Source organism: Polyodon spathula, chromosome 5 (genome assembly GCF_017654505.1).
Source record: "Polyodon spathula isolate WHYD16114869_AA chromosome 5, ASM1765450v1, whole genome shotgun sequence".
Lineage (NCBI taxonomy): Eukaryota > Metazoa > Chordata > Actinopteri > Acipenseriformes > Polyodontidae > Polyodon > Polyodon spathula.
The window spans coordinates 49,380,150-49,452,238 of NC_054538.1; positions in this window are offsets into that span (position 1 = coordinate 49,380,150).

Sequence of the window (72,089 nt, forward strand, 5' to 3'; positions counted from 1 at the left end):
TTATAGTTAAAATTGTGCTATTATAGTAAAAAGTAAAACATTTAATATTAGAGGAACTGTTGACTACAACTCCTTACTTTGTGTACATATTTGTAGTGCTGCACATAACAAATAATCGATTATTTGGATGGTGTTACTGGGAGGGGTATAGAATGACGCCTAGGTGATTTGCACTTGAAAGAGAACATCTGCAAGACTTTGAGGTGATTAATCAGCAAAGTGGGAAGAATTTAAATTAGTCAGATTAGTCAGTTTTCCTCATTTCTTCCCACTTTGCTGATTAATCAGCTGCAGTTGTTCTTCAATTGCAAGTGCAAATCCTTAGTCTAAAAATATGTACATACACAAAGTAGGTTAGTGCATCATGATTCATTTTCCTGTTAATCATTTTGTGTAGCACTATATATTTTCATAGTTTAATTTTTTCCAAACTACAGTACTATACCAATATTAACATTTTCAGTCTTATACATATATTCTTTTTTATGTTTAGAAACTAAACATGCTACTACAGGAAGGTATGTGAAAATACTTATATAGCATGCTTGGTAGTAAAGTTACATTTACCTCAAAATGTTGTTGTGGTTGTTATTGGTCTGTCAATGTGTTTTATTCTTTAAGAAGACAGTTAAAATAGTTATAATATTGGTCCTTGTTTCTTTTTTCAGGTCGAAAAAGTCCCTTGGGTGGACATTGTCAATACCTTTTAGAATTCTGAATGCTTGAATCAGGTCACCATGTAGTCTTCTTTATTCAAGACTGAATAGATTAATTCTTTTAGCCTGTTTGCATATGATATGACTTTTAAACCCAGAATAATTCTGGTCGCTCTTCTTTGCACTCTTTCTAGAGCAGCAATATCCTTTTTGTAGTGAGGTAACCAGCACTGAACACAATATTCTAGATGAGGTCTTACTAATGCACTGTATAGTTTTAACATTACTTCCCTTGAATTAAATTCAACACTTTTCATAATATATCTGAGCATCTTGTTGGCTTTTTTTATAGCTTCCCCACTTTGTTTAGATGAAGACATTTCTGAGTCAACAAAAACTCCTAGGTCTTTTTGATAGATTCCCTCTCCAATTTCAGTATCTCCCATATATTTATAATGCACATTTTTATTTCCTGCGTGCAGTACCTTACACTTTTCTCTATTAAATGTCATTTGCCATGTGTCCGCCCAGTTCTGAATCTTGTCTAGATCATTTTGAATGACCTTTGCTGCTGCAACAGTGTTTGCCACTCCTCCTATTTTTGTGTCGTCTGCAAATTTAACAAGTTTGTTTGTTATACCAGAATCTAAATCATTAATGTAGATTAGGAATATCAGAGAACCTAATACTGATCCCTGTGGTACTCCACTGTTTATCACACTCCATTCTGAGGTTTCTCCTCTAATCAGTACTTTCTGTTACCTACATGTTATCCACTCCCTAATCCATGTACATGTGTTTCCTTGAATCCCAACTGCGTTCAGTTTGAGAATTAATCTTTTGTGCGGGACTTTGTCAAAAGCTTTCTGGAAATCTAAATAAACCATGTCATATGCTTTGCAATTATCCACTATCGATGTTGCACCCTCAAAAAAATTAAGCAGGTTAGTTAGACACGATCTACCTTTCCTAAAATCATGTTCACTGTCTCCCAGAACACTGTTACCATATAGGTAATTTTCCATTTTGAATCTTATTATAGTTTCCATAAGTTTGCATATAATAGAAGTTAGGCTTACTGGTCTGTTGTTACTTGGTTCAGTTTTGTTTCCCTTTTTGTGATCAGTATTATGTTTGCAATTTTCCAGTCTGTCGGTACCACCCCTGTGTCAAGAGACTGTTGCATGATCTTGGTTAGCGGTTTGTAAATTACTTCTTTCATTTCTTTGAGTACTATTGGGGATGATCTCATCCGGCCCAGGGGATTTGTTTATTTTAAGAGCTCCTAGTCCCTTTAACACTTCTGCCTCAGTTATGCTAAAGTTATTTAAAACTGGATAGGAACTGGATGACATGTGGGGCATGTTATCAGTATCTTCCTCTGTAAAAACTTGTGAAAAGTAATCATTTCATATATTTGCTATTTTTTTTTCTTCATCTACGATTTTGCCATTTGTATCTCTTAAACATTTAATCTCCTCTTTGAATGTTCTCTTGCTGTTGTAATATTGGAAAAACATTTTGGAATTGGTTTTAGCTCCCTTAGCAATGTTCATTTCTATTTCTCTCTTGGTCTTTCTAACTTCCTTTTTGACTTGCGTTTGCAGTTCCGTGTACTCTTTCTGCGTACTTTTTTTGGTCCTTTTTTAATGCTCTGTAAAGTGCCTTTTTTCGCTGAATTTTTTTTTTAATTGATCTATTAAACCATTTTGGCAATTTAGTTTTACATTTAGATTTGTCTACTTTAGGGATGTAATTGTTTTGCGCCTCTAGTACTACATTTTTGAAGAACAACCATCCTTCTTCTGTGGGTGTTTTCTCTATTTTACTCCAATCTACTTCTGTTAGTCTCTGTTTCATACCTTCATAGTTTGCTTTTCTAAAATTGTAAACCTTAGCTTTAGTCTTTACTTTTGGGGTTTTAAAAAACACTTCAAATGAGACCATGTTGTGGTCTGAGTTTGCCAGTGGTTCTCTGACCTCTGTTTTAGTTATTCTGTCTTCGTTATTTGAAAAGACTAAATCAAGGCAAGCCTCCCCTCTAGTCGGTGCCTTGACAAATTGTGTTAGGAAGCAGTCATTTGTCATTTCCACCATTTCAATTTCATCCGTCATGCTCCTCACAAGGTTTTCCTATTTTATATGGGGGGGGGGGGGGGGTTAAAATCCCCCATTAATATGGCTTCTCCTTTGCTACATACATTTCTAATGTCATTGTATAACTGATTATTTTGCTCTCTGTCTGAATCTGGCGGTCTATAGCATGCTCCTATTATTATGCCCTTTTGAATTTTTGTCTGTTATTCTGACCCATATTGATTCGGCTTTATTTTCTTTGTTCAGGTTTAACACCTGGGCTTCAAGACCGTTTCTTATGTATAGAGCTACCCCTCCTCCTCTTCTGTCCTGTCTGTCTTTCCTATACAGTGTATACCCACAAATATTATATTCGTCCCCATCGCTGTCAGACAACCAAGTTTCTGTGACACTTATCACATCAATAAAAACTAGCAATTCTGGCTTAAATATCCCTAGATTCATGATGAAAAGAGATTAACAATTAATATTATGTATGTTTAAGTATTTCAAATCAATCAAATGTTTATTCGGTATAAGACAAAAAGAAACCTAAGAATCCAAATTATTATTACATTTATTCATATTCTCAAAAGGAAGAAAAATAAAGGTTAGGTTTCATAGTTAAAAACATATGTCTAAAGAAGAGACAAAATAAAACATTCAAGGAAAAGTAATGCATTGTTAAGTGTTCATAATTGAATACCTGCTGTGCTCTCTGGTCATAGAGTTCTGCATTAGTGAAGCAGGCTTTAGTAGTTCATCATGCATTGTTCAGTCCAGTCATACATTACATATACATGCGCTAGCTTCCAAGTGGCTAGTACGCATGTACAGTGTTCCAGCATTTGGTTGAATAGACGCACATTATGTATTGTGACGGTATCAATAACATGGCTTCAGTTCAGTTACTTGTAAACACACAATATAAGTTTGATACTTACTCTGTTGGTGCGATGTTTAAAACAGTCTTCTTAACACTGTCATCCTCTCTTTTGAAGTTAGTTGTGCAGCAGCACAGCGCAGCATCTCCATGAAGGCTGTAGGCAAAAGCTTTTGTCATTCTGGCGGGAGCCTATCTTCTCTGGGACAGCTGTGAAGATTACATCATTGCGTCTTTGAAGATCTTTGAAGTTTGAGTTGAGCGCGATGAGATTGAGAGAGAAAGAGTGAATCCAGAGAGCTACCAAAATCCTTGTTTTGAGTTTAAATAACAATGTATAGGTGTTCACTTGTACTGTAAACAAGTCATTGTCGCCATTGGTTCACAGTATTTGATAGACAGTTGCATGTCACACAAAAAGGGTGTGCTAGAAATTGAATGTTCATTATCCAAGGATTTTACATATATCATCCTAACCTCCTATTCAATATAACTTTAGTTACATTCATTAGAGAAGTATATACATTGCAGTTTCATTCTCTACAATAATTACAAGCATATCAAACACATAATACAATCAAAAGATAATATTCAAAAAGTTTAGTTTATAATATTCATTTAAAACACAATAAACCCTTCAGGTTTATTGGGAAATGTATTTAAAATAACTATTAAACTTGTGTCTACAAGTAATGTAATTAAAAATGATTCTTAAAGCATTTTAACTAACTTTTAACACAATAATGGTACAACTGCGTAGTCACTGTAGCTTGGCTTGGTAAGTTTTATGACACCTTAGGAGGCTAGACAATCAGATAGCATTTTGGAAGGTGAGCATCAAAGAGTTGACACTACGTCTGGTCTGTACCTTGGCCTAATCACAAGTGTTGAAGTAGATATGGTTAGGAATGTTCTGGAATTGGTATTGACAACCCAATCACACAGCATGCCACACAGACAATAGTCTGAATTACATTTCTGGGAAATGCTTATATTAAAATAAATTTAACTATGAATTTCCTTGACAAAGATGACAATATGATCTAATAAGAGGTGAAATTAGATTTAAAGAGATTGACATATGATTGTGTAACAGTAATTCCTAAATATCTAAACTGGTCACATGAAATTTTAAAAGGGTAGAGTTGCAAATTGATCATTTACAGCTGCAGAATTGATTGAAAATAATTAACTTTTAAAATTGAGTTTCCATCCACAAAATGTGCCAAATCTATTAAAAATAGAGGGTACACGAGGCAGAGATGAGGTAGGGTCAAACAGAGAAAGAAGAATATCATTGGCACAGAGAGACAACTTCTGTTCCAATCCTCCCCAAACCACACCCTGCACACTGACTATTACTATAGCAATAGTAAGGGGTTCAATTGTGTAGTGCCACCCTATGGATATACTGGACTACACCACCCCCTTTTAGTATGTAGAAGGGGAGAACTCCTAAGAATAAAATTGAAGACCAAAATAAACAAGAACCCTTCAAATAAATGAAAGTACAAGGGTCAGTACAGTTTCAAACAGAATTTATTTATAAAATGGGAACAACCCCAAATTAAATTAAACACAGGTTAAAAACAATTACGAAGCACTCTATTCAAATAGAAAGTATTTAATGGTAGCAAAAGCAATAATGTTTAGTATAAAGGTTCAAATAGATAGTATTTAATGGTAGCATATTCAATAGTATTTAATTGTAGAGATTGTTGAAGGCAGCCAACCACCAAAAGCCAGGAGAGCGATAAAGTCACCTTGTGAACAATCCCACACAATAAGGAAAGAAACACTCTGTTAAAAAATAAACAAGGAAACAAAAATAATCAACTTATTACTACAAAATTATCAAACGTGCATGAATCAATCAAGAATAACACAATATAACTTGCTTAGCAGCTCAGTGCTCCACCCAATACCAAAATCCAAAGCAAACCACCCTGTGACTATCACGGTCCAGGCAATCGGGAGTGCACAAAAACTCCACAAAAGGTATAGTTTCAATATAAGCTATGGACAAATAGTACGTAAAGCTATTCACAGGATTCTCATGCAGCCATTATGGGTCACACACATTTGTAAAGTTACTATAGGAAACCGTATAAAAACTATTTAAGAAAAACAGTGGAAGGCGCTATTTGTCCTATGAAAAGAAAACAGGTTAGCAGCGTCTCCACACACAAATGCATTTATCGCTATACAATTAAAAATCACAATACCTCGGGTGAGCTGCAATCTCTAGAATACATAAACCCACCTACACATACCCCTAAACAAACAGAATACATGAGCCCACCCTACCCCTAAACAAATAGAATTACCTCAGGCGAGTCCACGTTCAAATCATCTTATGGCCCGCCCTACAGATACCGGAACTAAAATAAAACCTCAATTCAAAATAATTCTTCAAGTAAAAGAATCCTGCTGAGCAAAGGGGAAATGTAACTGACCTACCTTAATTTGCCAAACGCTGGACAGACAACCGGGAAGACAGCTACCGTGGGAAATGTGTACTATCATATAATGAAGGAACACACTGCTTTTAAAAGGTAAATGTAACCAACTAATGAACACGTTATTGTGATCTTGAAATCTATCACACCTGTTAATTGTGCAGATCAATTGTGCTTCTTAAGCTTATTAGATCAATGGTACTTAAACATCTTGGTCAATAATGCTGGTTAAATATAGTAAAATCAGTAGCACCTGCTACAATCACAACAGCAAAGAGCAAAGGAGAAAGTGGGCAGCCCTGCTGAGTTCCACAGTGTGGAGAAAAGTATTCAGAATGCATATTGTTAGTTGGGACAGCGGCGACAGCAGATATGTAGAGCAGCTTGATCCAACAAATTAAGTTTTGACCAAGTTTTTCAAGGTGGACAAAGAGTATATACGATGTTGAATAAATGTCTGAGATTGAAGACTGAGTGTCTGGTTTGTTAAAACCTGTCGGTTTAAAGAAACAATAGAGGAAAGGATAGATATGTCTGTGTGCGAAAGCCTTTGATAGAATCTTGACATCAGCAAATAAACAGATGAAGTGTAGGGGGAGGGATTGTGACATATATTATTCAGAGAGTTGGGGGAATTATTTTTGTTAAGTTAGATATGGAACTCATCAAACCTCAGTAATTTCCTCAAGGGAAAGGGGCTCCTACAAACCAGGATTAATAGAAGGAATATCGAGGTTTTCAAAGAAGTCTATTAATGAGTGATCTGTACGTGATTCAGAAGTTTACAAATTTTGAAATGGCTTATTAATCTCTTTTTGGTCAGCAGTGGCAGAGCCCAATGGTGTACAGATTTTGGTAATAAAATGAGAAGCGTCAGATTGACTTAACTGGTGCGTTAAAGGTTCACTAGCTTTTTCACCATGTTCATATAAGGTAAAAAGTGATCAAAGTAATTGTGTTTCTACTTGTTGTTTATGTGCAAGTTTAATTGCTCCTTATAAAGATCAGGTGTGGGGGAAGTGGCATATATTTTATCTATTTGGAGAATCAAGTGTGTTAATTCTGACAGCCTCTCCTTGCAGTGTTTGTTCTTTCAAGCAGTAAAAAAGATGATCTGTCCATGCAAATAAGCCTTCACTGTCTCCCACAAAGTTGTTATGGAAATCTTTGAGGACATATTTGTATTAAAAAAATACCTATCTGTTCTGACATGAATTTTACTAAACTTTCATTAGAAAGGATTGCAATTTTAGAAGGGGAGGCGGATTTAGGGGAAGAGTGATTTAATGCAGGATTTAAGCAACAATTAAAGTCCCCACCCAGAAGCAGCTGATGAGTGTTTAACTTTCAGTTCATCTCAGTTTGGAGCACGCACTTTGGCCACAACAATACGTGTATTAACGAGTTTGCTATTAACAGTGATATAGCAGCCATTCTTATCTGTAATGATTTTAGAAGCAACAAAAGGTAAGTCTTTATGTATAAGAATCACAACTCCCCTGGCTTTCGCATGGAAACTAGAATCAAACAGCTGCCCCACCCAACCCCTACATATAAGAAAGTGATCTGACATTTGTAAATTAGTTTCCTGTAAAAATGCAACTCCAACATTTAACTGCATGAGGTGTGCTAGGACCTTATTTAGTTTCACTGCATGATTAAGCCCCTTGACATTCCAGCTAACAAAATTGACAGGACAACCTCTTTTTTGCTCACTATTAGGGCAGTAGATTACAGAAATTAAACTGAGTCAAGACTACCAGCATTATGGTAAAAGAATAGAAGAACACATTCCGCCTATAGATCATGTGATCACACAGACATTAGATATGCATGATAAAGAAAATAGAAAGAGAAAAAAAAATGTATCCCATGGTAGCACCTCCCCCGAAACGAGGTGCAAGCCCACACATATATCACAGAGTTCCTTTACAAACATTTTGCATGTGTGCTGTAAATACCTACAGTGCCTATAGAAAGTCTACACCCCCTTTCAAAATGTTCACCTTTTGTTGCTTGTGGCAGAGCAGAGCTCTGCCCTTTATAAATTGGCAGTTATGGGGTTAAATTCCCCTACCTGCCTGGGTTTATTGTGTTCAGGTGGCTGGCGTTGATTAAAGTAATTAACGATCAATCAGCACCCAGCCTACTGACGTAAAAGGAGGCCTCAGCTTCCCATTAGGGAGAGGAGGGAGCTGAAGAAGCAAGCTGGTGTTTGTGCTTGCTGTTTTTTGGTTTGCTGTTTTGTGGGTTTTTTTGTATTTTCTGGATTTTCTGATCCAGTAAATGCATCGCCCAGCCCAGTCTTGTTTTGTGTCTTTCTATTTGTGTTTAAATCCCTTTGTTTTGGCCCTTGTGCCCTTTTATTTTGTGTTCATTTGTAATAAAAGTATTATTTTTTTGAACTGCAGTCTGTCTCTGGGCTTCTCTCCACTCGCCAGCCTGTCGCACTTGGTGTCAGAAGAGGGATTTAGTGCCTCCAGGAGGCTCAGAGCAGTATTGCAGTGTTTTTTGGGGGGGCAATTTTTTTTTTTTTTAAGAAATAATAATAAATAAATAAATAAATAAAATGGAAGGGACTGGAGAGATGGCTGCCAGGACCTGGAGGAGTTCCTCGGTCTAGAGGACCAAGGCTTGTGCCTTGCCTGTGGGGAGTTCGGGCATCCGGTGGTGCGCTGCCCCTACCAAGAGGGAGAGGAGGAAATGGCTCGGGAGAGGAAGGTGAGGAGGAGGCAGAGAAAGGGAAAGGGGAAGAGGAAGGCAGAGCGTCCACCGTCCAAGTCTCCACCAACAGAGGAAGAATACCTGCTGGTTTTGCCTCTGGAGCCAGAGGGAGAGGAGCCATCTCCAGCGCCAGAGGGAGAGAAGCTGTTGCTGCTGACTCCAGAGCCAGAGAGGGAGGTTTTTTTGAAGAGCCTCACGGCGGAGTTGTGCCCCGGCTGTGGGGCATATGGATACACGGTGGCTATCTGCCCCATGCAGTATGAGGAGGAGGAGGAGGAGCCGCCGTCCCAAGAGCCAGAGAGGGAGGAGCCACCGCTCCCAGAGCCCAGAGGGGAGGAGCTATGGCCCAAGGATGTCTGCCTTGCACCGCTCAGGGATGCCACATTTGGATCGCCTGGGGTTCCCTGCTGCTCCGCATCGCCTGGGGTTGCCTGCTGCTCCGCATCGGCTGAGGCTGCTGGTGTCTCCTTTTTGTCTCCTAGCGTTGCTGAGGGTCCGCAGCCGCCTCTGCCACCAGAGGGAGACAGGCCGCCGTCCCCGCCTCCGCCACCAGAGGGAGACAGGCCGCCGTCCCCGCCTCCGCCACCAGAGGGAGACAGGCCGCCGTCCCCGCCTCCGCCACCAGAGGGAGACAGGCCGCCGTCCCCGCCTCCGCCACCAGAGGGAGACAGGCCGCCGTCCCCGCCTCCGCCACCAGAGGGAGACAGGCCGCCGTCCCCGCCTCCGCCACCAGAGAGAGACAGGCCGCCGTCCCCGCCTCCGCCACCAGAGGGAGACAGGCCGCCGTCCCCGCCTCCGCCACCAGAGTGGTTTACTGGGTTTATTGTGTTCAGGTGGCTGGGGTTGATTAGAGTAATTAACGATCATCAGCACCCAGCCACCTGACATAAAAGGAGGCCTCAGCTTCCCATTAGGGAGAGGAGGGTGCTGAGGAGGCAAGCTGGTGTTTGTGCTTGCTGTTTTTTTGGTTTGCAGTTTTGTGGGGTTTTTTTGTATTTTCTGAATTTTCTGATCCAGTGAAGGCATCGCCCAGCCTGGAAACCTTTTTTTTTGTAAGGTCTCAGAGCCCGGAGATCCAGTGGGCCAGCCGTCACAGTGTTTGCTTTACAGCCTGGAATTAAAATGCATTAAAATAGTTTTCATCCACATCCTACCTCACAACTTCCAAGTGAAAAGAATATTCTAGAAATTTGTAGAAAATTAAATGGTAGCCCGCGTAGTTCAGGGGGTGTGCAGCAGGGGGCTTCCAATTTCCTGTCAATTAGTACCTATTTTCTATTTAAGCCCTGATCACTTGCACCTTTGCTGTCTAGCATTTCGTTTTTGTAGCAAATGCTCAGACGCTGTCTTTTTGTGCTTCACTGTTAATGTATACTTCGTTGCCTTTCACTGGAGGTCAATTCTCTGCTCAGCGCTTCCAAGATATTATCAAATATTTTCCTACCTGCTCTGGTGCTGCTTCTCATCATTCAGTTTCTCCATTCGGCCGCAGGAGCTCCAGCGTTAGTCTTTCCTGCTCTTTCCAGCCTCCAGCCCAGCAACGTCATCGTCCAAACCACAGCTTCATTTCTCAACTCATCCACGTCTTTATTAGACAGACTAGCCCTCCACTAAAACCTCTAAAGCTCCTCCAACAAGACATCAACATTCCCATCATCAGCGTTTGCCTTGACATAATTCCTCTTTTTAATCGACCACAAAGATCCGTCAGCTGAAGATTCCTTTACTCTTCGCTTGCAATCAAGCACCCCTCATCCGCTCCCAGAACCAGCACAAATTATCGTTCCTTCATAAGATCCTGCCCTGGATTTCTATTAGCTACGTTCAACGTTTTAAAGACCTATCCAGTCAATGTCATCTTCCATTTCAACGTGTGGCGGCTTCGACTGGTCATAACATGCTCCAACAACACTGCTGTTCTGCAACTTTTCCACCGCCGCCTCTCAGTCCGTGGCTACTATAGCAACGCCCTCATTGTGTGACTGCGGGGACTGATAAGTTGCCATGGTGACCAGGCAGCTTAATCCGCACTGCGAGCTCCGTGCCTCAGTACTGTAATCTTCTGGTTTGTTGCTGCTGCGCTTTCACAATCTGCGAGGGCTCGTTCAACTCGTTGAATTGTGACATCTAAATACTGTGTTAACGTATTTAGATGACTAACTGTCCTAAAACATGTAACGAAGAAATTCAAATCTAAAAGAATACGCAGTTGTTGTTCTACACTGACAAGGATTTTAATCACAATAACCAAATATATTCCAGCCGGCTTCACTCAAGGCAGTGGTTAATTCTAATAATAACCGCTAGATGGCAGTATAACACCACAAATTTTATACAGTCTCTAAGCTGATTTGCTATCACTGAGAAGCTTGCACGGTCCAGCTTTTCTATACATTCCTGCAGCTTGTTGTCATTCCAAGGGATTCACAGGAGTCCCCCTCCTCCTCAACCTTTTGTAGCAACTGATATTCTCCAATTTCAACTCTTCCCTTCTTCAAGGACCTGGTCATGAAGCAACCTTACTCAGCTGTTTTTGAGATGCTCAGTATCTACCATCATAGTAACGTCCTGCTTCCCTGCATCACACATCTATACCTGTGACTTATTCCTGTGCCCAGATTTGTGTTTCCTCATCTGGCGCTGCTCCTCTAATCCGACCAGCTTCATCAAAGTCATCATTTCATCAACGCGAGCCGCTAGTCAGTCATGAAACCATGTCCTACGATTTATCAATGTTCCAGTCAATGTCATCCTATCCTCAATAGACAATAAACTGCTCCCGACCAATCAATAGGTTTTGCAGACGCCTCGGAGCAACACATTCTTCATCCTCTCTGGTTCTGCAGTGGTCTCAGATCTCTGCAATCTTCATCTCTGCCCAGAAACAGCCCCATCTCTGACTCCATCTAAATCTGCCTTAACACTGAAAGACCAATATCTACTGCATTCAGCAGATCCCTACTCTCTGCAGCAGACGACCGCACTCTACTGATGGTAGTCCTCCGTTCTCTATTGCAGATCTCTGCTCTCACAGCTGGGCCTCTGCACACTACTGACAGCACTCCACTGTTTTCTTCCTCAGACCTCTGCTCTGTTCAGCAGATCCCGCCCTCAACCATTAATCGCTCCTCGCTACAGCAGATCTCCACTCCCTCTTCAGATCAGCTCACTACTGCAGCTGCAAAAGTCGCTCTAGTTTACTGTTTAAATCTGCAACTGCACTTCTCCAGAGACTACAATGCTCCAGCCTTCCTCCAATACGTAGATCGTGGCGGCGTTCCCACAATCAAGGCTAACGCTAATTCCCACCTAATCAAAATACGGGGCACTTCCTCAGCAATCCTATCCATATCTCCACTCATCCTCCCAAATGTTACAGCATCAATATTTGGTTTGAGACGTGGTACGAGACTGGAAATCTGTCTTGATTATGAGTTAAGGATTTCCACTATTAAGAGAATAACTGGCGTTGCGAAACCCAAATCTCTGAATGTGTGTTTACCTTTTCCATTTCAAGCAGACATGATAGTAGCAAACCGCTGATCGATTCTGTATTAACTAACACATAGAAAGGCAGCATCTCATCTCTGCCCTTATTTCTAGAATATGGGGCGCAAAGGAGCCATGCTTCTCCAGTAGCCGATTCATATTCGTTCAGTCCAGCTGCCACCTCAGCCCTCAGTTCCAGCTCTCCTTCTGCTTCTACTTTCGGTATCCAAGTTCAGTCAGCTAGTCCCATTTGCTTCCACAACCCCCATCCAGAATCCTCAGCTTCTTCAGATGCTATTTGACTGAATCCTACTCTCAGTAACTTCTTTCAATCTGCTCAGCATTACATGTCTGCAGCCCTCCACCTTGTTCAAGAGCTCCTATTCTACAGCCTGCTTAGTGTCTTCAATCCTCCGTGCCCAGATTCGAATAATCATAGCCCTTCAATCGAAACCTGGCTCTCATGGTCCGTGCTAGGGATTCTCTCCAACTCCCTCCAGTCTCTCCATATTAGCATTCTGCCTGACCCTCTGTGGGATTCTTAAGAGCTTTACCCCTGCCTCACCTTCCTGTCTGTCTATATCAACATATATTCTCCATTTGCTAATTTCCACTCTTCAGAAAAGCTGCTTCTCCCTCTACAATGATTTACCCATGGAGAACAGCTGCCTCACGGACACCTTCCATGCTTACTCCATCATTTGGGTGCATACCTCAAGACGGATCATTCAGCGCAGTCTGTCCACTCACCCATCAAGTATCAAGTTTCCTATCTCCCTTTTCAAGGTATCGCCACAGCAGGAACCCCCCCCCCCCCCCCACCACCACCCTCCTCAGACCATCTGTTCATTGATTCCTCTCACTCCTATCATCGCTCGTCTCGCCTTCGAGCAGACCTCCCTCCATTCCTCCACCCTCTCCTCCAGAGCAGGCCTCCCTCCTCGCCTCCTTGCATGGCTCCCTCCTCTCCACCCTCGACTCCACCCTCACCTCCGAGCAGACCTCCCTTCTCTCCACCTTCGCCTCCAAGCAGGCCTCCCTCCTCTCCATCCTTGCCTCCAGAGCAAACCCCCCCTCCCCTTCCCCCCAGCCTGATCACGAATGTGGGGGAGCTGGTCCTCCGTCGCAGTGGATTCCTACATTCATTCATCCTTCCCTAATATAGTTGCTGCTCCTTATAAAAAGTGGGGGAGTGGGGGCTTTCTGTCTGCCGGAGCCACTAGAGGTTTTCCCCTAGTCAGCCTCAAAGGTTTTTTTCCTCTCCACTGAGCAGTAGGTCTACACATAGTTATATCCCACTAAATTACTAACCATCCTCCTGTTTGTCGTTTGTCCTTCTAGTATTTTGTTTGTTATGCGCTGGCATGTGCTGTGTTTTGCTTGTCTCACGGTGTGGGAGATTTGGTGAGGAGGCGGGGGTCCATCCTTTTGGGGGGCAAGTGATCTCACTTCCCGGACCTAAGGGCAGGCTTCAGCCTCCCTTGACCTTCAGGGGAGTTCTCACCATGTGATTCAGAGCAAACCCCCGGCCACACTCTGTTCTTTCGCAGCTCCTGCGCTTATCTTGCCTCACTCAAGGCTCTGTTCTATACTCTGTCTCAGTTCGGGATGTGGCTACTCATACTCGAGTCCCATACTAACCTCTATGCCTTGTTCTTATCTCAGGTCCCAGGCAGTGTGAAGTCTCGGCCAATTGGGGGTCTAACGAGCGCCCCTTTACAGAAGTCTCAGACACTGTGTACCTCTCCCTCTCTATCTCCTTTCGTGTCTCGGTCTTCCGGGACCGTCTTCCTCTGAGGGTCGGCTCCCCGAGTCATAACCCTCATATGTGTTTTTGGTTGCTAGGTCCTTCAGCCCTGGGTCGTGTTGGCATCGCCGCCCTCAGTCAGTGACCACTTTCTGTATTCTGTCTTCGGTTGCTGGGTCCTTCGCCCCGGGGCTTGTGTTGGCATCGCAGCCCTCAGTCAGTGACCACCTTCTATCCTAGCTTCCATGTCCAGCTTCACTGGTCTGCTACTAGAGTGGCCCTCGCCTGCTCTTCTATCCTAGGTCTGATCCTTTCTAGCTGGCACTCTGTCCTACTTATCGCTCCCTTCTTTTTCTTCTGCCTTATCCCTGCTCCCCAGCTCACGCCCCATGAATTAAAAATAAAAACTTGTAATCGCAATCCTAAATTAGCTCAGGTGTAACCAATCCCCTTCAAAATCACACACCAAGTTAAGTGGCCTCCACCGGTGTTAAATTGTAATGATTCACGTGATTTCAAGATAAATTCAACAGTTCCTGTAGGTTCCCTCTGCTGTGTAGTGCATTCCAAAGCAAAGATGCAACCATGAGCACCAAGGTGCTTTCAAAAGAACTCCGGGACAAAGTTGGTGAAAGGCACAGATCACGGGAAGGGTATAAAAAATATCAAAGGCTTTGAATATCCCTTGGAGCACGGTCAAGGCGATTATTAACAAGTGGAATGTGTATAGCACTATCAAGACCCTGCCTAGATCAGGCCATCCCTCTAAACTGGATGACTGAGCAAGAAGGCAACTGACCAGAGAGGCTACCAAGAGGCCAATGGCAAAGAAGTCCTTGAGGAAAATCTGCTGTCTTCTGCAAGAAAGCTGAAACTGGGATGGAAGTTTACCTTTCAGCATGACACTGACCCAAAGCACACAGCCAAAGCTACACTGGAGTGGCTAAGGAACAAAAAAGTAAATGTCCTTGAGTGGCCCAGTCAGAGCCCCGACCTAAATCCAATCGAAAATTTGTGGCATGACTTTAAGATTGCTGGCCCTCAACACTCCCTAAGTAACTTGACAGAGCTTGAGCAGTTTTGTAAAGAAGAATGGTCAAATATTGTCAAATCTAGACCTGTCCCAACAGACTCATGGCTGTATTTGCTGCCAAAGGTGCTTCCACCAAGTATTAAATCAGGGGGAGGGAGGGGTGGAGACTTATCCAATTATGATCTTTCAGTTTTGTATTTTTAATATATAATTTTTTTCTCAATAAAAACCTTTTTTCTCCTTAACAGTGCGGAGAATGGTGTGTGAATAAGTGGGAAAAAAAATCCTCATTTAAATGAATGAAACTCTGAGGCACTGACAACAAAATGTGAAAAAAGTTCAAGGGGGTGTAGTCTTTCTATAGGCACTGTAAACCCACACATATACATGACAGATGACAACCCATAAAACGCATTAAAAATCAAAAGAAAAATTATGAATAAAAAAACAAAATAAGCAAAAAGCTTCACAATTTAAATCTGTTATGTGTGCACTATCAGTGGTCAGCTAACTATGGCTTCTGTAAATGATTAAATGCAAACCAGCAAACAAGGAATTTATACTTTTGGAATGAGAATTAACTGATTATATATCAACTGATTATATATTGATATATAGAAATATATCAATATGCCAACTTCATTTTGTGATTGTCTCACTATGGTTATATTTACAGTAACAAATGCTTGTGTATGTAAACTATACATTTACTCTATATAAACTGAATAGATTAATTATGCCAATTTTGCAGCAACTATATATTTTGGATTTAATAAAGGCTAAATTAGCCAACATTTCTTGCCAGCAAACATATTGTTTACAGTACGTGCTCGTTGTTTGTGAGCCAAGTCTGTGAACTGGCTCCATGTAATGTCAGTAAACCAATCACCGCCAACTATGCAGGGGAAGTCACCGAGAGGGGCTGGTGCCCAAGACTGTAAAGACACACAAACTTCCTCCCTTACTTGAAATGTTTATTAAAATATTATAAATGGTCACTCACCAGGGGCTGGTCTCCCCCTGGCACATCCACCTAACACGAAGGACCAGTGATACATCATCAAATTAAAGTGAGCACGCAACCAAATACAATCAGCTTGTAAGTTGTGTACTTAAGTATTAGTATTCTGGAAATGTACCATGTTAAAGCAAAGGGCACACATCCAAAAATAAATAAATAAACAGAGGAGAGATCCTGTTAAGCTTCTTTAAATTGCAAGACTGTGATAAGAAACAAAAACAGTAGCTACAGTTAACTACAATAATATTAGCAATGATAGCAAATTAAATAAAATGCAGACTTTTTTCCCTTCTCTTTGTAGAATATTGAAAACGTTTCATGAATGACATATTCCAAATTATAATTATTATAAAAAGTAGCTGGCTACTTGCAAAAGATATCATTTTCAAATATCAAGGAACAACAAACATTGCCATTGAAAAACAAGTGATCCGTGTTCCCTCTCAGTACAGAGACAAGCTCTTTCGTTTGGTACCGATGAAAGCAGATAATCATTGACCTGGGTCTCTGGAGAGGAGCAGACTTCAGTGCTAGGGAGTAATGGGCGAATGAATTTTGGAATTCAGCTGTAAGATCCGCAGAGGCCATAGAAACTGCTACAGAAGGCCTCGGTCAGTGCTGAAGGGGTATCCGAAAGTTCTGAATCTACCGCCAAACCTCGTTTGGATATTGCCATGGACATTTTGCAATTAATATAGAAACGTGTTCGAAGAAAAAGTAGAATGTAAACTTAATTAAAAAAGACGGCATTAGAATGTAAAAATGTAAGATTTTGTGGGAGTGAGAAGCACATGTCTACTCCATCTAGCATTCAACCGGAAGTCCACTAACTGAATATTAATCCGATTTAAACCGTGCTTGTCAGGTTCAAATTAACCACCACACATTTCAATAGGTCACCAACTGACAAGTTGCTTGGCTTGAAAAATGAATTCTAAGTTTGCGGTAGAACAAAGAAAAGAAACTATCAACATTCATGTTACTAAACAAGACATCATTCCATGACCCATTGTTTCCCCAGATGATAAATGTACCTTAACAAGAAAAGCACAGGAAGAAATAAAAACAAAACTGATTAATCAGTTTGGAAATGAAGCTGTATTGGCACCAGGACATAGTATCAGTTTGGCAGGGCAGGGCCCTGCCTCTAAATATTGTTTTGTGGTGTTTTGGTGGTGGTTGGCAGGGATGGGGTTAATTTCCTATCCCTACCAAAATACATGTGAGACTGTGGCTGGAGCTGATTGAACTAAATCAAGCCTGAAATATTCACACCTTGCTCTCGGGCCAAAAAATACCTGAGTGTGCCAGGTACATCTGTTCTCCTTGAATAGGTCTTTTCAACAGTTGGAAACGTTGTAAATAAAAAGGTAGCCAGGTTGGAGTTTGACAGGCAAACCACTTGTAAATTATGCACATTGAAGAACTCTGACTGCATATAGTTTCAATTTCTTGGGAGTTTCAAAATGAACAGTTAAACCTGGGAATAATAGGTTTTTTCATATTCCTTTAGTTTTTACAATGTATTGTCCAATTATTGATATTTGTTCAAATGACTATATTGCTGTTTGTAGGCTTAACTGACAGTCAGTGCTACAAGCTAACATGAAGAGTGAGACACTATGTAAATGTTGTTGATAGAAAAGCTCACGCTGGGCACAATGGAATGCATTTCTATATTTAGCAGGATCATCAGTACGCTTCATACAGAGGAGAGATGGGATTTTCAAAAATCATTTATACGGCTCATTGCTTAAGAGTAATATAAGTAATTGGGAATCAAATTAAGAGAAGCAGGGGTATTATAGATAACAGAGAGAAGAAGGAAAATTACTGTATATTGCTCATAGGCTTCCCATGGCTTTAATAAAATAACAATAACTATAGATTGTAAGTGTCAATTTACCATACACAGTATTTATTACATAAACAGCTGTTGCAGTGAAATGCAATGCAGAGTTCCACATTACTGAATTGTGTACCAATAGCCTTCAGTAAATATTAGTAAATTGCAAGTACACCACCCACTCGATATAGCGAGTGTGGGGCTCCAACATAAAACTGCGATATATCGAGGGCCGGGATATAGTGAGAGACCCATAGAAAAACAAACAGGCTAATAACAAATACTGTACAGCCAAACTTGTTTTATCGTGGGCCTCAGACACAGTATTGCAAACAGGGCAGCAGAAACACAGAAAGAAATAGGCGGCTACATGCAGTGTAACCGTAATAAACTTTTAAATTATGCACTATTGCTTCACAGATGAGAACGGGCAATAACTACATACAGTTGAGAAAATTGTTAAAGTAAAAATGCATGCTACGCTACTAGTAACAGTACCTACATATTACAGTACTAACAAAAGTGCAGTAAAAAATCTATTTCGTCATCGAAGTATATCCATGTGTCTGCACCCAGAAAATCATCACTTACATTAGTCGTGGTTTCTGCGAGTCCTGCAACAGCTGTATTTTCGATATCTTCAGTGTCTGCACTTGTCTATGTCACATCTGCTCCAGCACTTTTTAATTGATTCTGTTCTTATACAACCCCAGCAATCAGCATCAATGTACACAAGATCCTTTACTGTTAGCGGTTTGATGTCATCTTTCAGAGTAACCTGTTCATCGACAAGAACTTTGCTAAGCAGTTCACGGCGGTAGTGTGCTGTAAAAGTTGAAATCACTCCTTGGTCCATTGGTTGAGTCTTACTGGTTGTGTTTTTTGGCAAGTTCACAACCTTGATTTTGCCATCATTCGTAGTAAATTCGTTTTCAGGTCTGGAATCAACTCCCCAGTAATGTTGTTGAAGCTGACACCCTGGGATCCTTCAAGAAGCTGCTTGATGAGATTCTGGGATCAATAAGCTACTAACAGCCAAACGAGCAAGATGGGCTGAATGGCCTCCTCTCGTTTGTAAACTTATATATGTCTGTCTGTATGTGTATCCTAGCTACCAGGACCTTCCAGAAGGTAGCAGGTGATACAGTGGGGATCACCCAGTCAGCCATGTCCTGCCAACTCAACCGGTTCATAATTGTGTTGCTGCGACGTGCTGAGGAACAAGCGTACTTAAAATTGATAATTATTCTTACCAAATAATGGCATAACGAAAAAAATCCATTCCGGTGACACTCAAAACCTTACAAACTGGGCTTTATCATGATGTTCAAATGGGTGAGTAGAATGAATAACATAACACATTTCTGTGTATTGTGTATATAAAAATGCTTGATTGATGTTTACTTTACAGGTGGATGAACTCAATACATTTACAAATCAGAGAGTGTGCTACCACAGTAGACTTTGTCATGGCACAACTTATATAAAAAAATAATTCCGAAAAAAAAGACAGTATCCAAAGCCTTTTTTAAAATTTATTTTACTTCAAAAACATACAGCTATGTCCGATCTTCTAAGAAACTTAGTATTTCCTCATGATACAATTTTCTCCGTATTCAATAAAACAGTGGCATTATCAGTATATTAATTTGAAAACTTGGTGGCTAGCTATGAAGCCAATTGTGTATTTGAATTATCCGTATGTATGTGTGCACGATATATTGTGTGGTCTCGTCTGCTATCATATTGGTACCTACTGTGGCAACACCAATGATAACAGCTTGTCGGGGTAATACCATTACTAATGGTGACTGTCCATCATTCTACATTCTCGCTTGGCTGTTATGTGCAGTTGCTATATTGGTAGTGAATGGGCAGACGGTTTTGCGAAGCACAAACAGATTTGCGAATTGCTCAAAAAACTGCTATATTCCAATGTCTCGCAACTGCTTTGTGCTGTTTTGGAATATCTCTCATTTTGTGCCAAAGCACTATTTTTTTGGGAGGCACAAATTTAGCGAGGGGATTGCACTAAGATCAAAGATCGGGCCCCATAACCCTAAAATGCCTGTGACAGAGAAAGAATGAATCTTGTTTATAAATGTCCCTCCCAACCTGTGAGGTTGTTGCATAAAGAAAACAGAGTGCTCCGGGCTGGATGGTCAGACAATTCATTCCAAGGGTTAGGTGGAAATTGGCCATCTAGAAAGGGGGTGGAGCTACAGTACTCCAAGTCATGGACCCAGGTGTGGCATTCACTAACCAAGGAGGCATGACTGATGGTACAAAAGGGGATGTGGTTAGGCAATCCTTTCTTTTGTGTTATGGTTAAGAGCGAACCGAGAAAAGAGAACTGCAAAATAACCGTGAGTGTTTTTTTTGTTTGTTGTGACTAATTACACTGTTTGTTATTATTAGACGGCAACCATGATCCCAAGCTGTTGCTACAGGCCAGCACAAAACCAGACAACTCTGCACGAATAAATTGTATTTCACCATGAGCACTTTAGCACTCACTCTGGAGTGTTCTACTGTGTTTATTCAACCCCTTTGCTACTGCAGCCCTAAAACAGCTCAGGTGCAAATGATTTGTTTGAAAGCGCCCAAAATTAATGAAATGGTGTCAGCCTGTGTGTACTGAAAGTGGTTTAACTTGTAGATAATTTCCCTCAGATATATCAAGACTTTCAAGACATAGTGATTCAATCATGAAGACCAAGAAACTTTAAAAACAAGTCAGGGATAAAGTGGTAGAGGCACAGAGCAGGAGAAGGGTACAAGAAAATTTCAAAGGTGCCGACTGTCCTTCTCAGCACAGTGAACTACTGAAATGTCAATGAAGCAGTTCTTTAATTAGGTAGATTGACAATCTCAGAGCAATAATGTTGAAGAAAATCTTGCCTTCTATGTTTAACAGGGAAACAGGACAAAACTGATAGATGCTTGTAGAATCTTTTTCTTTTGGTATAAAGACTCCACCTGCTTTGGTACAACCTATTTTTCCCATGCCACTTTCATTAATTTCCACAGGATTCGTAGAACTCCAGAAGCGCTCTTGTACACTCTGTATGGAACTCCATTAGGCCCTGGAGATGATGATGCCCTTGCTTTTTTTACAGCTTGATCTACTTCTTTCCACTTAGGTGCATAGTCCTCCATTTGGTATTCGGGTGGATTGATAGATGGGATGTCTGAAGGAATTGACATAGGCTCCTGCCTTTCTGTATGTGTTTCCTCCAAATATCTCTCCAGCTCAAACTTTTTGTAGCGTTTTCGTAGTCGCTCAGCTCTGCTCAATGTTGCAAGCTTATATTTTATGAACCTTTGTAACAGATTGAGTCCCTCCTTCTGACTTTGTTCTGCTTTTCTCCATTGCTTCCTCAACTGCCTCCTTTCTCTAACTAAGCGTTCCATCCCCTTTTGTTGTCTAGACTTTCCGGGAATAGTTTATACTTTTTCCTTACTTTTTTAAATTCCAAACCTCTCACTTCCATATGCATAGATGATGTCCCCAAATTTAACCAGCTTCTTTTCAACTTTTCCACGTAACCTTTCCAAAGTAAAACAGAGATCCGTGTTTACTGTGTTCCACACAGTTTTCTCACAAGCTCTTGGCCATTTAACTCCAGGCTTGTGCCAGTTGAGGTTCTTTTCTCTCTTATGCTGGTTCGTCTGATGGGTTCACAAGGATCATTAGGTTCATCACTAGTTGTATCCACGCAAGTCCTCCTCACGTCTATGACAGGGCTGCTGATATCCTGCGAACTGTGGTTTGCTTCCAGTCGCTGGATTTCATTCGACTGACTTGACTGACTTCGTAAGAAGTGCTGATCAATGCGAGGCCCTTGTCCCTTCTCCCTCAAGCATTTCATTCTCCCTTGATGAATCTTCAAACCCCTGGCCGTTGTCGCCTTGCTCCAGCCGCAGGCACAAACCTGGTGTTCCATGTCTTTGCTAACTACAGATCTTGAACTAGTCTTTTGTGAAGTGCTCTCCATTCTCAGATCCGTTTCCGTTCCTAAGTCGTTAACCTTGTTATCCAACATTGAGTCATCTTCCGCCCCCACTCTCGCAGACTCTAGGGGTATTTTTCTCTTTAATTTCTTAGAAGCCTTAGACAGGTGTCTCCAGCGTCCTGTTTACATTTGAAAACATAAAGCTGGATACTGCTGACCAGGGTAGCTAACACTTGCCAGCCCCAATGGGGTCTCTTTCCTCCTGTCAGCTGTCTCGTCATGCTGTCATGAGGTCTTTCCCTTGTTGCCATTTTTAAAATAAACAGCACATATGAAAATAAATTGGACCTGATGTGCCTGACAGGCGCTGAATAAATTGACCAGTAATGGTTAAAAATTGCTTTTTTTAAAGAATAATTATCTCCTCTCCTCTCACAAAATAGCAGGATATAATTGTATTATCAATTTAATACTATGACAGTATTGTATATTTCAGAACAGATTATTATTCAGATTCTGTATTTTGATTTTTTTCCACTTTTTTTATTTCTTTTTTTTTGTAAAAAAAGATATTATGATTAGTATTTATTGATTTATTTTAGGTTATATATTTTCTGCAATTTTACAGTAATTAAGGATTTGGGTTTTTTTTTCAATAAATATTGTACAAATCCAATTTTTTTCTCTTCCCAACAATTTGAATTGATTTTAAGTTTTCATTGATTCATATATATATATATATATATATATATATATATATATATATATATATATATATATATATATATATATATATATATATAGTGATTTACCCTTAATGCCATTAAGCATTTACGCAAAACGCATAATTTTATGCATAAAACATACAACCATGCATAGGCGCATAATATTACATAATACCTCCGTTAACAGAGAAGGACAGGGAAAAATTGTCAGATCACACTGAGGGTCAAGAGAGCATTGATTGATTTTGCCAGAAAATACCATGACACACATTACAAATTTATAAGCAAAAGATAGTAAAAGATTTAACTAAACTTTTATTCAGCAACTCGTTGTATAATCTTGTCCTGTCCGATTGGTGGCGTTCTCTTTAGGAAGACAAGCTAAAAGAGCTGGTGTTTCTTTATTTCAATCTAAAAAAAAATCTATTGGTTTCTACTTAATGATGCTTTAGTTTGTTTTTTACTTACATGCTAGTACTTTGATATCCAATATGAGAGAAGCACCCAATACAACTGCACAATAATTCTGTTACTTTGCACATCCTTGTACAGAGATACAGCATGATTCCCTGGGGTATACATATATTGTAAATGAGCTTCACCCACTTCATTCATTTGTTCATTTGCCCTGACACACAGATTTGTAGTTTTAGCGCTTATGCGCACTTTTAATAATACAAAATAAACAAAAACTAAATAAACCTTCAGGGACAGCCCTGTCTAGCCCGGGACAACTAAGCTGTTTGCTCGACACAAAAACAAAACACACAGTTTAACAAAATACATACAAGTACACACAGTACCTCTCTTGTGACAGCTCGGCAGTAGGGCACACACCTTCCTGCTTCCTTCTACTCAGCAGCCTTGAATGAAAGATATGTGCGGTACCTGCTACAATTTACAATTGGCAGGGCCAACAGCCAAAACAATAAAACAATTAAGGCTTTTCAGCCTGTGACCTACACTTTCTATGCTTCCTACCTCACAATATATATCAACCTATTACATGTTATTTTCCTATTTCATTAATGGATATACATCGTATCATGACACCACGCCGAATCCAAGACCGCGCCGACATCACAGCGAGGGACATTACAGCGACTGCCCATAACAGCACTATGACATCACCACGACAAACATTACAGCACCGACCATTACAGCAACTGCCCATAACCACGCTATGACATCACCGCGCCAAACTACAATTCAAATCCCAGAAGATTCTGCAAAGTTCAGGAATTCCCCCCGCCCCCCTCAGTATGCAGGTTTTAATATGACCTAACAGTGTCAGTAAGACTGGTCTTGCACAATTGTGAAGCAGTTGCATACCAGGTTTGCTGAAGATCTCTTGCATTTTGAAATGTTGATCTTCGGTATAATAAGAAAAAACCTGCATCTTGAAAGACTTTGGATGTGCATATGTTTTCTCTTTGTTTACTAGCAGCCCCCCATCTCATTTCTCAGAACCTCCATTTCTCAAGGAAGAAATAAACAGTGGTTGTTGTTACCGCTATTTTGGCCCCAAAACTGCCTTTGGTGTGGTTCTTTTGTCTACCGCCGCCACAATATGTATAAACTTTCATATGCCCATTTGGCAAGACACCTGAAAATGTAATCCTGTAAGCTGCTACAGAATAGCATGTGTGTGGGCGTATACAGTGGTTGTCCAAAGTTTACAAACTGTAATTTATGGAAGTGTAACACCCTACAATTAAAGTTGAATACATGTATATCGTACATTCCTATAAACACCCCTATTTATTTGGTAAATACACAGAGCCAAGAAAAAGTTTGTGAACCCCTTAGGATTTTTACATATTTCACATATTTCAAACCTAAAATGTTATTAGATCTTAATCTAAGTCCTAATAATAGATAAAGATAACCTGATTAAACAAATGACACAAAAACATGATACTTTTTCAACCTTTATTTATCCACAAATGATTCAACATTCACTATCCATGTGTGAAAAAATATGTGAACCTTTAGATTCAGTAACTGGTGGCACCCCCTTGAGCAGCAACGACTTCAACTAAGCGTTTTCTGTAACTGTTGGTCAGTCTCTCAAATCCGTTTTGAAGAATTTTGGCCCATTCCCCCTTACAAACTGCTTCAACTTGTTGACATTTAAGGGCTTCCTTGCATGGACAGCACGCTTCAGGCCCTGCCATAACATTTCAATGGGGTTTAGGTCCGGACTTTGACTAGGCCATTCTAAAACGCAGAATTTCTTCTTCTGCAGCCATTATTTTGTAGATTTGCTTGTATATTTAGGATAATTGTCTTGCTGAATGACCCACTTTTGGTTCTGCCTCAGCTCATGGATGGGTGGCCTGACATTTTCATCTAGAATCTTCTGATACAATGCAGAATTCACGGTTGTGTCAGTGATGGCAAGCCAAGCAAAGCAGTATGGTGTCCATTTTAGGACATCCTCTGACCTCACCCCTTCTCGACTCAATTGTCAGACATCAGACCTCAACCCTCCTCAACTCAATCCTCACCCCCCCCTCGAGTCAATCCTCACCCATCCACAACTCATTCCTCACCCCTTCTTGACTCAATCCTCACCCCCCCTCAACTCATTCCTCACCCCTCCTCGACTCAATCCTCACCCCTTCTCAATTCATTCCTCACCCCTCCTCAACTCATTCCTCACCCCTCCTTGACTCAATCCTCCCCCCTCCTCGACTCAATCGTCAGACCTCTTCAAGCCATACTATCCCCTACCTTTTTTACGGTTATACTGGAATAGTTGGACAAAGATTTAACAGTACAGTTTTACAGTAATATATTGTAATGTATGTGGGGTCTGTGAAGTACAGTAGCGCTTGGGGTGGGAGGGGCTGTGTTTCACATCGGTCCAGCAGCCTATGGGCGACGGGCATGGACCTCAGGAACTGCTGGTGATTGGTCATGGTATTGGATGAGGCAGGACTATTATTACATAATTTCAACCAAATCTCATGTTTTTACTGTATTTTATTGTATTACTTTATAGGTAGCTAACTGCTATCAATTTACTAATTCGTTGCGTCAGACCTTCAATTATCTTTAACCTACTTATTAATACATTATTTTCACAAATATTTGCATTAGCTCATAAACAACTTTTAAAATTAAAATTATAGCAATAAATAAAAGGGACAGTATGCATGTTACTCAGAAAAAAATTAAAAAGAATTATTGGTGTATGTTTTAATTTAAAGGATACGGTTGTGGTTTTCCATCGTCTGATATTCAACATTGCAAAACACAAGCAACCTATATTAAAAGCAATTAAAATAAACATATATTACGTAGTTTCTTTAACGTACTTTCCACACAGCTATATGGTGAAGACCAAACTCACAAAGTTTCTGGTCTTTATATAGGGTGGGGCCTCCCAAACTCACCCCTGAAGATCTATCTAATTATTTAACACCTTATTCTAATTATCCCTTTTAATTCAGCTGATAAAATCAGGGGTTCACTTACTTTTTCACATACACTGAATCTTAATTACTCGTTGTTTGTGTAATTCATACATAATTTTGTTTCAAAAGACAATTACCATAATGAACACTATTGTAGTGTGTTGCTTAAAACATAATAACATAATATTCATAATAAAGTTGAGTGCCTATTTATAAACAGTAACATGTTTAAAGCTTGGGACTTCCTGTCTGTAGCTTGATGTTGTTTACATTATCTACAATGATTAAGTCATTGAAAGTTGAAATTATTTTTTTTAAAACACTTTTCTGATACCAACAATAATCAGTTTGTTTGAAAACCAGGCTTTAATCACTGATAATAGGTGCGCAGGCGGCAATTCCATGAGTGCTGTGGGGCTCAAGGTCCTGCAAAGTGCAAATAAATCACCTGTTCTGTCAAATTTTAGTGTGGATGCTTCACAAGCAGAACTGTTATTGCAGCGTTTAAAAATATATAATCCATTTATATAAAGACTCCCAGCTTTCTTGAAAATATCTGTGTTTCCCTTGTTTTTCTTTTGAATTTTTCTTGCTCTCATTAGTATATACAGTGCCTATAGAAAGTCTACACCCCCTTTCAAAATTTTCACCTTTTGTTGCCTTATAGCCTCAAATTAAAATGCATTAAAAATGTTTGTTTTTTCATTTATCTGCATATCCTACCCTGCAACTTCCAAGTGAAAAAAATTTTCTAGACATCTGTAGAAAATTTATTAAAAATAAAAACTGAAACAGCTTATTTGGATAAGTGTCCATCCCCCATGTAATAGCAATCCTAAATTGGCTCAGATGTAACCAATCACCTTCAGAATCACACACCAAGTTATGTGACCTCCATGTGTGTTAAACTGTAGTGATTCACATGATTTCAGGATAAATTCAGCAGTTCCTGTAGGTTCCCTCTGCTGGGTAGTGCATTTCAAAGCAAAGACTTAACCATGGGCGCTTTCGAAAGAACGCCGGGACAAAGTTGCTGAAAGGCACAGATCAGGGGATGTCTATAAAAAAATATCAAAGGCCTTGAATATCCCTTGGAGCATGGTCAAGATGATTATTAAGAAGTGGAAGGCCGCCCCTCCAAACTGGATGACCGAGCAAGAAGGAGACTGATCAAAGAGGCTACCAAGAAACAAATGGCAACTTTGCAAGAGCTACAGGCTTTTATGGCCAAGACTGGTCAAAGTGTGCATGTGACAATATCTCAAGCACTCCACAAATCTGGCCTGTATGGTAAGGTGGCAAGAAGGAAGCCATTATTCAAGAAAGCCCACTTTGAATCCTGTTTGAAGTAGGCAAAAAAAATACTCAGGAGATTCTACAGCCATGTGGCAAAAAGTTTTGAAACTAAAATTGAAATTTTTGGCCTAAATGCAAAGCGTTATGTTTGGCACAAACTCAGCACAGCGCATCATCCAAAGAACACCATCCCTACTGTGAAACATGGTGGTGGTGAAGCATCATGTTATGGGGATGTTTCTCATTGGCAGAGACTGGCGCACTTGCCAGGATAGAAGGGAAAATTAATGGAGCAAACTACAGAGAAGTCCTTGAGGAAAAACTGCTGCCCTCTGCAAGATAGCTGAAACTGGGACAGAAGTTCACTTTTCAACATGACAATGACCCAAAGCACACAGCCAAAGCTACACTGGAGTGGCTAAGGAACAAAAAGGTAAATGTCCTTGTGTGGCCCAGTCAGAGCCCCAACCTAAATCCAATCGACAATTTGTGGCATGACTTGAAGACTGCTGTCCATCAAAGCTCCCCAAGGAACTTAACAGAGTTTGAACAGTTTTGTAAAGAAGAATGGTCAAATATTGCCAAATCTAGGTGTGCAAAGTTGGTAGAGACCTATCCCAACAGACTCACAGCTGTAATTGCTGCCAAAGGCGCTTCCACCAAGTATTGACTCAGGGGGGTGGAGACTTATCCAATTATGATTTTTCAGTTTTGTATTTTTATTTGTATTTTTAATATATATCTTTTTTCTCTATAAAAACTTTTTTTCCCCTTAACTGTGTGGAGTATGATCTGTAGATAAGTGGAAAAAATGCATTTAAATCATTTAAATGCATGAAACTCTGAGGCACTGACACAACCAAATGTCAAAACAGTTCAAAGGGGTGTAGACTTTCTATAGGCACTGTATAGTAGATACAGCATCCGTTAGTTCTGGCAGATTCTACTGTACTTGCTGAAGTGGTTTTCTCCCACTCCTAAATAAAAAAAAAATAGCCACAGTTTCATCCCAAGGGCTACAGTGAAACGTACTGTCTTTAAATTGGGACTTTAGTGAGGACCGCATGTGTACGTCAGTACATTCATTACTGTAGATAGTAATTCATTGAGTACGTTCATTATTGTAGATAGTAATTCATTGAGTACATTCATTATTGTAGATAGTAATTCATTGAGTACATTCATTACTGTAGATAGTAATTCATTGAGTACATTCATTACTGTAGATAGTAATTCATTGAGTACATTCATTATTGTAGATAGTAATTCATTGAGTACATTCATTATTGTAGATAGTAATTCATTGAGTACATTCATTACTGTAGATAGTAATTCATTGAGTACATTCATTATTGTAGATAGTAATTCATTGAGTACATTCATTACTGTAGATAGTAATTCATTGAGTACATTCATTATTGTAGATAGTAATTCATTGAGTACATTCATTGTTGTAGATAGTAATTCATTGAGTACATTCATTGTTGTAGATAGTAATTCATTGAGTACATTCATTACTGTAGATAGTAATTCATTGAGTACATTCATTATTGTAGATAGTAATTCATTGAGTACATTCATTACTGTAGATAGTAATTCATTGAGTACATTCATTATTGTAGATAGTAATTCATTGAGTACATTCATTACTGTAGATAGTAATTCATTGAGTACATTCATTACTGTAGATAGTAATTCATTGAGTACATTCATTATTGTAGATAGTAATTCATTGAGTACATTCATTACTGTAGATAATAATTCATTGAGTACATTCATTATTGTCGATAGTAATTCATTGAGTACATTCAATATTGTAGATAGTAATTCATAGCCAGCCTGCCAGCATTATTGTAAACAGCAACACATGTAAAGCACAATAAAATAAACATTTAATTTGTGTCATCGGTGTCAGTTTCAGGCGGAGCTTCATGGTCGGCAAGGTGACACAGCTGAGAGAATTTTTTCCTCTGTCTTCCCGCCTGATGCTGTCAGTGTCAGTTTCTCAGCACACAGTATAGTAGTTGTTCAGTAACGAGGTACAAACAGGTGATTGGTCAATCTGTATGAGCGTTTACAAAGGTGCTTTGTTAAAAAAATAAAAATAAAAAAAGTAAATCTAATGGTGTTTTTTTAATTTTTTTAGCAAAATAAAATTAAACCTATTTTTTAACTGTTGTTGATTCCAGCTTAGGCACTTCACATCAGGACTAGCAAGTTTCAAAAGGCACAATATTGTTAGTTTCTAACCCTGATATTATTATTATTGTATTAATTGATTAATTTTAAGAAATTTATTTGATGAACACTCATTAGTGTACCTCTATAATACTGAAAATCACTGACTTTTCATGTAGTTATCACTATGACAATTAAAATAGCATTTAAAAGCAGAAAACTTAAAATTTATAATAAAAAAAAAAAAAAAATTGCCTAAAAGTAATTTTTGTCTCCAGAATTATATTATTTGATGTCAAATTTGTGAATGTTTGCTAGTTGGTTTGCTTCGTTCGTAAAGTCGCCCATCAGATCTATGACTTTGTCATGTGAACAGCACCTGAGAGTGGAAATAACTGTATGGGGGGGGGGGGGGGGGGGGGGGGGGGGGGGGGGGGGGGCTCTGTGGGACAATAACAATGTATCTGTTCATGTTTATCTGTTCAATCTATTTGTTCAACTCCACCAAACAGGAACAATTACCCACTTTTTTATTTACCACTACACCACTGGTTTTATTTGTTTACAATAACAAATAGTAGATTAAACAGAAAAAGTGAGCTGATTTACTTTGAATGTATTGATGCCAGCCACTTTGCTCGCTGTGCTTGCCTTGCCTTAATAGTGAGTCAGCTGCTCACTATTATTCTCGCCTAGCAGAACTTGCATCTCTGATTCCATTACAGGACACCATCAGTGGTGGAGCAATAGCAGGTGCAGCAGGTGCAACTGCACACAGGTCATGCACTCAGAGGGCCCCGGAGAGCTCAGTGAAGTTGCCCCCCCTACAAACAGCACAAAGGTTGAATTATATACCATTCGTTTGTACTACATTTGTGGCGGTTTGTGCCATTGAAATGAACATTTGTGCTGTTATGGCTTCTGAGATATTAACAATATTATTTTTTAGGGGAGTGATGTCACTTATAATAAAACAAAGTTGTGAGGTAATACTGTTGATTTCTAACGTATTAAATATCAAAATAAAACTTTATACAAACAGTAACAAACAGTAGCTGCCCAGGAGAGGTTTGAATTTATTTATTTATTTATTTACAATGATAATATCCTTTGTATTTATATTTGTAGATGTTACATGTTTGTATCACTGTAGCTGCTGGTGTGCAGTGCCAGTAATTCAGATTCTATTCTCCCTTATTTCAACAGGTATCGCTATTATCTTAATTATCCAAACTTTTTTTCCACGGAGGCTGGTACGAGGCACGTCTTCATGGAAGGTTTTGGGGTAATATTCAGTACAGACATTTGCAGTTATATTCTGTGTGCACGATTCATCCTGTAGTTTTGACGGAAGCTGTTGGGAGCTGTTGCGGGCATCAAAATAAACTACAGGAAATCAACACGCCTGCATTTCTGATTTAAAAATAACAATAATAAAAAAAAACATTTCCAATGTGAGACAATTTCCGCAAATGTCTGTGCAGAATTAGGGAATCCTGGTAGGGTTAGTGATTAAACCTGTTCGTTTATGATTAAAAACAATGTAGTGCTGGATATAAAGAGGTACGCAAAATAAAATAAAGTAGCGAGTAGAACAGACTCTTATTACATATTGTTTCATACATGCTAACATTCTGACAATTAAATACAGTTCAATATTGAACACTTGATTTGGTGTGTTTGTTGTTTATAAATAATGGTTAAATTAACGTTTGGAGAGGGGGGCCCACAATAAGGTCTTGCAGTGGGGCCCATCTTCCTCTTCCTCCAACATGCTGATGCAGCGTGCTTCTCTTTCACTTTTCTATAAGGCACCTGAGACGCCCTGTTATGACGGATTTTATTAATCGCTATTTAAATAATTGCATAAGAGAAGTTATAAATATATTTATTTAACGCCTCCACCCGCTGTTTTAATTGCATTTGGATCATTCCAGACACCACCTGATACATGAGCACAACAAACTCAACAATGCATTATCCACCGCTGGTTAAAAAAAATAAATGAAACTGACACATGTGTTATATAAGGTAGTCTATGTTAGGTAGATGACAGATTCCTAATATTGTGAAGGTGGCTCTTTTGATAAAAAATAAATCAATAAGAAATAGTAATAGTTGCCTACTTATTTTGAACATTAACTTTTAAATATTTAGCTGTGCTGTTTTGTGAATAGGCCTTTACAGTGTATATCTTAGTGGTAATATATTTGTTTTAATTAGTCATGGCCCAAACCAACAGAATCAGCATCACAATGAGCCACAGGCCAGACCCCAACAGCAGCAGGAACAACGTCATTGGAACCAACAGCTAAACAAACAAACAAACTCAACAACAAGAAAATTACATGTCATTTATTCACTGCCCCTGCCAAAACAAGCCTTGCCAGATGACTTGGAACTCCACATGCTGCTATGCAGTGCACCAACTAAGTCCAAAACTGTTTGGGAAGACATTGTGGATGGTAATAAAGTGTATAATGCTTGACACCATCTTGCCACAAAACTCTGTCAAGTTGCTTACTAATCACAACTTGAATGCACTTTAATGTCATTCTGACAATGAAGAAGATGATGATGAAATCACTGTGGAGGAAACAATCAAATAACAACCTCACCCCAAAGAACCTTTGCTACGTAAGGTTCAACTGGATGAGAGGCTGTCATTTACCACAATTACACAATACATCCCTGTAACAAAGTGCCCGCCCCTATGTATATTATCTGTTATGTGTTGCGTGTGGTGTGTTTAAATGTTGGTGTATAGACATTGGTACACGGGATATAAACGGGTCTGTGTAACACGAGTGTTTAAAAATGTATATGTGTATTTAGGCACGAGGATTGCACAGCACTTCACGTGCAAGTAAAATGTAGTAATATGTGAGCACGGGGAATTGCACTTTATTAATTCACGTGCTGGGATTCAAGTGAATAATTAATTGGTAATTGAATCCCAGCACAATAGTATATATAGATGCACGTTGTCACATACTGTTGGTTGGGTGTTCGGTGAGCGGAGAACGGGATTGGAGACGGAGGAAATAAGTATAGTAGTAATAATAATAATAATAACAAAGTATTTGCTCACCGTGTTTGTCAGTGTCTGTCCGTGCACCGTTTTGTTAAGTTTAGTCTGTTTTTTTGTTTGTCTATTTATTTTGGCGTAGAGTGCCAGGTCCTGTGTTTTCGTGTTTGTTTAAACCTTTTATTTTGTAATAAACCAGCGCCAACAGGCGTCTTCATCATTTCATTTCATCCGTCCTGTGTTTTGTGTATTTCATTCCTTTTCCTGGTTCTGACGCCGCCCACTTGGCCGTCTTTGTGACAATCCCATACACAGTGAAAGAAAGAAAGCAAGCTACAGCTACTGATCTTTACCAAATGTTTCTCATACAGGATGATGCTCTGGAAGACTCATGTGCTTCCCAGACTTGTGCACTCATGAAATTCATGGAATGCATGCTGAACGGATGCCCTGTTTGAATCCAATAGAGATTGTCAAAGCTCGGCTTCAGCCAGCCACGCGCAATTTAGGCTGAATCAGCAATATATATTTCACTTGCAACATCAGGCTAAGCTTTGCCAGATGAACAGAGGACCTGGACTGACCGGGGACAATACATAAAGGAGGTGAATGGACCAGGGTTTGCAAACATACCCATTAGTGAACTTGTCGCATGAGATCCTGTCAGTGCATCTCGGTTCATGCACAACAAGTTTCTTTCAATCCTGCATTTTATCACATCCCCAAATGGACTTCAGGGGAAAGTTAGACATTACTTTTGGCACAGAGAATACCAGGGTCGTGGAATGCAGCACTTCTACATGCTTCTTTGGGTGGAATGTGCACCACTTATTGGAGTTTCCCCTAACTCACAAATTGCACAGTACGTTAATCAGCATGTCACCTGTACCATTCCAAATGACCTGATAGCACTTGTACTCAGAGACCATGTCTTGAAATTGCAGCAACATAAATGCAACAAGTACTGTCTAAGATCCAAGAAAATCAAAAACAAGGTGGTGATAGTTTGTTGCTTTGGATTTTCCCCTAAAAGAGCAAACCGTGCTGGTAATCCAAAATGTGGCTGAGGCCATTGCTGGCCGGAAAGCACTCAAACCTCATGGCAGACTATGATCTACCATGGAGTAGTGTAGAAGTTAGAACCAATGATTACAATTCAGTCATTTTGCTAGCTTGGGAAAGCAATATGGATATTCAGTTCATTGGTGAACAATCTACAGCCCTCAACTGCTACATTACAAAATACCTTTCAAAACCTGAATTTTGCCCTTAACATCATGAATGACATCAACTCAAACAAGTCTCTGGCCAGCAGACTGTGAAATGTTGCACTCCGCAGCTTGTCCAACAGAGAATGTGGTGCACTGGAAGCAGCAGAAAATCTCCTATTCTTACCTCTCTATGGCATAGATCCTTAGTCAACCATCAGGTGGATTGATGTATCAAAGGTTTCTATCCACCGGCTGAAATCCAAGGAACACATTCACATCCTAGCAAAAGAAAATCCTGACTCAACTGATATCTACTTTGTAGCAATTTACTTGCTCCATGAAGTGGGTGTAAGTTTCACCCACCTGTCCCTTTAATTAGGGTCAGTAGCCTGGCCAGGTTAAAACTCATTTTCCCATAGTTCCTTGCTCTGTTCATCCTCTCCCCCCATTGGCTCATTCAGTTATCCACTCCTCCAATCTCAGAGCTCCTTGGAAGCCAGTACCGGTATTAAAACTGACTGGCTAGGCCAGGGAGGTCTCCATTTTTCTCTTGAGGAATCCATTTACAAACAAATAGCATATTACTTAATTAACAGTGTAACTTTAACTATTTCAGATAAATCCTGGTGCATCCATTTTCTCTTTTCATAATCTTGTACTTTGTCTAAACCTTTCTTTCTTGTTTACACTATTACTTGTTTAAGTTTAGTTGCTGTTCAAGGTCTGTTTAGGGTGTTTTTTGGTTGTGTGTTCAGTCTCCATTTTGTTTCTGATCCTCCAGATATTTTCCAAACAGCTGTTCATCACTCAACCCGGTACTACACGACAGACTCACCATTTTCAACGATCGCTATTTTTTTCCTCAACCTTCATCCACCATCATCAGTACAGGACTCTATTCGGGACTTCATTATTTGTTGGTGAGATTATTCCTTTTCTGTTTGCTGTTTTTTTCTACTTTACTTTGATACTTTTGTTCCTGTAGTTTTGGTTTTGTTCTTTTGTTACTTTGGATTTCATGCGCATTGCTTCACTGGACTTGTTAGGCCTAAATTTCATTTATCATCCATTGCCATCAAGACTGTCTTTGTAATTGTTTTCCCTGTATAATTATTCATTCACCTTCGTCTCTTTTGCCTGTCCGTGTGTTAGTTGTATATTGGAAAAGTGTTTGTGTGTTGTGTTTGTGTGTGTGTGGGTTTATTGGAGGCCCACCGGACACCGCATTCATTTCGCTTTAATTTTTGTTTGTTTGGATGTTTGTTTAATTCACTTTACTTTCTTACTCACCTGTACCTTCCACTAAATGTTATCTGCAATAAGTTGTTGCCATTATATTTCATTTATTACATTATAGTTTACAACAATAAACCGTTTGTTTGTGAAATTGACACCTCTGACGTCCCTGCTTTTGCTGTCTGTCACTCTTGCTGACTTTAGTTATAGATATTGGGCCGGTAGTATCTCCTTAGGGAGGACAGTACAACTGCTTCTCAGTTGTGCAGAGTTATCGTTACAACTTTCCTTCTTGGATTGACTCATACTACCCAAAATGTCCGGAGCCTCTGCAAAACATGAGTTTCTATCATTTCATTGCATGGCATGATGTGGTGACAGAGAAGCCTAAAATGTTTCCCTTGTGATACATCAGAAAGAGAAGCACGTCCTACTTAATAAATCATTACCATTCCACTGTACAAGACTAACCAGAGAACTACTTATATGCTATCCTCCTACTTTAAAAGCCATGGAAAAACAGAACAGACCTTCTTCCTGAAGGGTGCTATTCCTATGTGGAAGCCTTCCATGCTAGTAGTCTTCAAAAACTTGTGACCTATCAAGACCAACTACAGCAAATAGCTTCAGCTGATGAGTAGTTAACTCGACTAGTAGAGTAGAAACAAAAGGGAATAGAGGCTGAAGAGGACAATGAGCTTGAAACAGAAGGACCTGAAAATCAAGTTCACTTTGATCCTCTGTGAACTGCAGAGGCAATGGCTGAATTTAGAGATGTGGTGGCATAACCTCTTCTACAAAATGTATAAGATATGCTCAAGCGCCTTAATAAAGATCAGCAGACAGTGTTTGACCACATTGGCAAAACTTTGCAACAACAAACTGAAACAAACGCTCCCATCCTCCTCATGTTTGTAAGTTGTACTGGAAGCACAGGGAAGACTTTACTCATCAAACTTTCACAGCATGGGTGAAGCAAAGCCTGGGAAAAGAAGTGGCAATCACAGCACCCACTGGAGTTGCAGCTTACAATATCAATGGGATGACCATTCACAGACTATTAATGCTTCCAGTGGAACATGGAAAAACGCTGGTGTATCGTAACCTCTGTAATGAGGTACTGCAATGCCTTCATACAGACATGCGAGATGTGACCCTCCTCATTACTGATGAGGTGTCCATGATTTCCAATGTCACCTTATTGTACATCCATCTTTGGGATCTGTGGAATTTGTTTGCGTATGATCAACTTAATATGTGCCAGAAACAGGACCGAACTTTTGGTAACCTCCTTAACTGTGCCCGACTCGGAGCCAGCAACCAAGCTGATCATAGATTGTTGACTTTATGCTTTTTACCTATGGAAAGAGGAGATATTTACAGCTACAAAAAACAAATTATCAAACATATGAAAGACTCAACCTGCAACATGCCTACTAGATGCCTGTAACCAGATCCAGACTGCCATGCTTGATCGTATGCCTGGAGAGGATATTCGTCTTATGGACTGTCGACTGCCCTTCTAACTTCCTGAGAAATGTGCTGAAAAAAATGAATGCTTACAAGGCTGACTGCAGTCGTACAGCTAGACTGGAAACGACCATACGAGTCTAAATAGGCTGCAAACTGGTGCTTCACAAGAACTTTTACATTGCCACTGGTCTTATCAATGGGGCAATAGGGAAGCTTCAAGTTGTTTCCTACTATCTGGAAAACAAAAGTATGGTCAAAACCATAACCATCAAATTTAACAATGGAGTCACCCATACATTTGAATGTTTACACTCAAAGTTTGAAATCATGGACATAGTCTACATTGTTCGAGAGTAGTTCCCAGTCATTGTGCTCATGAAATCACCATTCACAAATGCCAGGGTATGGCTCTAAAAGCAGTTGATGTTGTTGATGATGATCTTGGTAGCTTCATTTCCTCCTACAGACAAAGTTTCGTTGCACTTTCCAGAGTTACATCCTTAAGTAGTGTCCACCTTTTTAACTTTTTGACCCCATCTGGATTAAGCCACCTCAAACTGCAGTTGCAGAGTACAATAGCCTCAGAAGGATTTCCTGCCCTAAGTTGATAAGCTTGAAGGAGACCAACACACACAAGGGACACAAGATAAAAGATTGAGTGCATTTCATTCACGAGCCATCACTAATGTTCAGGAACAGCAAAAGCCTCAATCTTCTAAGAGAACACTTGCAGTTACACATCCATTCAGAGGCTTGAGCAACCCCAATTTCACCTCATGCTATGAAAATGCAACATTGCAGTTCTTTCTTCACTTGCAGCCTCTGAAGGATTCATTAAAACACAGTCAACAAGAGGCTATCAGGAGCTTTGTTCACAACTATGATCACTTGCCATTCACTGTATCTCTAACTACTGGGGATATTTGTCACTTCTTATGCGAACCCTTCAATACAGATGAGAAGCAAGATGTTGCAGAGTTTCTCACCAAATTGTCTGAAATTTGTCCTGAAGTATCTCGCATGGTTTCAGTCACAATAAGTCATGACTTTCTCTGTACTAGATGTAACTGCTGCTCATCACACCGACAGGTGATGCATGTTTACCCTCTACATGTACCTGCTGGTACAGATTCCATGTGTTTGGAAGAACTCATTTATAGAAATAAGAAATGGGCAATGATTCTTGGTAGCAAATGTAGGTAATGCAAAACTTCTCAAATCATGAAATGTGAACTTGTTCAGCCAGTGGGAAGAATGATTGCACTCCAACTTATGCTTTGGGAAACCAAACCAGACAGGACCATTACAAAGCAACAGAATGCCAAGTTTACTGCTGTGCAGAAGAGCAAAATTACCAGGGACAACAGGAATTACCAGTTATCTTCCATTATCATACACCAAGGACAGGGTGTTACTTCAGGACACTGTGTCTCTTCTTGCCGTGGGTGCTACTGGAAAATGGGTGCATGCAAATGATGCACTCATTGAAGTCAAACCATGGCAAAGAAATGCAAAGGACATGGAAATGACCTTTAATGAAGAGATCTAATGCTTCATAACAACTCTATAACAAGATGAATAATTTTTTGTTTCAGCATTAAAATATGTTAGTATACTACCCTTTAGCACTGACATGCATATGTACCTTTTTAACCATTCATAACATTGTTGTTTTGTACCTATGTAAGTATCAATATATCAACACCTTCCAAAATATAAATATTGTTTTCACCACTCGTGGATGTACATTTGCAACAAAAAGAATACAATATTTACAATTTCAATACTGTCCAAAAGTCCCTTCTACCATTAGTTTACTTTCAAATCTTTTCTCATTTCTGTTATATTACTCTACATATTACTCTCTTGTCTTGTCTGTCTGTTTATTTACCATACACATTCTCAAATATTTTTCCTTTTCTTTATTCATTATTTCATGAAGTAAAAAAAAAAGTGATATCTATAACAAAAATATTATCAATGTAAAAAAAACAAATTAGAAAAACACAGTAGCTGTTTAAAGTGGTGATATCAAAAGCCCATGTTAGAAGCAATTGGGGCCTTGTCAAGCATTAAGCAAATAGGCACAATTGGAAAGGTGCTGGGGCCCAACATTCACACAATTGCTGCTTCTAATCTTTTTTTGATCGCTTCACTTTACATTGAAATGCTTTGTGCTACTTCAAGGGGATTGTGACCATTCAGTTATCAGCTCAAAAGTCACATCTGCCACAAAAAAAAAAACATTGACAATGCACAACCAAAGAAAAAAGGCTCCAACACCCCAGCCCTGGATCTGTAATGTCTCCCCTTATCAACTGTCACTTCCAATACTTACCTTGCATTCTCATTGTCTCTTCACTTGTTGCCATGATTGGTCTTGTCCATCATGTTCATTGTTGGCGATATATTGCTTCATGCTCTTTCAGGTATTCTTGTATGAATGGGCTAAATGTCTGTCCATGTGTACCCTCATCTACCTGTGCGTTTCCTGCATGTTATCCGTGTGTCTTCCCAAAGCATAGTTGTCTGCGCCTGTGATGACACCTCTCCCATTCCCTGTCTGTCTTTCTCTCTGTAGTAGTGCTTGTAAGGATAACCAAGAACAATTCAGTCTGTGTTGAGCACTTTCATTGTGTAGCAGGTAGGACTACTGCTAACTAATATTTAATTGTGTGTTAATTGCATCCAATTTACTTTCATTATAAAAGCTGTGTCCTTTCGGTGCTCCTGACCACAACACTATTTTCTTGATCAGGACTGCCAGCCTATGTCCTTGTTCACGGAGGTACTTTCCTTGGCACATACAGTACTGTGAAAAAAATGTAAAAAAATGGTGTAAAGTAAGAATGCTTTCAAAAATAGACATGTTAATAGTTTATTGTGGAAGGGTGGTGGGTAATTCACTGAACACCGCACAGGTGCCCAGTTTTATTTTAGGATGCTCTTTTTCTTTTCGCCCACAGATGGTGCCTTTGGTCCGTGGTCCGAATACCAAGCGATGGTACACAATACCGGCGCCCTTGCAGGTGCTTCGAAACAATAATTCAAAACAGAAGGCACAAAGAAACAGGGAAAATAAAACAGTAACAAAACTACAAAGAAAAAAGGTGCTGCACTTGACAGCTATATCCCAGTCGCCGCTACCCTTGCGACCCGGATCACCGTCCTACACTGCCGGCTAACTAGCCTGCTCTTTTACAATGCTTCGGGGTCTGCCCAAGGGTTCCCCGCTCTCACTGTCTCACTGTGAGACTCTTTCTTTTTCTCCCGGCTGATTCCCGGTCCTGAATCAGAGCTTCTGCACTCTCGGCGTGTCTAAGTGGGCAGACTTGAAGAAACAGCGGAGCATTATTTTATAGGGCTAGCAATCTCCCAAGACTCGCCTCTCAGCCATTCAGAGAGGGGGAAAGTCCACACACCCACTTTCCCACCTCCCTGTGTCACTGCCATGACTCACAGGCAGTTGTTGGACGAATGCCGCCCTCTTCCTGCACCCCTGTGAACACGCCAGCAGAGTCAGCACAGATCTCCCCCTGCTACATTTATATTTATCAATTAACTAAATGCAAAGTGAGTGAACAGAAGAAAAATCTACATCAAATCCATATTTGGTGTGACCACCCTTTGCCTTCAAAACAGCATAAATTCTTCTATGTACTTGCACAAAGTCAGGGATTTTGTAGGCATATAGTCAGGTGTATGATTAAACAATTATACCAAACAGGTGCTAATGATCATCAATTCAATATGTAGGTTGAAACACAATCATTAACTGAAACAGAAACAGCTGTGTAGGAGGAATAAATCTGGGTGAGGAACAGTCAAACTCAGCCAACAGGTGAGGTTGCTGAAGACAGTTTACTGTCAAAAGTCATACACCATGGCAAGAATGAGCACAGCAACAAGACAGAAGGTAGTTAGACTGCATCAGCAAGGTGTCTCCCAAGCAGAACTTTCAAGGCAGACAGGGGTTTTCAGATGTGCTGTCCAAGCTCTTTTGAAGAAGCACAAAGAAACGGGCAACGTTGAGGACCGTAGACGCAGTGGTTGGCCAAGGAAACTTACTGCAGCAGGTGAAAGACACATCATGCTTAATTCCCTTCGCAATCGGAAGATGTCCAGCAGTGCCATCAGCTCAGACTTGGCAGAAAACAGTGGGACCCTGGTACACCCATATACTGTCCAGAGAAGTCTGGTCAGAAGTGGCCTTCATGGAAGACTTGCGGCCAAAAAGCCATACCTCCGATGTGGAAACAAGGCCAAGCAACTCAACAATGCACGAAAACAAAGGAACTGGAGTACAGAAAAATGACAGCAGGTGCTCTGGACTGATGAGTCAAAATTTGAAATATTTGGCTGTAGTAGAAGGCAGTTTGTTCGTAGAAGGGCTGGAGAGCGGTACACGAATGAGTGTCTGCAGGCAACAGTGAAACATGGTGGAGGTTCCTTGCAAGTTTGGGGCTGCATTTCTACAAATGGAGTTGGGGATTTGGTCAGAATTAATGGTCTCCTCAGTGCTGAAAAGTACAGGCAGATACTTATCCATCATGCAATACCATCAGGGAGGCATCACATTGGCCCCAATTTTATTCTGCAGCATGACAACGATCCCAAACATACAGCGAAAGTCATTAAGAACTATCTTCAGCGTAAAGAAGAACAAGAAGTCATGGATGTGATGGTATGGCCCCCACAGAGCCCTGATCTCAACATCATCGAGTCTGTCTGGGATTACATGAAGAGAGAGAAGCAACAGAGGCTGCCTAAATCCACAGAAGAACTGTGGTTAGTTCTCCAAGATGTTTGCGCCAACCTACCTGCCGAGTTCCTTCAAAAACTGTGTGCAAGTGTACGTAGAAGAATTGATGCTGTTTTGAAGGCAAAGGGTGGTCACACCAAATATTGATTTGATTTAGATTTTTCTTCTGTTCACTCACTTTGCATTTTGTTAATTGGTAAATATAAACTATTAACATGTCTATTTTTGAAAGCATTCTTACTTTACAGCATTTTTCACACCTGCCTAAAACTTTTGCACAGTACTGTATGTGTCTCAGTATCTTTATTCTGGTTACAAGTTAGAAGCAACAGTTGTGTGAATGTTGGGCCTCAGCACCTCAGAAGGTCGCTCTCTCTCTGGATAGGCATGTAGACAGCCGTCTATATGCACTCAGCGGCAGTTGTGGTGGGCGGCGGCTTACTGTCTCCGGAGGTAGTGTAGGACTCTGTGCTCTCTCTCTCTCTCTCTGGGATTTTTTCTCCACTTGTGACAAAAGCCTCTGGACGCTCTTTTCTCTCTGATGCTGCAGCTCGCTCGGCACAACTCTCTCTCAGATAGCAGGGCTGTCCGTCCTTTTATAGGAGGGTTACCCACCAGATCATAGGGGACCAATCAGCACACAGGTTCAAATTATTATATCTTATTTGCTGGCTTCTGTCAGCAAATTATTTTTTTGATTTTTTTTTTGCACTGCTTACACAATGTATTGTACTTGTTCCTGCTCTCACGCGTACATTAGATCAGTGTGCTAGGGCATACCTGTGCATATTATGTATGTATAGCTCTTTCTGTTCTCTAAGTAAAATCTGTATTGGATCACACAGATACTCTGGAGGTCTCATCATATTCCATTGCACTGTCAAAGGGTGTGTTCTTATAGAGCATCCTCTCAGCAGATCTATGCAGTTCCTGAAATAGAATATCTGCTTTGAATGAACAAGGAGGCATCCAAAACTTGCTCCAAATAAAAGCAGGCCAAACCCACTAACTCTCTGATTGGCAGCAGCAGGACTCCTTTAATGTGACCATCTGGAAGACATTTGAAAGAAAGTTCTACCAATGTCATTCAATGCACTAGTAGCAGAGCAGTGTTTAAAATGTAATGCACAAAGGCCCTGTTGCTACTGCTTTATCATGTTATGGGCATAAAAAATTCTAAAGTGACAAGGCTGTAATTCAATAAAGAGCTGTGACAGATTCAGCATCTGTTCACTGGTATCGGTAATCAGGAAGTTCCTCTAGTGCTCAAGGGCTGTACTTATTCATTTCCATCTCATTTGCAGTGTAATTTACGACTGAAGTGATGTGCCTGTTTATTTTAAGCGTTATGGCAGTTTGAAGAAATTGTGAACCAATTGCGATTTACAGGAGTAGCATTTGAGTCCGTCTCTCTTCAGGGAATTGCTCTTCAGGAAGTTTTTTTTTAATCAAGACCTACATTGTTCTGGTTCAGTCAACTCTAGATGGATGCAGCACATACATGTTGCTAGACTGGCAGAGACTATTGTGACTCATAAGACATGTGAGCATAGGCGTCAGGTTTATACAATTTTAGTGCCCAGGGGGCAGCGGGCAGGGGGCAGATTCCCATGTACTTGGGGTTAGGAGAACAAAGACTTTTAAACAAAATGTTGTGTATTTTCTATATTCAATGTGGATTCATCCTTTATTCTGTTTATACCACAAGACTAGCATTTAATAATAAAAACAAGAAGATACAGAGTAGATTTAATTGTATTCTGTTTTCTTACAGTTTAGAATATTAAAACAAAAACATACAAGGCTCCAAACAGTTTCCAGGTAAACTCTAAATGTTCTCTGTGTGGCTGCTGGCTGTGAACTCATAAAAACGCTGGGTCAATAGCAGTGTACCAGTGATTTAGTCCACATCAGGTGGACTAAAATGTGGACTAGAAAATCCTGCAAATCTGTACTATTAATCCAAATTGATCCCAGTAACTGGTTTAACTGATCGGGACAAGTTAGACCGATAATGAGTACTAACCTACAGCTATGGCTAAATGTTTTGCATCACTCTGTAGAATTATGCTTCTGTGACAGGCTGGCGAGTGGAAAGAGGCCCAGAAACAGACTGCAGTTAAAAAAAAATACTAATTTTATTATAAATAACACAAAATAAATGTGCACAAGGGCAAAATAAAAATCTTTAAACACAAAAAGAAAGACAACAAAACAAAACTTACAAAATTAAGGTTTCCAGGCTGGGCGATGCCTTCACTGGATTCAAACTTTCCAAAAAATACAAACAACCCCCAAACCCCCTCCCCGATGAATAAAGTTACATTAATATATTAAAATTACATGCAGCTTTGTAGTTTTCCATATACATTTAACGAAAAACTGACAAATTTAAAAAAAAATTACAAAATCTGATCCGATATGCGGAATTCAGTGTCTGATAAATATATAAAGGGATCCCTGTACAAAAAGAAAGACACACTTTTATTACACCGCTGTGATTCACAAAAACATATTTAAGTAAAAATAAATCAAATTTCATGTCTTTTTGTGCACATTTCAAACTGCCAGATCATACTTGCGTTTTAAGTTGTCGACATGCTGGATAGGCACATAAGAGTTTAATTGCATGATAATGGGCAATTTGTTGTTTATAGCTAAAGTATATTAACTTACATTTTATTGCTCTAAACTGAAAACAATATCAAAGGTACATGCATAAAAAGTTTATTAAATGCAGGGCCTATACAGTACACACACACACACACACACACATATACACACACACTACATTATTCTCACAGATCTGACTGCCCAAATGTGAAGGTGTCACAAAGACAGATGCAGTGGTTGACGTCAGACCAGAAACCAGGAATCAGGAAATAAACAACAGAGAGGTGGGGTTTGGTGAAGCCGAGTGATTATTCTCGCTCAGTATTTATAACAAAACAGACAGAAAATAAAAGGTTGAAAGACAAACAAGACACAGGACACGGCACTCATTGCTACCTCCGTCTCCAGTCCCGTTCTCCACTCACCGAACACACAACCCTGAGTGAGTGAAAACATGCAACTTTTGTGCAGCTGTACCGAGACTCGATTGCTAATCAATCATTCAATTTGAGTCTCGGTACAACTGCACATGAATTAATAAAGTGCATTTCCCCTTGCTCGCATATTATTACATTTTACCTGCACGTGAAGTGCTGTGCAATCCTCATGCCTAAATACAAACATACATTTTAAACAACTCTTGTTCCACAGATCCATTTATATCCCGTGTAACAATGACTGTACACCAACATTAACACACAACATGTTACATTCAACACAAGATACAGGGGCGGGGCAACATTGCCACAGACAGACACAAGAAATGTACAGAATAAAGTTTTCAAATGTACTCGTCATTCCAAGGGGAAAATGTAGATGTCTGTAAAACACTGTAAGAAGTAAATGCTTTGGTGTCACATTGGCGTTAGCAGTGGTTTTGATGGAGCGAAGGATTAAGATGGAAGCTGGCTGTGAGAGAGAGGAGGAGGAGTGGTATGCAAGCACAAGCCGACAGTGCCTGGCAGATGAGGAGATTGCTGGATATGGCTGGGCCTCTTGGAGTGTGCCTGGAGAGTGGATGAGCTGCAAGCTGGAACCCTGGAGAGCTGCGCAGTGGGGGTTGAAGAAGGAGCCCACGACAGAGAGAGAGCACAAGCTGTCTAGCTTTGACAGCCCCTCAAGCTAGGTGTTCAACACTCAAATGGAAGTGATGGAGAGGCTGTGCGGGTGGACCACTGAAGAAAAAGTGCAGCAACTGATGGCAGCACTGTCGGGAGACGTGCAGATGGTACTGCTGAACCTGGTGCAGGAATATTGGGGCGACTTAAATTCTCTGATTGCTGCCAGCACCATGGATGACCCAGAACTACTGCGAGCGTGATTCAAGCAGAGAGTGCATTCCCCCAGACCTGGAGCTGGAAGTACGGCATGCCTGTGCGGATTCACCAGAGCAAGAGCAGGAGGAACAAGTGTGCTTCCAGTTTGTGAAGGCAGTCGGCCCCAGGGAACTGTGAAACAACTGCAGCTGTCCAAGCCACGCTCCCTGCAAGATGCCCTCCAACTAGCACAGGAGTGGGAGGACGTCTCCAAAGAAGAAGATGAGCGCCGGAGCCGAAATACTGAAGGGCCTCAGCGTAGGAGGGGGAGCGCTATCCCACATTATCAACCCCATGCACCTGCACTTGGCTTGCCGAGTGGAGGGCGTGCCCTGTTCCCCTCTGATTGACACTGAGTCTAACATCACTGTTGTCCACACTGGCATCATGCAGCAATTGAGAGCAGCCAACTGGGTTGAACTGAAAGGAGCAACGAAGGTCTCAGCCTGGAGCAAAAGGACAAGCTACAGTAGCTGCTTCATGAATTCCAGGGAACCTTCAAAGCACGGCCAGAAGATGAAGGTTGGACCAGCCTGGTTCAACACCACATCAACACCGGGGTGGGCCCCCCAAGCTGGGAACCACTTCGCCGCCTCCCCCTTTTCCGATGCAAAGCGGTGTAAAACATCAATTTGAAGATGCTGGATGCTGTTGTCAATAAGCCATCAGAAAGTCTGTGGGCAGCACCGGTAATCTTAATTACAAAAAAAGATCCCGGCCTATGCTTTTGTATGGACTACTGGTGTCTGAATGTGGTAACCAAGAAAGATTCCTACCTGCTGCCCCGGATTGACGAGTCACTCAATCTGGTGTCTGGATCGTCCTGGTTCAACTGCCTCAATCTCCGCAGTGGCTACTGGCAGGTGGAGCTCGACCAAAAACTGCTTCTCCACTGACCAGAGGCTCTGTCAGTTGATACCATCTGGTCTGTGCAATGCCCCTGCCACCTTCGAGCAGCTGATAGAGAAGGTGCTCAGCGGGATCCTGGGAAGGCATGCATCGTTTACCTGGATGACCTGTTGGTGCACGCCCCCATCTTCTACACAGCTCTGCACAACCTACGGCAATTGCTGGAGAGGATCAGCGCTGCAGGGCTGAGACTGTACCCAGAGAAGTGTCACATGCTGAACCACCAGACCACCTTCTGGGATTGCTACTGACCCTGAGAAGATAGCTGCTGTGTAGCAGTGGCCTGACCCCTCCTCGGTGAAGCAGCTGCGTAGTTTTCTGGGGCTGGCTTCCTAATAGTGGTGGTTTGTAAAGGGTTTCGCAACAGTCGCTCTACAACAACAATGCTTTGCTGCAATGGCTGCTGCAGTTTCGGTAGCCGCAGGGTCCGAAACACTCCAGACTTTTGACTTTACAATCCAACATCTGCCTGGAATGGAGCACAGAAATGCAGACACGCTGTCCCGGAGACCGTGCAGTGAAGCAGGGTGCCGTCACTGTGAGCAGTGGGAGCCAAGAGAGAGGACAGTGAGGTCATGCATGTCTGGGAAGTGTAAGCAGTGAACCCCGAGGATCGGTGCAGACAACAAGGACAGGATCCTATCGTCAGCTGGCTGTTTCACTGGTAAGAAGGAGACAGGTGATCAGCTTGGGAGGAGGTGGCTCCCCTCTCGGAGGCTGTCAAAGGCTTGTGGTCACAATGAGGTGCCCTCAGCCTCCAAGGGGGCATGCTATACTGACGGTGACATGAGCCAGCCAGCGCAGATTATGGTTCCAGCCCTGCTCTGGGACACCGTGCTGGAATGCAAACCACGTGGTCCCCGGGGGAGGGCACCAGCATCACAAAGTTGCTGGCGTGCCTCCGGGCGCTCTTTTACTGTTGGCTGTGTGGGCGAGACGTCGAGACCTCGAATTCACAACAAAGAAGGGGCCAGATGATCGCTTCCAGGCTCCGCCCCAGCAGTACCAAGTCGGCGTGCCAATGGAGCTCATTGGGGTGGATGTCTTGGGGCACTTCCCAGCCACTGATTTGGGTAATTGCGTGGTGCTGGTTGCCATGGATTACTTCACAAAGTGGCCTGAAGTCTTTGCACTGCCAGACAAAGAAGCTCCGACAGTGGCAGATGCGTTGGTGGACAGTTTCTTCTCACGGTTTAGGGTCCCCAGGAGCTGCACCCTTGGGACTCTATGGCACTGCTCTTGCCTGGTTCTCCTACCTCTCTGAGCACACATACTGACATGCGTCCTGGTGTGGCTCACCCTCCGCCTCTTGCTCTCTTTCAATAAGTGTCCTCCAAGGCTCAGTCTTGGGACCCCTCCTGTTTTCTCTCTACACCCGCACCCTGGGTCCCCTCATCGCCTGCCATGACTTCTTGTCTCACGTCTATGCTGATGATGCCCAGACCTTCCTCTCCTTTCCCACCTCTGACGCCGATATTTCCTTTGGTATCTCTACCTTGCTCTTGGCCATCTCCTCCTGGATGCACTTGCATCATCTCAAACTCAATCTCTCCAAATCAGACCTCCTTTTCTTCCCCCTATTCCTCCCCCACCACTCTCACTATCTCTATTCCTCTTGAATCCACCACCCTCTCTCCCTCCTCATCCGCCAAGAACCTGGGTGTCACCCTCAACCCGTCCCTTTTCTACTCTCAGCATATCTCTACTCTGGCATGCTCCTGTTGCTTCTTCCTCAGCAACATACACAGAATTCATCCCTTCCTCACCGACTACTTCACACAGCTCCTAGTTCAGGCCCTGGTACTGTCCCACCTTGACTCTGCAACTCCCTCCAGTCCGGTCTTCCTGCCTCTGCTACCTGTTCATTTCAGCTCATCCAAAACTCTGCTGCTTGCATTGTCTTTTCCCTTCCTTGTTTCTCCCACACTACACCGCTGCTCAGCTCTCTACACTGGCTACCTATCACTGCTCACATCCAATTTAAAACTCTCATACTCCCCTATTGCTGTCTTGACTTTTCTGCTCCTTCATATTTCCAGCCAGATCACTTCTCCCTACACCCCCTCTCACCCACTCCACTTCTCCACCTACAACAAACTAGCTGTACCCTCCCCCCACCGCCCCTGCTCCCACGCCTCCAGAGCCTGCTCCTTTTCCACCCTTGCCCTTCAGTGGTGGAACAACCTACCCATGGATATCAGGACTGCTCAGTCCTTGACCACCTTCCAGAGCCTTCTCAAGACACACCTGTTTTGACAGCATCTGTAAACAGGAACCCAACTGTACCAGTACTTGCATCAGCTTGTACTTGCACTGAACTTCTCCATACCTTGCTGCATTCAACTACTGCTCCTAATGATAACTACTTACTGTATCTTGTATTTGATTTTACTCTTATAGGTAACCGTACTCAGGTTTTGTAACTGCTCTTATTTGAAACCATTCTCATCCATTTATCGTATTTACTATGTGTTCTTACTGGACTTTACTCATATAAGCAAATATATACTAAAAGTCTTAACTGCTCTTAGTCAAACTCGCTCCTACTTATAATTTACTGTATTCTTTATTTTGGTTTTAATTAAATTTTATCTAATTGTACTTTCATAGAGTCACTTTCTAAACGATCCACCTGACTTTTTTTTTTATGCAGATGCAGTTTTTTAGATGTTGCCACCCAGTTTCAGTTCCATGGTTGCAGTTAAATCTCTGTGTAGATTTGCTTCCTCTTTTCACTTCTTGGACACTGTACATCTTAATTAAAATAACCAGTTTCATGGAGATCAGTCTTCATTTAGTATAATGTTGTGCTTCTTCAACAAAGAAAACAGAAAGGACATTTTTTACTTTTTGACTGCATATTCTCCTAATCTGTTAACAGTTATGGTGTTAGATCTGTATATAAACAAAAGTAGAATGGCATTCAAATAATTGGGCTAGTTGTTGCGACATGTGGCAAAGGGGTTTGCAGTGCACAGCTGTAGAAGTAGAAGTAGAAGAGATGGCAGACAACAAAGTTCATGGTCCAAACCATAAATAACAATCCCCGGCAATACACTATATACAGTAGAAATATACAGATGTGTATTGCACTCTTTTAAACAACATAAGAACATAAGAACATAGGAAAGTTTGCAAACGAGAGGAGGCCATTCGGCCCATCTTGCTCGTTTGGTTGTTAGTAGCTTATTGATCCCAGAATCTTATCAAGCAGCTTCTTGAAGGATCCCAGGGTGTTAGCTTCAACAACATTACTGGGGAGTTGATTCCAGACCCTCAAAATTCTCTGTGTAAAAAAGTGTCTCCTATTTTCTGTTCTGAATGCCCCTTTGTCTAAACTCCATTTGTGACCCCTGGTCCTTGTTTCTTTTTTCAGGCTGAAAAAGTCCCTTGGGTCGACACTGTCAATACCTTTTAGAATTTTGAATGCTTGAATTAGGTCGCCACGTAATCTTCTTTTTCAAGACTGAACAGATTCAATTCTTTTAGCCTGTCTGCACATGACATGCCTTTTAAACCCGGAATAATTCTGGTCGCTCTTCTTTGCACTCTTTCTAGAGCAGCAATATCTTTTTTATAGCGAGGTGACCAGAACTGCACACAGTAATCAAGATGAGGTCTTACTAGTGCATTGTACAGTTTTAACATTACTTCCTTTGATTTAAATTCAACACTTTTCACAATGTATCCGAGCATCTTGTTAGCCTTTTTTATAGCTTCCCCACATTGTCTAGATGAAGACATTTCTGAGTCAACAAAAACTCCTAGGTCTTTTTCATAGATTCCTTCTCCAATTTCAGTATCTCCCATATGATATTAATAATGTACATTTTTATTTCCTGCGTGCAGTACCTTACACTTTTCTCTATTAAATGTCATTTGCCATGTGTCTGCCCAGTTCTGAATCTTGTCTAGATCATTTTGAATGACCTTTGCTGCTACAACAGTGTTTGCCACTCCTCCTACTTTTGTGTCATCTGCAAATTTAACAAGTTTGTTTACTATACCAGAATCTAAATCATTAATGTAGATTAGGAATAGCAGAGGACCTAATACTGATCCCTGTGGTACACCACTGGTTACCACACTCCATTCTGAGGTTTTTCCTCTAATCAGTACTAATCGTAATAGTAATCTGTTTTCCACATGTGTTTTCTAACCACTCCCTAATCCATGTACATGTGTTTTCTTGAATCCCAACTGCGTTCAGTTTGAGAATTAATCTTTTGTGCGGGACTTTGTCAAAAGCTTTCTGGAAATCTAAATAAACCATGTCATATGCTTTGCAATTATCCATTGTCGATGTTGCATCCTCAAAAAAATCAAGCAAGTTAGTTAGGCACGATCTCCCTTTCCTAAAACCATGTTGACTGTCTCCCAGTACCCTGTTACCATAAAGGTAATTTTCCATTTTGGATCTTATTATAGTTTCCATAAGTTTGCATATAATAGAAGTCAGGCTTACTGGTCTGTAGTTACCTGGTTCAGTTTTGTTTCCCTTTTTGTGGATCGGTATTATGTTTGCAATTTTCCAGTCTGTCGGTACCACCCCTGTGTCAAGAGACTGCTGCATGATCTTGGTTAGCGGTTTGTAAATTACTTCTTTCATTTCTTTGAGTACTACTGGGAGGATCTCATCCGGCCCAGGGGATTTGTTTATTTTAAGAGCTCCTAGTCCCTTTAACACTTCTGCCTCAGTTACGCTAAAGTTATTTGAAACTCGATAGGAACTGGATGACATGTTGGGCATGTTGTCAGTATCTTCCTTTGTAAAAACTCGTGAAAAGTAATAATTTAATATATTTGCTATTTTTTTTTCTTCATCTACAATTTTGCCATTTGTATCTCTTAAACATTTAATCTCCTCTTTGAATGTTCTCTTGCTGTTGTAATATTGGAAAAACATTTCGGAATTGGTTTTAGCTCCCTTAGCAATGTTCATTTCTATTTCTCTCTTGGCCTTTCTAACTTCCTTTTTGACTTGCGTTTGCAGTTCCGTGTACTCTTTCTGCGTACTTTCTTTTTGGTCCTTTTTTAATGCTCTGTAAAGTGCCTTTTTTCACTGAATTTTTTTTTAATTGATCTATTAAACCATTTGGGCAATTTAGTTTTACATTTAGATTTGTCTACTTTAAAGATGTAATTGATTTGCTCCTCTAGTACTACATTTTTGAAGAACAACCATCCTTCTTGGGGGAGTCTTCCCAGCGACAGCGAGTGGAAGCGACAGCGAGTGGGAGAAGTACAGGCGTGGAAAAGTACAGAGCAGTTTCGAAGCAGAAAGGAGAAATTGCATCTTGAATTGCTTTAATCAGAAAACAGAGGACATTGGGGAAACACAGCAGCAGCTCAAAGTCAAACAGCCGCGTGTGTTTTTCTGATAACAAACAAGCTGAAACTCGGAGCAGCTGATTCAAATTCAGCGCCGTTCTGAGACACGGGCGAGGGGAGGAGCCGACAGCACAGCAGAACAACGCAGTTAAACAAGGCAGTCTTCCCAGCGACATCGAGTGGAAGAAGTACAGGCGTGGAAAAGTACAGAGCAGTTTCGAAGCAGTTTGAAAGCAGGTTGACGGCTGCAGAAGAAACTAAACTTAAAAAAAAAAAAAAACCTCAACATGGTCTTCAAGCCAGTAATCTGTGACACCTGCTTGATGTGGGAAATCCGAGAAAACCCAGCGGAGCTAAACCAAGTGTGCGTAAAGTGCCGCGCGATCCAGGATTTGCATAAACTAGTAAGTATGCTAGAAATGGAGCTGGAAGAAGTGAGACAGCAACAGGATCTTGAGGAACTGGCACACCCACAATTCATGGAAGTCTGCATCACCCCTAACAAACTGAAAGCCACCAAGGAGATAGAAGGTCAGAACAGCTGGGTTCAGGTAGGCAGAAGCAGGGAAAAAAAGAAACTTCGTCAAACACATCCACCAGAAATCAAAACAACCAACAGATTTGAGTCACTTCAGAATTTTGATGAGCAGAACCAACAACAAGAGAATGAAAGGAACAACATCCAGGACCCTATTGACAGTGGTGACCAGACAGCAAAAAGAAGGGAGGTCATGATTGTTGGGGACTCCATATTGAGAAACACAGCAAGTTCAATTCGCAGTTTGGACCCCCTTACTACAACAGTGTGCTGCCTTCCGGGAGCCTCGGTCAAGCACATCACTGAGAACGTGGACAGGCTCCTAGAACGAACAGGAGACGACCCGGTAGTAGTCGTCCACATCGGTACAAACAACATTGGAAGAGACAGACCAAAATCCCTGCAAAACAAATTCAGAGAGCTAGGAAGGAAATTAAAAGAGAAAACCAAAACTGTGGTATTTTCTGGTATACTACCCGCACCTTGCAAAGGACCATATGGACAGCTGGAAATAATTAATCAAAACGCATGGCTGAAGACGTGGTGCACACGGGAAGGCTTCACCTATCTTGATCATTGGACAACATTCTACAACGAGGACTATCTGTATAGACGGGATGGACTGCATTTAAATAACAAGGGAACCAGTCTACTCGGAGAAAAGATCCTCGAGCAGGTTCGGAAGCATTTAAACTAGAAAGGAAGGGGGGAGAAATCAACAAAAAAACAGAAGGGAGACTGCATCAAAACAAGAACAACAACTCAGGTAAGACAACCATTAAATGTATTTATCTAAATGCTAGAAGTATCAGAAACAAAATTCTAGAACTTGAAGCTACTGCACTAACAGGTAACTATGATGTGATAGGTGTTACAGAAACGTGGTTGTCTGAGAGTGATGGGGACGAATATAATATTTGTGGGTATACACTGTATAGGAAAGACAGGCAGGACAGAAGAGGAGGAGGGGTAGCGCTATACATAAGAAACAGTCTTGAAGCCCAGGTGTTAAACCTGGACAAAGAAAATAAAACCGAATCAATATGGGTCAGAATAACGGACAAAAATTCAAAAGGCATAATAATAGGAGCATGCTATAGACCGCCAGATTCAGACGGTGAGCAAAATAATCTGTTATACAATGACATTAGAAATGTGTGTAGCAAAGGAGAAGCCATACTAATGGGGGATTTCAACTTCCCCCAAATAAAATGGGAAAACCCGGTGGGTAGCGCGAAGGATGAAATAGAAATGGTGGAAATGACAAATGACTGCTTCCTAACACAATTTGTGAAGGCACCCACTAGAGGGGAGGCATGCCTTGATTTAGTCTTTTCAAATAACGAAGATAGAATAACTAAAACAGAGGTCAGAGAACCACTGGCAAACTCAGACCACAACATGGTCTCATTTGAAGTGTTTTTTAAATCCCCAAAAGAAATGACTAAAGCTAAGGTTTACAATTTTAGAAAAGCAAACTATGAAGGTATGAAACAGAGACTAACAGAAGTAGATTGGAGTAAAATAGAGAAAACACCCACAGAAGAAGGATGGTTGTTCTTCAAAAATGTAGTACTAGAGGCACAAAACAATTACATCCCTAAAGTAGACAAATCTAAATGTAAAACTAAATTGCCAAAATGGTTTAATAGATCAATTAAAAAAAATATTCAGCGAAAAAAGGCACTTTACAGAGCATTAAAAAAGGACCAAAAAGAAAGTACGCAGAAAGAGTACACAGAACTGCAAACGCAAGTCAAAAAGGAAGTTAGAAAGGCCAAGAGAGAAATAGAAATGAACATTGCTAAGGGAGCTAAAACCAATTCCAAAATGTTTTTCCAATATTACAACAGCAAGAGAACATTCAAAGAGGAGATTAAATGTTTAAGAGATACAAATGGCAAAATCGTAGATGAAGAAAAAAAAATAGCAAATATGTTAAATGATTACTTTTCACAAGTTTTTACAGAGGAAGATACTGACAACATGCCCCACATGTCATCCAGTTCCTATCCAGTTTTAAATAACTTTAGCATAACTGAGGCAGAAGTGTTAAAGGGACTAGGAGCTCTTAAAATAAACAAATCCCCTGGGCCGGATGAGATCCTCCCAGTAGTACTCAAAGAAATGAAAGAAGTAATTTACAAACCGCTAACCAAGATCATGCAGCAGTCTCTTGACACAGGGGTGGTACCGACAGACTGGAAAATTGCAAACGTAATACCGATCCACAAAAAGGGAAACAAAACTGAACCAGGTAACTACAGACCAATAAGACTGACTTCTATTATATGCAAACTTATGGAAACTATAATAAGATCCAAAATGGAAAATTACCTATATGGTAACAGGGTCCTGGGAGACAGTCAACATGGTTTTAGGAAAGGGAGATCGTGCCTAACTAACTTGCTTGATTTTTTTGAGGATGCAACATCGATAATGGATAATTGCAAAGCATATGACATGGTTTATTTAGATTTCCAGAAAGCTTTTGACAAAGTCCCGCACAAAAGATTAATTCTCAAACTGAACGCAGTTGGGATTCAAGGAAACACATGTACATGGATTAGGGAGTGGTTAACATGTAGAAAACAGAAAGTACTGATTAGAGGAAAAACCTCAGAATGGAGTGTGGTAACCAGTGGTGTACCACAGGGATCAGTATTAGGTCCTCTGCTATTCCTAATCTACATTAATGATTTAGATTCTGGTATAGTAAGCAAACTTGTTAAATTTGCAGACGACACAAAAGTAGGAGGAGTGGCAAACACTGTTGCAGCAGCAAAGCTCATTCAAAATGATCTAGACAAGATTCAGAACTGGGCAGACACATGGCAAATGACATTTAATAGAGAAAAGTGTAAGGTACTGCACGCAGGAAATAAAAATGTACATTATAAATATCATATGGGAGATACTGAAATTGGAGAAGGAATCTATGAAAAAGACCTAGGAGTTTTTGTTGACTCAGAAATGTCTTCATCTAGACAATGTGGGGAAGCTATAAAAAAGGCTAACAAGATGCTCGGATACATTGTGAAAAGTGTTGAATTTAAATCAAGGGAAGTAATGTTAAAACTGTACAATGCATTAGTAAGACCTCATCTTGAATATTGTGTGCAGTTCTGGTCACCTCGCTATAAAAAAGATATTGCTGCTCTAGAAAGAGTGCAAAGAAGAGCGACCAGAATTATTCCGGGCTTAAAAGGCATGTCATATGCAGACAGGCTAAAAGAATTGAATCTGTTCAGTCTTGAACAAAGAAGACTATGTGGCGACCTAATTCAAGCATTCAAAATTCTAAAAGGTATTGACAGTGTCGACCCAAGGGACTTTTTCAGCCTGAAAAAAGAAACAAGGACCAGGGGTCACAAATGGAGTTTAGAAAAAGGGGCATTCAGAACAGAAAATAGGAGACACTTTTTTACACAGAGAATTGTGAGGGTCTGGAATCAACTCCCCAGTAATGTTGTAGAAGCTGACACCCTGGGATCCTTCAAGAAGTTGCTTGATGAGATTTTGGGATCAATAAGCTACTAACAACCAAATGAGCAAGATGGGCCGAATGGCCTCCTCTCGTTTGTAAACTTTCTTAAGTTCTTATGTTCTTCTGTGGGTGTTTTCTCTATTTTACTCCAGTCTACTTCTGTTAGTCTCTGTTTCATACCTTCATAGTTTGCTTTTCTAAAATTGTAAACCTTAGCTTTAGTCTTTACTTTTGGGGTTTTAAAAAACACTTCAAATGAGACCATGTTGTGGTCTGAGTTTGCCAGTGGTTCTCTGACCTCTGTTTTAGTTATTCTGTCTTCATTATTTGAAAAGACTAAATGAAGGCATGCCTCCCCTCTAGTAGGTGCCGTGACAAATTGTGTTAGGAAGCAGTCATTTGCCATTTCCACCATTTCAATTTCATCCTTCGTGCTACCCATCGGGTTTTCCCATTTTATATGGGGGAAGTTGAAATCCCCCATTAGTATGGCTTCTCCTTTGCTACACGCATTTCTAATGTCATTGTATAACAGATTATTTTGCTCACCGTCTGAATCTGGCGGTCTATAGCATGCTCCTATTATTATGCCCTTTGAATTTTTGTTCGTTTTTCTGACCCATATTGATTCGGCTTTATTTTCTTTGTCCAGGTTTAACACCTGGGCTTCAAGACTGTTTCTTATGTATAGCGCTACCCTTCCTCCTCTTCTGTCCTGCCTGTCTTTCCTATACAGTGTATACCCACAAATATTATATTCGTCCCCATCACTCTCAGACAACCAAGTTTCTGTAACACCTATCACATCATACTTACTTGTTAGTGCAGTAGCTTCAAGTTCTAGAATTTTGTTTCTGATACTTCTAGCATTTAGATAAATACATTTAATGGTTGTCTTACCTGAGTTGTTGTTCTTGTTTTGATGCAGTCTCCCTTCTGTTTTTTTGTTGATTTCTCCTCCCTTCCTTTCTAGTTTAAATGCTCCAAGTAGACTGGTTCCCTTGTTATTTAAGTGCTGTCCGTCCCGTCTATACAGATAGTCCTCGTTGTAGAATGTGGTCCAATGATCAAGATAGGTGAAGCCTTCCCGTGTGCACCACGTCTTCAGCCATGCTTTTTGATTAATTATTTCCAGCTGTCCATATGGTCCTTTGCAAGGTGCTGGTAGTATACCAGAAAATACCACAGTTTTGGTTTTCTCTTTTAATTTCCTACCTAGCTCTCTGAATTTGTTTTGCAGGGATTTTGGTCTGTCTCTTCCAATGTTGTTTGTACCAATGTGGACGACTACTACCGGGTCGTCTCCTGTTCGTTCTAGGAGCCTGTCCACGTTCTCAGTGATGTGCTTGACCGAGGCTCCCGGAAGGCAGCACACTGTTGTAGTAAGGGGGTCCAAACTACGAATTGAACTTGCTGTGTTTCTCAATATGGAGTCCCCAACAATCATGACCTCCCTTCTTTTTGCTGTCTGGTCACCACTGTCAATAGGGTCCTGGATGTTGTTCCTTTCATTCTCTTGTTGTTGGTTCTGCTCATCAAAATTCTGAAGTGACTCAAATCTGTTGCTTGTTTTGATTTCTGGTGGTTGTGTTTGAAGAAGTTTCTTTTTTTCCCTGCTTCTGCCTACCTGAACCCAGCTGTTCTGACCTTCTATCTCCCTGGTGGCTTTCAGTTTGTTAGGGGTGATGCAGACTTCCATGAATTGTGGGTGTGCCAGTTCCTCAAGATCCTGTTGCTGTCTCACTTCTTCCAGCTCCATTTCTAGCATACTTACTAGTTTATGCAAGTCCTGGATCGCGCGGCACTTTACGCACACTTGGTTTAGCTCCGCTGGGTTTTCTCGGATTTCCCACATCAAGCAGGTGTCACAGATTGCTGGCTTGAAGACCAGGTTGAGGGTTTTTTTTTTTTTTTTTTTGAAGTTTAGTTTCTTCTGCAGCCGTCAACCTGCTTTCAAACTGCTTCTAAACTGCTCTGTACTTTTCCACGCCTGTACTTCTCCCACTCTCTGTCGCTTCCACTCGCTGTCGCTGGGAAGACTGCCTCGTTTAACTGCGTTGTTCTGCTGTGCTGTTGGCTCCTCCCCTCGCCCGTGTCTCAGAACGGCGCTGAATTTGAATCAGCTGCTCTGAGTTTCAGCTTGTTTGTTATCAGAAAAACACACGCGGCTGTTTGACTTTGAGTTCCTGCTGTGTTTCCCCAATGTCCTCTGTTTTCTGATTAAAGCAATTCAAGATGCAATTTCTCCTTACTGCTTCTAAACTGCTCTGTACTTTTCCACGCCTGTACTTCTCCCACTCGCTGTCGCTGGGAAGACTCGGCCACTGAAAGATTATCACTGTTTTTTTCCATAGAACAACTAGAGACCTGTGCTTGACGTCTTTTTGATGATGTCAGACAGGGTCCGACATAGGACCGCAAACCAAAGGAGTGTGGCTGATGGTACAAAAGAGAAAGTGACTAAGCGATCTGTTCTTTTGTTATGGTTGAGAGAGAACCGCTGAAAGAAAGTAAAAAAGTAACCCTGAGTTTTTAGTGTTTGTTTGTTTTATAGTTTCTAATTGTACTTGTTTCGGGTTACAGTCCCGAAACACACAAAGACGCAAACACGATCACAAGTCCAGAGTGAGTGCTAATGTGCAAGTGGTGAAATACAATTTATTCGTGTACAGTGGTGGTGTTGTCCAGGTTGGTGTTGGCCTTACGCGACAGCTCCCGGTACGTGTTAGCCATCTAATATGAAGAAAACAAGTACAATTAGAAACTACAAAACAAACAAACACTAAAAACTCAGGGTTACTTTTTTACTTTCTTTCAGCGTTTCTCTCTCAACCATAACAAAAGAACAGATCGCTTAGTCACTTTCTTTTTTGTACCATCAGCCACACTCCTTTGGTTTGCGGTCCTATGTCGGACCCTGTCTGACATCATCAAAAAAATGTCAAGCACAGGTCTCTAGTTGTTCTATGGAAAAAAACAGTGATAATCTTTCAGTGGCCGAGTGACACTGATAATAGCAACAAAAAAAAGGGGGCGGATCTGAGCAATACACATAGTCCCTGCACCACAGGCCTAACACAGACATAAATAAACAAGATAGCTGCTTCCGCAACCAGAACTCAAAGAATATCACTGACATTTGCAGAGCTTTTTGAGATGTTATAGTAATAAAATAATGACTTGGATCGCATTATTGAGCAGTTTGGTGATAAAATGAGTGATCAGGAGAGGATTTATCAGTATGCATTACTGTGAAGCAACCTTTCGGGTGAGATCTACCAGGGGGTTGACTATGGTGGCATACTTGGGGATAAAATGGCGATAATAGCCGGCTAACCCCAATAGTGATCCCACCTGTGACTTGGTTCTCGGAAACGCCGGCTTCACCAGTGGCTGGACTTTGGAGGCGATTGGCTTTACCTGGCCATTACCCATAAAGTAGCCAAGATATTCGGTCTCCTGTTTCCAAAAATGAACACTTGCCAAGCTTGGCTGTTAGCCCTGACTCCCTTAGAGACTGTAGGATGGCTGAAAGCCTAATAATATGCTCCGTCCAGGTGGAGCTACAAATCACCACATCATCAATGTACGCAGCTGCGTACCAATGATGGAGAGCTAAGACCTAGTCCATCTGTCTCTGAAAGGTGGCAGGAGCTCCATGTAACCTGAAGGGCGTGGTCCGGAAATGGAACAAGCCATCTGGGGTAGAGAAAGCAGTTTTCTCTCTCGAGCTCTGAGTGAGTAGAATCTGCAGGTATCCCTTTGTCAGATCCAAAGTCGAGATTAACTGCGCCTTACCAAGTCGGTCGAGGAGCTCATCCACTCGGGGCATTGGATATTCATAGAACTTGCATAAATCCCGAAGATCCACACAGAACTGAGTTGAGCCGTCCTTCTTGCCCACCATCACGATAAATTTCAGTCTTATTTCAGCAACTGGGTTGTCTAATTTTATAATTCACATTACCAAAAGTCAGAATTCGTGCTTGTTTGTTGTACTGCTGCTCCTAGCAATGCTGAGCTAGTTTTAGATTCCTTTGTGCCAAATGACCAACCAATGCTAGGTGGGCTCCTAACATAATTATATGCTTGACTATATTTTTGGAAGTTTATGTTTGCTCCTCCCACCCTTCTTTCACAGGATCAAGGATACTCCATGGTTGCCTCCCATACAGCAGCTCAAAGGGAGAGAACCCGGTCGAGCTCTGAGGCACCTTTCTCACTGCAAACATCAGGTAGGGGAGGAGTTGCGCCCAATGTTTCTGCTCTTGGTTGACAAACTGCTTCAGCATCTGTTTTAACCCTTTGCAGTCCATTATTCAGCACTTGTCAAGTGCGTCAGGTCCAATTTATTTTCGCACGCACTGTTTATTTTATACATGCTATTTAAAAGAAAATATTCAGAGTAAAACAGGTTTAAAAGGCATTACATGGCAAAAGGAGATCAGTACTGCATAGCCAGCCAAGTCCCACCCCTTGTTTGCTGTATTTTTCACATACCTCTTTATAGACGTGCATACTGATAAATCCTCTCCTGATCATTAGTCCTTGTTGAGTCCAGTGATTTTTCAGAGGACGATAGCCCGGCCATAAAGGAGTCCAAGTCTAAAATTTCCATGGAAAATTTCCAGAAAACTTTACAGTTCCCCTGAACCCAGAGGCCACCCTCCATCATCAGAAGGCCCATTGCAAGTAGCTGCAACTATTAGGGAACATTGTGGACCACTCCTGAAGCAAGTAGAGCTGTCTCTAGAGAAACTAATTTCAAGTAACCCCGCGATTAAGGTTCTAGTGACTAATCCGTAGGTGTCCCGCAATATTCTAACTTTAATAACCCTGTTGAAAATGTATGGCTTTTTGCAACATTAAAATTAGATCCGTGTAGAGCTAGAATGAGCCCTTGAAGAAACAAATCCTGTAATGAAACTGTAGTTGGTGATAATGCTTTAATTGATGCTGATGATAAATATGTTTCATGTGTGAAAAAATAAATAAATAAAAAGGATTCAATTGATCTGAGTCATTCTGCATCAAATAAATCTGAGGTTAGGTCTGTACTCATTACACAAGGCACATTAAATAACGCCCCCTCTACAAAACCCTTTGGCCCTCCCATACCTATTACAGCACACATTGCTACACCTCAGGATGCAAACACAAGCATTGCTCACCCCACAAATTTAGGAGCTTTTGAGAATTTTGACCATCTATTCAATTAACTAAATTATAACTTATGGAATTCACCATCAATCAAGGCTTTGATTGATGAAATTTCTACAGAGAACCCCTCTATAAATGACAATCTCAACAACAATATCAACAACAATGTCCCTAATCACCCAAGTATAACTAAAGATGCTAAATTGACTGAAATTCATTTAGACTCTTTGAACGAGCTTTTACAAGAAATGTCTAGAGAAAATCAAGTTAATACAGAGTGTAGATGATGCGGAAAACCAAAGAGGGGAAGCTTTAATAAAAGGGAGGTCTTGTCAGGATAACTCTTCTATCAGAAAAGTTCCTGGGGATGGACATAGACCTATCTTTAACAATATCGAATTGAAACAACCTCTTAACTTTACACGTCTGTATGATTTGGATTCCTACGCTGATGTTTTTACCGTACTGCATGAAACATTAGAGAATATGTTGAGTGAGATATCTAGAACATTAAGGCTTGTGGACATTGTGCAGCTTGAAGGCTCCTTGGATATTCCAGTATGTTTAAAAATGACTGGGGATAGTTTAAGTCTAGATGATATTCTCAGTCAGATTGAAGCTCTCCTTCAAAGTCAAAGTGAAATTTTGGCTGATGAATCTTTGACGCTTGTTGTACAAGTTATCAGGTGTCCTGAAGGAGTGGAGCAAAGGAAAGGAGAGCATAGCTTAATGACAAGTGAGCTTATCAAAAAAAAGCCAATCATCTGATTATATGATACAACAGAGACAATCAGTTATGCTTTGCTTTCAGTGTTCTGAGCTTGTTATTTCCAGAACTCAGGAATGCCTATGAGGTGTATATGGCTGAGGCTGAGTGAACATCAGAGAGTTTCGTTAGCCGACATAGATAAATTTGAAAAGGCCCTGAATGTTAAAATTCCGGTGTGGCACAGCTGCCCCCAAAAGGATTTTTTCTTGAAACACCAAACAGATACTTGTCCAAAAAACAAAACTGTATTCCTGTTTCTTCATGAGAACCATTTGTATGGTATTGTTAACTTGAAAGGTTTTCTGGGGGCAACCTATCTGTGCAACTACTGTTACACTGCTTACAGTAGTTGCACAGATAGGACTCTGTAATGTGTGTTTTTCTCCAGCCTGTAATAGCGATGCCCCTGTAAAGTTTAAATGTAACACTTGCCATCATTATTGTCGATCACAAATCTATTATGATGAGCATAAGATTCTCTGGGATAAAGCCAACAGTGAAAAACAGGTCTTTATGTGTGACATCTTAAAACTGTGTAGAAGATGCTATTCTCTCTATAAATGCGACCCTTCCAAACCTACAGCTCATAAAATCCCTAGTCCTTGCTGTAAGATATGTAAGGCCATGCTACTACCTCACACAAATGCTTAATTCAAGAGCCAAAACCTTAGAGCCCTCAGATTAATATGTGTTTTAAAATTTTGAATGCCGTCAGGAAGACAGTTTACACATTCCCAATGATTAGTTCTGTTTGCACATGGATGGGGAATCCTGGTTTTGGGAGGGGGAGGATTGTATGAAAAAGTTCTTTGAAAGGTATCGCAGACCCAGTTACCCAGGCTATGCTTTCTTGGCACATAATGTGAAATTGTATGATGGTTATTTACTGCTGAATTATGTCGGTCCGTATCCTGAACCATGTTCAGGGTTTGACATTAACCATGGCCCGGTGGCCCGGGGCCGGTAGAGAGCTCAATTTGGCCAGTACTTATGAAGCACCACAGGTCCGACTGGGCCGGTTACATTTAACTAGTATAATATATCGTCGGTGTCATGCAAAAACCTTGTGTGTCCATTTTTTGTCATTTGTTTTTTTTTACATGAATTGAAAGTTGTCATCCAGCTCTATGTACTGTAAATGTCTCATAACTTAACAACTAATAAAGTTGGTTCAAAACCCCGTGTGACTAAACCTTGTATGTCAACTGGCTATCACACTGTCATGCAAAAACCTTGTACTTCAACATTCATGCAGAATTCCAAGAGCTAAAGTGACAAGTTATTTTGGGAGATACAAGATATTGACATTGGAAAAAAGTAAGACTTCTGCATTCCTGAAATTCATGCATGAAGTAGTACAATTATTAATTGGAGTAAATATGAAGGGTTGTATGAATGCCATTACATTACATTATGAAGCCCAGGAAAATGAAAGGTTGGAATAATTTCTCTAGCCTGTATCCCTTTGTCAACAAAACAAATGTGTACCCTATAGGTCAGTGGTTCTGAACCTTTTCTGATTACTGTACCCCTTTTGTCTGGTTCGTCTTGAGTACCCCTAAATTACCACACACAAAACTACTTGCTAATGTGAATAGATGCACAAGAAAGTACAGCAACATATTAATACTAACATTGTTTTTCATATAGTCCCTGATCTATGTGATTGAAAAATAGTCAATATACTAGTCAAGATCCTGAACAGTTTTTCCATTATCTCTTTTCAAAATGATATCAGGTTTCTTATTTTTGTTTTGTAAGTGATACAGTGGCCCAGGTTCAATGGTGTTATGCTTCTGACACCTATACACCCCCAGGTAATGTAAATGTCTTCATAGCGGCATTTACAACCGCTTACGCTTGGCTAGAGCTGTATAACCTCAGGGATCGTCTGCAGGAGTACTGTTTGTATCATGATACAGACTCTGTGATCTTTGTCAGTAAGCCACATGCCTGGTGTCCAGACCTTGACGATTATCTTGAAGATATAACTAGTGAGTTGAAGCCGGGGGAATACATTATAGAGTTTGCATTAGGGTGTCCTAAAACGTATGGATACATTACAAACAGCAGAAAAACATGTCTCAAAGTAAAGGGTATTACCCTAACCTACAAGAATTCCAAATTAATTAACCTCACTTCATTAAAAGACCAAGTTCCAAACTTCCCTAAAAGAAACACACCCCGCAGAACAGATTTTGTGAAGCAGCTTTTAGAAAACTCTCAACAGATCCTTTCCCAAAACCCTGAGAACATCATATGGTGCAATAGCTGTTGGCAGCCATTATACCATGAACTGCCACTTAAATTTTAAAATGTAAAATTTATTGAACCGATGATAATTTATTGCCTCCTAACAAAATCAATTTAATCATTATAGATGACTTGATGGACAGCTAACGAAAATGATGAAATGCAGAAAACTTTTACAAAATACATCCACCATAGGAATTTATGCATGCTTTAAGTTTTTCTTAGACGCATTAGAAGATGCCACAAAAAAGCCCTACGGTTATCTTTTAATAGATTCAAAAGCCCACACCCCTGAAGCATATTGTCTGAGAACTGGTTTATTTACTCCTGATTGGCTAGTTGCTATAGCATGAGAAATACCAGGACTAAACACTTAAAAGCAACCTGCTATTTCTCTAAAACCTTTATCTAGACTCTTCAACAACGCACCATGTCAGGTAGAATAAAACGGAAACTACCTCTCTTAGAGTCTAGTTCGCTGTTCTGCTCATCAGTTTGCCATGAAGCCACCGATGATTTTATCAAATCTATAGTGGAAATTACCTTAAATGCCTTAAAGGGTAACATCCCTTTGACCTCAAGTCAATTAAGAATCCTCAAAAAGCAGCACTGTGTTATAAAGAGTCTATGTAATAAGAACCATTCAGTTAAAAAGAAAAAAAACTGTGAATCAGAGAGGAGGTTTTATTGGCACTTTAAAAAGGATTGCTCTGCCTTTTTTATCAGGCCTCTTGACAACACCTCAAAGTTAATTTATAATAATGGCTCCCTCCAAGAAAATGTTTCTGGTACCTCAACTACGACTCAATAGACTTAAAATCAGAGCTGTAGAGAGCCATAACCTCAGGGTAAGTATGGCCTTTGGCTTGATGATTTAAGAAGAAAACGCAGGGATGGCCGCAGGTAGTGGTCAGAAGGCCTTGTAGAGATTGATTATTGTACACTGCTTGTTTAGCGTTGTTGTATAAAAAGTTTGAGATAGTTTAAGGAAAATAAGCACAATCTGGGGGGTTGCCAGAAGAACTAAAATACTCTCTATGCAACCTCTTCTTTTTGATAAATCCCTAGCCAGTGTTCTCCAGGATCATTTTTGGGGTCGGTGTTTACAATAAGCCATAAGCATAGCCAGAAGTTGTTTTTTTTATTTGGTCACTAGCTAGGACCCCATCAAAATACTTTTCAGTCAAGGGATTGCTGGATATCAGTGCTGTAAACTGGGTGGTGTTCATCCAAAAGGATCAAAGTTATAGCAAGCTTTTCAGTAATCAAAGAGAACTTCTCTTTGGCAAGAAATCTCAATCACGTTAAAAAAAACAGCATAAACAATCATATTCACAGTCTCTGGCAGAACATTGGCAAAACGCATTTCAAGACACATGGTACCAATTTTTACTAAGTAAAAATGATCTCTGCATTCTTGGACAGGGGTCAAATCGAAGGCACAGCGCATATAGCCTATAATAAAGTCTGACTGGTCAATTATTAGCAGTTTGTCTTTGAGATGTCTACCCGTGGCTTGTGTTAGACTGTAATATTCCCGGATGGGGTTGTGTCTTGCTGTATAGTCGGGTTGTAAAGGTTTTGAGGGGATTTGTTCACCATAGACGTACATCGCTATAAAGTTTCCGGGAATAAATTAAAGGGGTTTTTAGCATAGGAACCACTAAAAGCATCGTTATCTGTTAAACCAATCACCACAAACTTTGGTAGCTGGCCCAGAAACAAATTTTCCTGATTACATACTCTGCTCCCTCTAGCGACACTAAAAACTTTCATAGCCACTCTATCAATAGGATAGTTGGCATTAGAGGGCATCAAGGCTTCAGCGTGACCTATTCTTACCTCAGGGGGCTATTTTTAATTTTTTGATGTAGAGAGAGGCTTCTAAAATTTAAAGTTTGTAGGCCTCTGCGGCGTCGGACATTAAACAAAAGGTCACCGTTTAAATTCTCAGGTCAATGCCATTCAGCATGAGTTTTTTTTTTTTTTAAATATATCCGAGTGCAGGTGTCCTAAAAGTTCAACTACATGGCTCATTCTGGTAAAAGCATGCCGTTTAACTCAACCTGCATCAGCCCCTGCAGGATCAATCACATCCATGTGTCCTGGGGAATCTTTGTAAAACAAGCCAGCTGTGAATTGAGATTCTAGGGTGTCCTTGCTAAAGTTTAGCATTGCTTCTGTAATGCATCTGTATGGAGAAGTATTGCTGCTTTGGCTAATTAGGCGGTCTCCTAAAGTTACATCCACTTGCGAAAACATGGTAGCTACGGGGTAATTAATAATTCCCACCAGGCTGCCCGCAACTAAGTCAGTGCCAACAGCCTTAGTAATTTTGTATGAAAGTCTTAAAAGAGTATTATTCAAATCAAGTTTTTTTTTCTTTTTTCTGTGGGTCTTTTGTTTCTTGCTCCTTCTCCGGTTGTGGCTACTAAATAACCTAAATGTGGAGGGTTTCACCTTTTTGTGATGATGATAGTGAGATGTAGGGGGTTTGCTACATTTTCTCTTGTAGCCTCTGGACATTACCATCAATCCCTCCCCTGACTGGCTTTGTTGCTAGGAGGGTTATGACTTGTTAGGACATTTGACACCACATTACTAACAATATTTTTAGGTTTAACTATTTCAAAACCCTGTCAAAGTAGAGGCAAAGCTTTTCTGAAAAGACTTTCAAAATGCCCCCTATACCCGCCCTTACATCACTGGTGTGCCAGTAGACTTATTCTTATTCACAGTTTATCGAGAAGATTGGGACATTTTAGAAGGCTTATAAAGTTTTTACACAAACATTCATGGTTAGTCACTAAGTAATCCACAGCATCTTGGACAAGTTTTGATATATCTAAAACTAAAAATCTAGCTAGGTTATAAAAACAGACATCAGTCACATAAGCATACATACAATTATATGTATACATTTGCAGTCTTCTATTTCATTAAACATCTGAGGTACTATATTCATTAAAAATCCATTTAAGGGGGTTCAATGTTTTACTTGTGTATCGACCAACTCTTGCCATTCTTGAGCATCAACATCTTTATAAATGAAATCGGTTATACTTTTTAAGTTGTTGAACATTTTTACATTTACGGGGATCATGTTTTGAAAGAGTCTCTTATAAGCCACTTTCTCTTGTAGATGGTGCAGTTTACATGTTATGCTATTTTCTGGTCTTAGCTCTGTTAAATATCATCCACCAGTTTCTGATGTTTTGTCAAAGAAGGATGAAAATTGAAAGCAGCTAGAGCTTTAGCCACCAGTACCTTCAGCTACAGGACGTGGATTTCTTCTAGTATTTCTTCAAAATGTTGATTACAATAATGGGGGATCCATTTCAAAAGTCAACTGTGTCTCATCTGGCTCGGTTCATCAACTTCGCAACCCGATGATTTTTCAGCCTATCACAGTGATCACTTCCAATAGAGAAGCCAGGAGATCTTTAATACCTTTTCAAAAGAGATGCCTAAGGGGCCATCAACATCTTGAGGAGGGGAACATTTTCAAAGTCTTTTATAAGTTTGGTCATTTCTTCTGGTCCAATCCATCTCAAGATTAAAGTTTGAGAAGACATGGCGGCAGACTCATTCAGTCAAAAGTGTGTGTTGAGGTCCTCTTTGTAGGTTCCCCAAGATCATGCTTAAGCCTATGAGGGGTCAGGATGCTGCCGGCCCAAGGGGACGTCCTTTGAGACAGCCTATGAGAGATCCAGGATGGTGTGACTAAGGGGACCCCGCCCATAGGGGCATTTTCTGAGTTACCCAGAAACATTCGGCCCTCTCTCATTTTGGGCTATTTTCAGTTCAGTACCCAGAGGAGCACGAAGGCTTAAAGCCACTTTGCTTGGACTCTCTTGAACCTTTTCACAGTCTGTGGTTTCTTAAGCCTCAGAAGAAGGGCTAATGTACATATTTTTAAAGGCTTTTATAAGTACAGACATTTGACAATCCTCAAGATCCGCTTTCTCAGAGCAGGAACTAATGCCAGTATGAGACATCTTGTGTAACACTGTAATAAACTGCAAACATTTTTTTCCTCCTTTATGAGGTCTGAAAACATGTCCAGACTTGCACTTTAAAAAAAAAAGACACACAGTAGTCTCTCTTATTAAACCTTTTGCTCATCTAACCACCATGATTCTCAGAACCCCGGTAAGCTTAATTCTTATTTCTATTTATTTATGTTTTAAGACAAAACTGTTGTGAGTTTGATCCATTTGACTCAATTGTCAGTGGGGCTATGCAACTATTCAAATATTCATATATGTACAACGCCAAAGGTCCCTTAAAAAGGTCAACGGTGTCATAAATCAAAACTAAACAATAGTTTTGACATAAGCTGTGTTACTTATACTACTCCCCTTATTCACTGTATTTTTAACATACCTCTTTATAGATGTGCATCCTGATAAATCCTCTCCTGATCACTCGTTTTATCACCAAACTTCTCAATAATGCGATCCAAGTCAAATACTATAAGATCTCAAAAAGCTCTGCAAAAGTCACTGAAATTCTTTGAGCGCTGGATGTGGAAGCTTTCTTCTTTGTTTGTGTTCGTGTTATCTCTGTATTGTTCAGACATGCCCCTTTTTTCGACTTCTCTTGGATCCTATCATCTCACTTGGCCATAGAAAGGTTTTATCGGCTTTTTCCAGAGAAAAAAACAACTGCAGACCTGTGCTTGACGTCTTTTATGTCGGACAGGGACCTTCATAGGATGGGTGAGGGAAAATTGTAATGTCTGACCTGGTCCAACATAGGACTGCAAAGGGTTAAGAGCTGCAGATTCCTTTTTATTCTGACAGACATGGTTTACCTCTGAGCGCCATCGGCTAAATAGTTCATTTTTAAAGATATAGCAGCTGCTATAAATGGGAGGTCTTGGTATTTTTTCATGATATAAGCAAAGGGCCAATCAGGACGAAATAACCTAGTATTCAGAGGGTACTCTTCAGGAGTCTGGGTTTTCAAATTTACCAAGAGGTATCCATAAGGCTTTTTTGTAGCATTTTCAAAAGCTTCCAAAAATTACTTGGTGTGCCAAGGATACATTTGTCAGGCTAAAGTATTGATTTGAAGTTTGTCCCTGGGGTGTTTAAAAAGAATAAGATAATTGGCATCTAAGTTTATGGTACGACTCATTTTTCCTTGAAAAAATAAATTTTGGACCAAATACAATATACATAAATTCCTATGATGGGTGTATTTTGTAAAGGCTTTCTGTATTTTGATATTATTGATAGCTGCCTCCATCAAATCATTTATAATGCTTAAATTGATTTTATTAGGAGGCACTAAATCATCATCGCTTAACCCTTTGCAGACTGAGAATTCTAACATTTTGAGATTCAACTGAGAACTTTAGAGCATGTATCAGACCAAATATCTACTTAATGTATACAGTATTATACATTTCTAAAAAGCTGTTGCTCTGCAGATTACGAAATAAATAATGATTTCATTCTATTATCAAATATATCCACAATGAGTTAGTTTGAATGTGATACAAAAGTTTAAAAATCCACTTGAAAATTCATTTTTCTTAGGAATGTTAGCAGTGGTTGCCACACACCACAGGAACTAGAATCTGAATATTTTTTTTTTAATATCACTATAAATTTTATACAAAATTGTTTGACTGGTGCACATTTTTACCTTTTTGAGAAGTGATTGGCAGGGTTTTAGCTTATTATGTAAGTTAATTTATATATCCATTTAAAGCATAGAGTGTGATACCTTTTAGGAAAGCTGAGTGTCTGTAGTACCTAGACATGACAAAGGTTACACTCTGACATTAACACTGGAACCACCGAGATTTTGGACAGCTTTGATATGAAAATGACAAACAAACAATCGGGTACAACTTAATAGTTTTATTTATGAACATCATACATAACGTTTTCAGAGCAGAAACACTGTACTGACATTGAAAATTAAACCTTTTTCTTATTTTTTTCAAAAAGAGCACATATACATAAACATGAAAAACTGTAATAAAATAGACTTTATGCAATAAACCTCTGTGTAAACAAATGTAGAAAGCTGTATGCACATATAAAATTATAAAACATAAATAACTAGTTATAAAAATAGCAAAACAAAAATATAACATAATTTATGCAAAGTGAAAGCGCTTTGAGTGAAACAGAGTTCAAAGGCTCTGTTTGTCTGTTCAGAGTTCTATTGCAGCTTTCCTAGTACAATCTACACAGAAAACACAGTTTTCAACTATACTAGTGCATTTGCCATAGACTGCCTTTTCATAATGGGCGCAGACATCAAAAGTTCTCTTTTTATTGCATTTAGCAACCTGGCATTGTCTTTTATTCTGTGTGCCAGTGGGCACAGCGCTGGCTGAAGGTTGAGGGGCATTTCCCAGCCGGCTTTCGTGTCTCTTATCAAAATGTTTTCTCTGTAGCTTCAGGGCTAGCTGCAAAATGAAGTCCCTCCAAGTGATTGTGTTGCCGGTGCACTCCTTGTATAAAACCAAAACGACGATGTCTGCGTGGTCCAAAACATTGTAAAAAAAACATCCACAGGCCACTTGCGAGTACCACTTTTGACAGAATACAGCCGTGCCATTTGATCCAGTATATCCACACCGTACTTCTTTGCGCTGTAAAATGCAAGGGGGCCTCACAGGGCTTGAGCTGTGGGTGATAACTATTCAGAGAAAAAACTAGTGTAGCTATATCACACTGTATTGTGATTCAATGTGTATATTTTGAGACAATAGCGAATAAAATAAATAAATTTATTATAATAATAATAATAATAATAATAATAATAATAATAATAATAATAATAATAATATATTTTGTGTAGAATGACTTTCATTAGTGTTTCAGCACTAGACAGGAGTATATAATACATTCTTTCACAATTACTTTGATTTTATTACAAAGCCCAGACTAAATTGTCGGCTATATTGTATTGATTTCAATATGTCACATAAACTGTGGTTCTGGAGGTTGAAGAAGCAAGTGCTTATAACGTATTCATTTTTGTGATTCTGCTGCTGAAACACTGTGTTTAATTAAAATATTTAGAAACATTTAAGAACGCACGTGCACGAGACATTCACATACACTGAGATATTTAAATTTGAATTGCAAAAGGTGGCTATGGCGGTGCTAGTGTTAAGTAAAATCTTAATTTACCTAACTAGAAAGCAAAACAAAAGTAAAAAAAAAACACACACATACATTGTTGTCTTTTTTTAATTGCTTTAAAAATATTTTTAATTCATAACAAATATCATCTGTACACTTATGTACATACATATGTTAGAATATGAATAATGTCTGAGCAACAGCAAACATAAAAACATATATATTTCTGATTTTAACAGCTTTTGTTTCAGAAAAATACTTAAAGTGCACTTTGTCAATATAAATAAATGCTAAATTATAATAACCAATTAATTGCTATACAAGTAATATACTACATTTGACCAAATTCATAAATGGCAAAATAAAAAAATTACATAAAACTAGAATTGAAGTTTCTGGAGAAACTTCGTCTGCGTTGTAAAATAGATCAAAAGTCAAGATCTACAGGTTCTATAGTAAACATCACTCTATCTGCAGTGTGTAAGGAGCTATATACTGTCAAAAACGTGTATTGTCCAGTTTGACCATAAACAACAGGTCAAAGGTCAAAGTCCAAAACATTTTTTGAAAGCTCTTAATTGCTCTTCTATACATGTTGAACAGTAAACACAAGTCTATCTGCACTCATTTTGTGACCCCAAAAAAGAGGTAAGTTCAAAATAAAGGTTTTACATCAAGTATACATAATATGCACAAACAGAACTGTTCTAGGTGACGTGGTTCCTGAGTTATAGCCATTACAGTTTTGGAGGGTCACAGCGCAGACAATAATAATAAAGAAACTAAGAGAAAACAATGTCTGTGTTTTATAACGCAGACAATAAAGGGTAACACTAACAGCAAAGTTTGATCCAATATTGTAAGAGTAACTTCAGAGGCCTTCAGAGGTCTGCAATCCACTCACTACAACAACAGATTCCAGACCAACAGGAGTCTCCATGCTTCAGAGGCCAACAATCCACTTCAGGCAGCAGAAAAAGCTTTGGTCTCTCTGAGGCCGGCTTTCCTGCATTTCTACCAGCAGCAGTACTAAGAGGCTGGACCTGAGGCCTGCTCTTCTCCTGAACTGGCTGGGTTGGATCAGTAGTGTTTCTGGACATTACTGGGAGTCCTGTAATCCATTGCCTGAAGTAACAACAGATTAAGAATCAGCAAAATGGAAGGTGAAATGCGAGCTATGGTTTGTTTATCTTGCGAACTGTATATTGTAGTAAATGCTGCCTGCTTTGAGGATAAGTTTAATGTGAAAAATGTATTTAAAATCAGACTCTTTCAGAAAGTACTGTCTAGCTTGAAAGACAACTTCATACACTGAGAAGTATTCCTTCAAATGAGCACTTTATAGATACCAGTTTCAGTAAATGTAATAATACATGGCTG